General features: G+C 28.5%; 4 protein-coding genes across 4 annotated transcripts; all 4 read left to right on the top strand.

The window, feature by feature from the left end:
• The first annotated feature begins 21,876 nt into the window (after positions 1 to 21,876).
• Positions 21,877 to 39,987, top strand: pxb. Its single transcript, XM_065498613.1, has 5 exons — positions 21,877 to 22,158; positions 26,762 to 27,169; positions 31,693 to 31,805; positions 35,851 to 36,022; positions 37,832 to 39,987. Exons 2-5 carry the CDS (start codon positions 26,972 to 26,974, stop codon positions 39,479 to 39,481), a joined length of 2,133 nt encoding a protein of 710 aa, XP_065354685.1. The 5' UTR covers positions 21,877 to 22,158; positions 26,762 to 26,971; the 3' UTR covers positions 39,482 to 39,987.
• Positions 39,988 to 51,960: 11,973 nt separating this feature from the next.
• Positions 51,961 to 53,002, top strand: LOC135963366 (uncharacterized). The gene is made up of 3 exons (XM_065515185.1): positions 51,961 to 52,139; positions 52,231 to 52,673; positions 52,740 to 53,002. Exons 1-3 carry the CDS (start codon positions 52,011 to 52,013, stop codon positions 52,825 to 52,827), a joined length of 660 nt encoding a protein of 219 aa, XP_065371257.1. The 5' UTR covers positions 51,961 to 52,010; the 3' UTR covers positions 52,828 to 53,002.
• An 11,828-nt stretch (positions 53,003 to 64,830) lies between these two features.
• LOC135948883 (bilin-binding protein-like) lies at positions 64,831 to 65,968 on the top strand. Its single transcript, XM_065498335.1, has 3 exons — positions 64,831 to 64,980; positions 65,040 to 65,494; positions 65,826 to 65,968. The coding sequence occupies exons 1-3, from the start codon at positions 64,864 to 64,866 to the stop codon at positions 65,911 to 65,913; spliced, it is 660 nt and encodes a 219-aa protein (XP_065354407.1). The 5' UTR covers positions 64,831 to 64,863; the 3' UTR covers positions 65,914 to 65,968.
• Positions 65,969 to 68,941: 2,973 nt separating this feature from the next.
• LOC135948962 (uncharacterized) lies at positions 68,942 to 69,944 on the top strand. The gene is made up of 3 exons (XM_065498416.1): positions 68,942 to 69,073; positions 69,150 to 69,607; positions 69,671 to 69,944. Exons 1-3 carry the CDS (start codon positions 68,957 to 68,959, stop codon positions 69,759 to 69,761), a joined length of 666 nt encoding a protein of 221 aa, XP_065354488.1. The 5' UTR covers positions 68,942 to 68,956; the 3' UTR covers positions 69,762 to 69,944.
• Positions 69,945 to 72,089: the final 2,145 nt, after the last annotated feature.

The raw sequence follows: 72,089 nt of genomic DNA, 5'->3' as shown, positions 1-72,089 counted from the left end.
GTTTCGGATTACGCGGAACAATGATTTTTTGGACGAATATCAGGAAAACGGTTTCGATTGGACTCTACTAGCTAAATAAATGAGATGTAGTTCTCGACACAGTCGATTTTCATATTCAAAATGTTTACTAGATATGTTAGATTAGTTTTGCTACCATTGCGTTTTAGTTAAATTTTCGTGATTTCCAAACCCCTAAAATCAATTATTAATATGTTCAGTACGCTCTATCTTAGATTTTCATGAATATTAGTATTTGCAATTTTATAGACATTTTTGTAATTTCTCTATCTTAAAAAAAATTTCTGAATTCAAACCCCTCCTTTGAGTAATTACTTTTTAATTCAATTATTTTGTATAACTTCCACTTACAAAGTATATTTTCTTACTAAATTGGATATGGTAATTACAAATCTAACTAAATATTTTAAATTGATTGAAGCATTATAGAGATATCGCCCATTTTATGTTGATTTACAAGTATACATATATTTGAGCGGGAATAAGTACTGTGTAAAACACATGTCTTCCTAATGTATTAAACCATGTCTTCCTAATGTATTAAACCATGTGTAAGTAATTTTGAACCGATTCACTTAAAATGCTGGTCCGCTTTCAACACCCACAAATAAATGGAAGAATATATACAGGATGTGAAGAGCTTCAAATTCCCCAGAATATAATTCTTACTACGATTACTTGAACAAGTTAAAATCCAGAAAATTGTATCTAATTATAAAACCATTATTTTACAATACTAATTGTTTTTAAATCATACTACATATTTGGAAAATTTTAAAATAAATTTTATGTAGAATTTAGTAGCGTCCTTAAAAATATAATAATATTCCTTTTCTCCTGAAAACTTGTATTTTCTAAGAGGGGGTTTAGAATATAGTCCCTCGATATATATTTTTATATAGTACTAGAAAGACAAATTATAAAGCTAATAATAACTTTCTGACAAATATATGTAAAAATAAATTTAGCCTCAATAGGCTAAACTGGCTATTACTAAAATCTATTGATTTTTATAACTAAATTTAAAAAAAATATCACAATGTTCAGAATTACACAATTTTATTTTACTTTTTTTTTATTTTGGTGAAGGGTATATAAGATTTGGCATAACCAAATATAGCGCTCTTACTTTTTATTTACTACTCTCTGTTTATAATTATTCTGAGGATTATTATTATTATTCTTTCTGTTGGTTTCTATGAGTAATACGAATTTCCCTGTAGATGTTCGCCATATGTTAGGACCAAATTTGTTTACACTTAATACATGTTTGTGTTGTTTTCCGTTTAAAAAATATTTCGTACAACTTTTGAACTGTTTAGCTGTTTGAAGGACGTTTTTCAGAAAATATTAGATTATCGATGGGTGAATTCCAAAATGTATGTATGCAATGCAGTCATATAATTAAAAAAAAAAACTTATCTGTTTTTACCTTTTCATACATTTTGCGATATGAAACATTATCAATGTTTACACGGTTGCGTTAAGAATCGCTCGACTTCTTAAGGTTGCATTGCATAGATACATTTTGGAATTCACCCGATGTTTGTACTTTGGATTCCTTTATTGATTTTGAAGACAAGATTTTAGTCGGTTTATAATTCAAATCTCTCTACAGACTAGACTTGCCAACCGTCCCGTTTTCGACGGGACAGACCAGTTTTAGAGTCGAATGTCCCGTGTCCCGGCGATACTCTGAACGGGACGCCATTTGCCCCGTTTAAAAAAAAACATAACTTTTTCATTAATTACCACAAAAAATATAAAAAAATCAAAAATTGGAAATACCGATAAACAAGGATGCTTTATTTTCTGAAATATAGTATTTTCTAAAAACTGAATATCACTATTTAACAATATACATAGGTACTTAGTGCATTAACTTCTATGAGTTTCAATTAACTCATTAGTAAACATTATTTAACTTTCATGAAAAATAAATGGCACGATACTCGCTCTAGGATGCTTGTACCTTTAGTTAAAGGTGAGTTGTTGGTCCATTGAAATGGACTGAGTTTGTTGAATTTATTACTTCAAATAATAATAAAAAAGCTGATAAAAGCGATTAAAAATGTAAATTTTAAATTATGGACTGAAATAGGTAAACTTTATTAAATAACCCGCTGCTCGTTACTCCTAAGTAGTAAAATAAAAAAAATTTTAAAGATTTTATAAACTATTTTTTTAATGAGGTGAAACAAATTAGGTAAAATTATAAAAAATTAATTTTCAGACAAAGTTTGAAGAATCTCGCAATTTTAATTATACAGATATTCAAAATTTACTATGTACTTTGAATGGAAAGTTTCACACCCACTGTTCCTATCTATACCATTTTAGCTAAACTCTGTACAGTGATAAGAATTTGATTCATACAAAATTTAAATACATTACAATTATAGTACTCCAGATATTCGAAATTAACTATTTACTTTGTATGAGAGATGCCACGCCCACTAACACAATAACATTTTCACCCAAAAAATGTAGAATAGTAAGGGTGATATTAGGGCAAAATTTTAAGACTTCCACAATTATAGTTCTCCAGATATTCGAAAATAACTATTTACTCCTGTATAAAGTTCAAAGACTTTCACAGTAATAGTTCTCCAGATTTCACACAATTAAAATTAATGTGTTATTGTTGATTTTAATAAATAAAATAGGATAATAACACTGCTTCAAAATAACACTTTTTGTCAGAACTTGAAAAGCGACCTAATGGAGGTTGCATGCCTAGGTGAAGAAATGCTAAAACCGTTTTCAAAGATTTTGAACACCCTCAAAATTTTGAGTTATTTTGAAACAAGTGTTTTAGGGTAGGTAGTACTTCAATACCTCTAACTCAGACATTTTAAAACCGATTTCAAAATTTTAAAAAATAATCTAAGAAATTGTTTAAGTTATTAAAAAAGTTAAATTTTTTATTTTATTTTTTTTTTCGTAATTTTTAAAATTCAACAATAGTTATTTTAATTTTTTTCTATGAAAACCAAATTTTTATTGCACAGTGCTTTAAAGACAGATTTATATAGACAATTACTTATTAAAATCGGTTTATATATTTGCAAAAGTTATTAAACTTTTTCGAAAAAAGTTATTTTTACATTTATATGCGCTGGGGGAGAAAATACTCAAAAAGGTATTAATGAAAAGTTGAATAACTTTTAAATTAAAACCATGTTTTATTAGGAACTTTTCTTTATACATTGATATAAATTTTTATAAGCTTTCATTTATAACTTACAAATGTATCAATAAATGCATGTCATTTTGAAGTGTAATAAGTTTTCTTTCCCAAAATGTTAAAAAAAATAAAAATTGAACAAAAACTGACTGAGTTACAGATCGATAAGTTGAAAAACATCACTGTAAACGTTTTTTTCAGAATAACTTCTGAATTTGAAGGTGTTTCTGAAATTTGTTGACACAATTTGTAATGTACAGCAAGTCCTATAACCCACGCTAGGTCATTTTCCATGTTTTTTCCATCGTTCTCTGATCATTTAGTGGTGTCCCGTTTTGGAAATTTCAAAAGGTGGCAAGTCTACTACAGACTCTATTCTGTTCAAATTAGATCTTGTTTTGCTAGCATTTTGAAATAATTGCAAGCCAGGATTTCAGCAAGAGGAAATTAAAGTAATAATGCAAAACATGTGCTGATCAAAAATGTATGTTTAAAAAAATTATAGCGTAACTAATATGTATGTATATTCAGTATGAGTGGTTTATTAAGTATCTTATCTTATCTTATATATAAATAGGCCACACGTTTTTTGTGGTACACTTTTAAGTATGTTATTGTCCTCCAATATTTATGAAACATATATGGTTTAAAAGGTTATTTTCTCTAGATATGCACAATATAAAATTTATTTTTAAAATTCTTTCCATAAATGTGGTAAAAAGCGTTTTAAAAGTGGTCGAATTTCGGCCAGTAGGCGATCCTAGTATATATAAAACACTAACTACATATAAAAATATTTAAATAAAACTTAAAATTTCATAAATTTTTTTAAATATTTTGATTGTAATTTGTCTAAAGTAACTTACTAAAGGCCAATAAATATATTAACAAACGCAATAATGTTTAAAAAATTAAGTCGGCAGATTGAAAAAGAAAACCAACAATTGTTGCAGTCTAAAGACATAAACAACAAAACAAATCTAAAATGCTGTTACATTGATATTTTGCCGAAAGTCAGCCAATATTATATTTTTGTAACTTTTGTTTAAGTAAATAATTAAACAATGATGGGAACTATTTTTTTATTTGTAAATACCGCAACAATTTACAATGTCAACCAAAATCAATAAGATCAACATCTACCTCATTCATCCAGATTATAGAAATATAAATGAAGAACTTGTATGGTAGACAAGACTGACAGAGTAGAGGATTTAATAACTGTTTTGTTATTAACACAATTGATCAGTGATGTGGAAGGAGAATTTGTAAAAAAAAAATGTAAGGAAATTGCAAAATCAAAGATGTCAATTGTTCATGAACCGACTTTCTTTAGATTCCGTAAGAAAAATCTAAAGAAATAAAATAATTAAAACAAAGAACAGAGAACAAAGAACTAAGATGAGGTAGTGGTAGGTTTTTTATTCTGTTTTGTCATCTCTTAGCCAAAGATTATTTCCCGAGCTACCTGGTTTTTATCATTATTTCTTTTAGAAAAGTCTTACAAGATTGTCAACTTCTTAATTTCATTTGGTGTTTGCTGCATTGTTAGGAACATTATTGTTCTATTTTCGTTTTTAATGTCATGTTGGCTTTTAAATGCGGCTTCTTTTGCTCTTCATCTTGGTCTCGCTTTGAGGTATTAACTTGTTTTATGACAAAAACAAAAATGTCACTGACATCACAGACTCTATACCGCTACATTTTTCAAATTTCGAGATTTTCGTAGCAATTGATCTAACCGCCGCCAAATGATCCCTATTGATATGTGTCCGTCCATCCGTGATGGTGTGAAATTGGAAAATAAAAATAACATGTTAAAGGATTATGGCGTCATTCTCGAATTAAAATCATTTGTCATCGTAATTGACTGTGTTGTTTTCGATTAGGCGTAAATAAGTCTGGCCTCTAGCTTAGACATTTTAATTAAAAGTAATTAATGTTTTTATTTTCATCATAGGCTGCCCGGTTAAGTAGTTGATTACATATTCAGTTTCCATATGAATGATTTATTCAGTATTCTTCTACGCACCAGTCAATTAAACAATTTAATAATTTTGGAATTTCCAGATTGGCGATTTTTTCTACTAAATTTGTGAAATTAATACCAATTTATTAAAGTACGAATAGTAAATTACATCAACCATAATTTCCTAAATTCGTCAAAACAGAAATTTTAACCATAAATAGGTAATAAGTAATAAGTGCATATACTTCAATATTTTGATACAGTGTCTTCTAAAATTTTGTTTATATTATCTGGGGGAACCATATGAATTATGATAAATGTATGTGCTATCTCATAGGGGTAAAGTTATGAACAAGTTTTTTAACATTTTAAATTTTGTAAAGACTTTTTGAAAAGAACATTTACGTTATAATTTAGTATGAAATCAGCAGCGAATCCAAAACCAAAAATTGTTAATAATAAAAAAAAAAACAAGTTAAATATGTATGTATAATATTTAATACAGGCGCGGAAACATTTGCGCCTGTAATGCGCCCGAAGTAAATTTTTTTAATATATAAAAAGGGTTTTAAAGCCAAATAAAATAAAAGTTGGCATAGACCTTGGTATTGATCTAATTAAAATGGTGATGTTTAACATAAATAAACATGAAATATCGAAGGTCGTAGGTCACAAAATTTTGTCAAAGAGCATTTATACAGTTAAAAAAACCCGCCATAATTTAGAGATACAATTCCTTCGCGCGAACGGTTTCGACATAATTGAAGAATATAAAAAAATCGGACTTTTTAATACACTAAAGATTAATGCATTAAATGGATAACCACTAGAAAATAAATATGTATAAGAACTGCAGAATATGTGTAGTAATGTATGTATATTAGTGTGGAGCGATAATGTATGAAACATTTTTTGTTTTCAACGGCATAGCCATATAAAGTTTTAATGAGTAAGTTAAACGTACGAAATATTACTTAACTGTTTTGATGTTTTGAAATGCCCTAACACAATTTAAAATCAGAAAAATTAGCTATTTTTCATTAAACAAACTTATATTTTATAAACTTTAGTTTATGTTGAATATAAATATTTTTATGTATTGTTAGGTCAATATAATTATATCCAATAATTAAAAAAAAAAAATTTTTACTTGAAAAATTAAATTCATATTTTATATGTTTACAACCCACATATGCCGAAGTGGGTATTTTTATACACAATCCATAAAATCGCACTTGTAGCTTAGGAAAGTAGGCATAATCTCTTGGTTATTTTTTTTTAATGATAGAGGACATCCAAGACTACTAGACATAAGGAGGGCATTGGGGACTTCCACTCCCTACGTTTTCTAGAGCCATTTATTTTTTTATTATTAATTACAGGTATATTATTATTACTAACAGGTATTCCAAAATGATTGCGAGAAAAAAAAACGAAATTAGCACTACCCCAATGTATATATATGTATGTATGTATAAATAGAAATACTACAATCATATTGTCAGTAATCCAGACAACGTTTGCTTTTATTTCTCTTGCATAGAAAATGCATCCAATACTGTGAGCATATGTTTGTCTTGTTTTATCTTTTTATATGAGCATGAATCTATCTTTCTGACTTTCATATCATTCGTTTTCTTGTTCGTTATTTATGAATAGCAGTTGTGTGTAGTAGTGTTATGGATATATAGTGCAAAGATTTTCATTTCCGTTTCCGTAATTGTCAGTCATGCCAAAAATAATAAAATAACTAAACTTTTACTACAACAGACACGCAAATAACCAACCAAACTTCGCCAGCTTAATGCTACAGAATAACAAACGCCAATAAAAAAAAGGGGTATCTGTTGATACATCTGACAAAAAATAAATCACAAATTTTCAACATTTTATTGGACTTTACAACTTCGAATACTTCAAATTGATTTAAGCTCAGAAACATACTTGTGTTTCTTTATTTTAACTGAACAAGAAAGTCTGATAATTTCTTTTATTCGTTATTGAGTTTAATTTTTTTTTATTTCAATTTAACAACATTGCCAAATTGTGCATAATTTAATTAAAACATGCTCAGACAGAAAGGGATTTCACAAAGCGTACTTAAAATTGTTTTGTAAGGCAGCTGTTGGTTCTAATGGTTGGCAAAAATCTAATTGAAAATATATGTATGTATACGAATATGAATAGTATGTGTACATACAACTGTTTAATATTTTTGTGGATTTCAAAGTTTCGTTTTCATTTAATTATACTTTATTTGAATCTGTTCATTACATAATAGAAATATTTTATACAAAAAGAGTGAAAAAGAATTGAAAAAAATAAAAAAGTAGTTTTTAGTCACCTTGAAGAATTCGAATATTTTTATTTAATTTTTGTTTAATACATATATGTAATCGATTCCACAAGTATCCTGTAAACTAAAATCAATCTACCAAAGTTTGGTAGAGTTGGTGTATAATTGATCAAAATCAAGCACAAATAAGTGTTATTTAAAAAGATACACTAGGGAATACTACGAATATCCGGCCATAATAAAAAATTTTATTTAAATGTCAATTGGGTATGATATGAGTATCACTGAATCTGTTTAAAACAACATATCTTAAAATTTTAGCAAAAACACATACATATGTAGTTCCTCAATCAGCAGATTCAAATTTCTAAGAGTTTCTCTCTATTAACCCTTTAACACAAAGTGCTACAAACAGTTGTCAACAGTTGTATTTACATCTGTTAAAACAAACACCTACTTTCACTTTTTAAAAACAAATCTAATGAAATGAAATATAAAACAAAAAAAAACTACAAATATTCTGTCCAAATAATTTGTTTGCATATGAAAATTAAACGTAAATCCGTTCGGTATTGTTTGTTCACTTTATCGTTCATATAAATATTCAGGCATACAATCACACTTACTCGTACATGCACATACTATTTGCAAATACTACATCCATACATACATATGTATGTGTGTGCAGCTTAAATTCATAATCCTGCATGTGGCATATACAAATATGATCCTATAAAATAACATCGGCAACAACAATAGCAGCAACAACAAATGAGACATTTCCATGTTAGCCTAAATATGTATATCCATTTAACAAGAACACACCTTGAAATTTGGTCATGCCACCGCACTTACTTGTCATATTTTGACCATTATCCTTATATTGTTTCTACTGAAATGAATCTCTTTCCTGCTTTATGTACATATTTACATAAATGGCAACAAATGTACCCACACTCACATTTTTATAATTAATAATGCCAAAGGATAATCCTAATGTTTGTTAAAAGTATCTACACACCGAGCCCATGTATTTGTTAATAACTCTAACAACTTCCCAAAAAATAAATACTTTTTGTTTTATTTTAATTTAAACTACATTAAGTTGAAGGTAAAATTTTAATATAAATCAAATGTGTAGCAAGTAAATATCATAAATGTTTTTTTTATTTAAATAAATTTTACAAAAAAAAAGTAAATGAATGAATGAATGTACACAAAAACTGTGAAGTGGTTTTTAACTAGAAACGACTGTAAATGATTTAAAGAACTTTCCTTGTAATTTACACAGAAAAGTTATAGTTGCTAGTTTTTACACAAAAACATTGTTTTTTTTTTTTGTTTAGCACAGATTTGACAGTTTTTTTTATTATGAAAAAAAAAGTTGAAAAAAATATTTGTATGTGAAAGTAAACTAATTTTATAGTAAATATGGGTCAAAACAATTGCCAGTGAAATTACACACAAATACAAATACATACATTAGAGTGACAGCCGATTTTTTTTTTTTAGATTTCAAAGAGTGCCGGGTGGAATATTGTGACACTAGGCCTAAATGTTAAGTGCTGAAAATTTTAGCCAAATCGGGCAACGATTTCTGGACGCGCATCGAGGTCAAAGTTCAGATATATGCAAAATTGTACTGTTAATATGGAATAAATAGGTGAAACTCGTTAACTTTCTGCATTGTTTTCTAGAAATATATAGATTTATTTATATTAATGTTAATTACATTAAAAAAAAAATGTTGGAAATTAACCCTGTATCTCCTTTGGTTCAAAATGACCCAAAAACTGTATTATCGCCAAAATTAGAGAAAAATGCAAATTTTTCAGTTTTTGACAAAATTTTGCTACTAAATAAATACTTTTGCAATTGAATGCAAAAGAATCGAAATATGTACGTAATTATCGTTGTAATGAGATATAAATGACAAAATTTGATTAAAAAATTTTAAAGTTATTACAAATTCGCCAGACCATTAACGTGTTTCAGGCCACTTGAACAAAAAATTTAGGAAAAAAATTAAGATATTTCGAGAAAAATTAAAATAAAAGCTCATTTTTACTTAAAATATGTCCATATTTACTTGTATATGAGTTTTTGTCTTCGTAGGATATCGTTAACCTATTCGCAGGTATGGCCAAAAAAAATAATTTTTTTTAACGGCTGTTTCAAAACTCCATTTTCAAATTTTTAAAAATTTTGTTAAACAAATTTCAGACTTTTTCGATCATCACATTGGGGTTTATTGGGATCAAAATAGGGAATAAAAATATGAACAAATTATGTCAATACCTCTTACAGTTTTTCCGTACCTGCGATTTAAATTTTGCGATTTTCAAGAAAAACTAATTTTTTGTCCATATTTAGGCGAATGAGTCCAATTTCCTTACTGTTATAAATTTTAAGTAAAACCTATTCATAATATTATAGTCCTTGTAATTTTAAATATGTCCTGAAAGTTTTACTAAAATCGGAAAACGATAACCTTTGAATTGTGAAGGTCAAAGGTCAAATTTTTCAATATTTTGAATTTCTAATGAAAATATAGCGAAATGTTATATATTTTTGGGCCGATTTTAATGCAGCTTAAGGAAAATATAACATAAAGTCCAGAATTTAAAATAACAGCACAAAAATGGAAATTAACCCTTAGCAGCACTTGGGGTCCAAATTACCCTCAACTTTTAAAATCACGAAAAACACAACCATTTTGACCCCAAGTCCTCTTAAAGGTTAAAATCCATTTTTTCACTGTTGTTGTAACTGCTAGACCCCAATATATATTTTCCTCAAGTTTCATGAAAATCGGCACAAAAATATATAACATTTCGCTATATTTTCTTTAGAAATTCCAAATATTGAAAAATTTGACCTTTGACCTTCGCGATTCAAAGGTTATCGTTTTCCGATTTTAGTAAAACTTTCAGAACATATTTAAAATTACAAGGACTATAATATTATGAATAGGTTTTACTTAAAATTTATAACAGTAAGTAAATTGGACTCATTCGCCTAAATATGGACAAAAAATTAGTTTTTCTTGAAAAACTCAAAATTTAAATCGCAGGTACGGAAAAACTGTAAGAGGTATTGACATAATTTTTTCATATTTTTATTCCCTATTTTGATCTCAATAAATCCCAATGTGATGATCAAAAAATTCTGAAATTTGTTTAACAAAATTTTTAAAAATTTGAAAATGGAGTTTTGAAACAGCCGTAAAAAAAAATTATTTTTTTTTGCCATAACTGCGAATAGGTTAACGGTATCCTACGAAGACAAAAACTCATATACAAGTAAATATGGACATATTTTAAGTAAAAATGAGCTTTTATTTTAATTTTTCTCGAAATATCTTAATTTTTTTCCTAATTTTTTTGTTCAAGTGGCCTGAAACATGTTAATGGTCTGGCGAATTTGTAATAACTTTAAAATTTTTTAATCAAATTTTGTCATTTATATCTCATTACAACGATAATTACGTACATATTTCGATTCTTTTGCATTCAATTGCAAAGGTATTTATTTAGTAGCAAAATTTTGTCAAAAACTGAAAAATTTGCATTTTTCTCTAATTTTGGCGATAATACAGTTTTTGGGTCATTTTGAACCAAAGGAGATACAGGGTTAATTTCCAACATTTTTTTTTAATGTAATTAACATTAATATAAATAAATCTATATATTTCTAGAAAACAATGCAGAAAGTTAACGAGTTTCACCTATTTATTCCATATTAACAGTACAATTTTGCATATATCTGAACTTTGACCTCGATGCGCGTCCAGAAATCGTTGCCCGATTTGGCTCAAATTTTCAGCACTTAACATTTAGGCCTAGTGTCACAATATTCCACCCGGCACTCTTCAAAATTTTAACAAAAATTTTTTTCCATACAACTGATTGTCACTCTAACATACATGCATATGTAGATGCATATTTGCTTATATGTGTATGTGCCAAATGAAATATTAATGTTAAGGGGAGCATGACACCTTAAATAATAAATTTTGTTTCAAAAACACTCATACTTCTCTCTAATATTAAATATTTAGTGGAATATCATACATTCTGTACATTGTTTACATGCATGTCCACATATTTACATACCTATGTATACAATGTTACTTACCTTCAAAGCAATTACAAATATATAGTATACATTGTATGTAGTTATCTATGTATTAGGGTGATCGGCCCGGTTTTTAATAACCGGTTTTTTTTAAGGTCGGTTTCGGTTTTTTTGAAAAGCTCACATTTTGAATATCGAAGAAACCGAGTTTTTCTCCTCGAATAGCCGGTTTTTTTTCGAAAATTATATTTTTATGAGTTTTAGTGTATTCAAATCTTTAAAAAATATTCAAAATCCAAAAAACTTAAAAAAAAAATACTCCAACTATTTTAGAAGACTTTTCTTATTTAGAAAAATGTTACAAGCCATCTGGAAAGCTTGCAAACTTACTCAATGCTTTCTTAACTATGTATATGTCCTGCAAGTAGACTGAGTGAGAGATCATTTTCAATGTTTAGCTTTATAAAACCAAACAAAAAATCCATATACTCCAAAGCATTTAAACTGTATTTTATTCCTAAATTTGATCTTCGGGTCAAATTTAACTCAATATAGAAAATATGTATAACGTAGTTGTTGACATTTGAAATTAAATAAAATTCATAAAATATCGAAATTATCAACTACTCACTTTTAGAAAAAATTCAATTTTAATTTCAAAATGGGTCAAATTTGACTGAAGACCTTGTGAACGTTAAAAGAAGTAATCAAAATTAGAATTAAAAAGTATTTAAGCGTTTTAAAAAGGCTTATTTTTTGTTATTAAAATACATGTAGAATACATAAAGAATATTATCATAATTATATGATCTCTTTTTTGCTCTGTTATGTTTTTTCATGAACTGTTTTTGTTTTAATAAATAAAACTTTTATTCTTCTTATTTTTAGGCGTTTTAATATTTTGACAAAAAACCGGTTAACCGGTTATTATTAAAAAACCTAAACCGAAACCGGTTTATATTAAATTGCAATTTTTCGAAGAAACTGAAACCCGGTTTCTAAACAATTTCGAAGAATTGATCATCCTACTATGTATACATACATATGTGTGCAATATTTATTCATATTTGATCAGACACATAAAGGAATATATTTACTATATCTTTATTTAGTTGATCTATGGAATTCAAGTCACTTCTAGAATATGAAATAGAATTATCGAAACAAACTTTTCGGTTCAAACAGATACATTAAGTATACAAATAAATTAAAGCTGCAGTTGCTTTCTATACCGCAGTTTGAAAGCCAATAACTTCATCACTATTATTCAATCAATTTCATCATTCATAATTCGTTATTTCATGTATATATGAACCATTTATTTTGGTATTGTATATGGCCATTTGTTATTAAAATGACACGAGTTTAAGCCTTTTAGGGCCATTATTACAACTTGCCTTTATAGTTAAAGGTAACATTAAGCAATAGAAAAAGGTACCCTTAAAGTTAACTTTAACTATAACGGCAAGTTGTAATAATGGCCCTTAGTGTTTCAAAAATTTAAATATTTGTAAAGTTGATGTCGAATTTTATTCATTAAGATTTGAAAAATTATGAAAAATAGTAGGACTACAGTTTAATTATACCCTACACCACCATAGTGGAGAGGGTATAATGCGTCTGTGCAGATGTTTGTAACGCCCAAAAATATTGGTCTAACACCCACCTTAAAGTATAGTATAATATTTTTGAGCGTTACAAACATCTGCACAAACGCATACTACCCTCCCCACTATGGTGGTGTAGGGTATAATAAGTTTTATATATACAAAATTCATGTCACCAAATTGTGTTACGATCGGTCCATAATTAGTCATAGCTCCCATATAGATCCGCTTCCGAAAATCACTTTAACATGCATAAATATCTTAGAAATGTCGGTATATACACTAAATTCTACATAAATAACTTTCATACAGACATAAATCACACGACCTAATTTCATGGTGATTGGTCCATAATTGGTCATAGCTCCCATATAAGGCCCATTTCGAAAATCACTCAGGAATATAAATTATTGAAATTTTAAAAGAATAATTTGTTTGCTCATTTACTTGGTGTAGGGTATTATATGGTCGGGCTTGACCGACAATACTTTCTAACTTGTTTTATTTGATGATATTTTATCATACAAAACACTAGTAAGAGTAAACAATGTCAAAGTCATTTGTGCTAAAAATAGTGTTTACACTTTTTTGGCTAAATATTTTTTGGTATACTGTACGAAAAGAACTTAATATTCTAAAGATCTGGTTATATATAGAAATACATGTGTATGTATATTTACTACATAGATAGACATGCATACACATAAATTGCACATGTATAAATGTATATTATATAATAGGACAGATTCATAGTTTTTGGATGCAAACCATACAAAGCAGGACATGAAGTAACTCCCCCAATTCACCTAGATATTCAAATTAATATGTGTAACTGTATGTTTATCTGTTCCTTATAAATTCTGTCTGCTATTGTTATTTAGTCCATTGATATCAATATACTATACATGTGCTTGTGTATTTATTTACATGCTATGGGCGTCAAAAGTGAATAAACATCAGTGAATTATATTTACTAGCATAACTCGGTGTACTTCGCTACCCCTACCCTAGTAAAATTAAAAAAAAATATGAATGGAAATACGAAAATAACACATACAAAATTTGAGAATCTCTCAATTACAGTTCACTTGATATTGGAAAATAACTAACTAATTTTGTATGGGAAATACCACTCCACTGCTCTGATCCCACCCATTTTTAAACCTTTTATGTAAATATCAAGCTTTACTTTAACTTTCTTTTATTCTTTCATTCCTACTAAGCCGATCATGCTTAGCTAAACTTCGAACATGGAACAGAAATAAATTCGTTTTTATCTAACCTCCGTAGAATGGTAATAAATTGATTGATACAGAGTTTAAATTCTTTTAGAATTATAGTTCTCCAGATATTCAAAATTAATTATTTAGTTTGTGCCACAACCACTAATGCAATCCCGACCATTTTCAGCCAATCTGTGTAAAATGGTAAGAGAGCTATGCGGACAAAGTTTGAAGAACCTTGCAATTATTACTTTTTATGGGTGGTGACTCACCTCTTTTTTGTGTGCTATGCCCTCTAATCTAATTCCGTCTATATTCAGCTAAACTCCGCACAGTAATAAGTAATTATTTCTCTATAAGTTTAAACACTTTTAAATTATAGTTTTACAGATATTCGAAATTTATTATATACTTTGTATAGGGTGTGCCACGCCCACTATTCCAATCCCGAACAATTCCAGCGAAACTATGCAAAATTATAAAAGAACCATTTAGACTAAGTTTGAAGAATCTTGCACTTATAGTTCTAAAAATATTTAGAAATAACAATTTACTTTGTATGAAAGGCGGCTCACCATTTTTCCGACCCGTCCCATTTTTGATTAAACTTCATGCAGTGATAAGTAATTGATTCGTATGAAGTTTGAAAACCGTCACAATTATAGTTCTGCACATATTATAAAATAACTACATACATACATATTTACTTATGTAGGTACAATTACATATTTACCCCCATATGCATAAACAGTTTTTAAATTTGTCAAAGGTTTATAAAACAAATTTTGAACGGAAATTTAGTTTTATAAACCTTTGATAAATTTAAAAATTGTTTATGCATATGGGAGTTAGAAAATAATAAAAAAACACCTTCAAAATACATATATTTTCGTGACTTTAAATTACTAAAGTCTTCTTCTTTGTTTTCTATAACAACTCTCACTTAAAACAGAGCGAAATCAAACTGTTTAATTGTTTCTCTTATTTATTTACAACGACAAATTGGACAAACACGCATTGCTTTGTTTACTTTTTAGCTTAAGGTTCACATGTACACGTTTTTGCATATGTGTTAGTAACATCTTTAAACGTTTATAACTCCTAAAAAAACTGAACCGATTTAAATAAAATATATATTCTGCACTTCTGTGAATAAATCCCTTTAAAATGGTATATTTCTTGCCCAAATTGAATGTATAATGTGAGCGTAAAAGGGGTCTAAAGAAATCGACTTGCCTATTAATATTATGATGTCAATGTTATTTTTAGAACCGACTCTAATATTCGGTTTAATCTGCCACAAATCAAAACTTTTAAATTTTAATCGATGGATTCATGTTATGATTTTCATTAAATTAAGAAAATCTAATAATTTTGGTGTTTACTCACTTTTGAGGCTCATAGTATATACTACATTAGGGGTGCCCAAAAAATGAGCTGTAGATGTTGCCAATTAAAATGAAAGTTTACTTTATTTAAGGAGACAATTTTGTGAGCTGAATCAAATGATAAAAAGTTCCTCTTTAAATTTTATGTTTTTTTTTATATTTCTTGCAGAGGAAACATATGAAATATTGGTATAATGTAAAAGCTATTTCCCATTTTTACAACATTCAATCGATTTCCGGCACGTGTTCCAGTTATCCGATTACACTTAACTATTGCAGTAGTTAGTTTTACTAGCTACTAATGAACAAAATACGACCCATCCAAAGCAAATCTAGTTTTTAAGGGCACCTCTAATGTGCATACGTATGTATTTATATGCATAGATACTACAAATATGCAAATACTTATGCGTGTATTTTTATATGGTCTATAGACGTTTTATTCTTTTCTATTCTATACTATTCTAATTCTAACTGAGTTTCAGTTTTTGTTTTTGCAGTTACTCTATTATGTATAAATAAGAGTATAATATTTCTGTTATCCTTTTCCGTTTTAAATTCACTAAAATTTGCATTGAATAAAATATGTATGATATAATTTTCATTTTTATTTTGTCGGCTAGTATTTATACTACACACATTCTATGTACATATGTATGTATGTATATTCGCATGAGATATACATACTACATACAGATAGATATATGTATTACACATTACAATAACAATAATAACAACAATAGAAATTAAACAAATAAATAAATAGTTATGTAAATATGTACAGATATGTATGTGTATGCTTGAATGTTTGTATGCATTTGTTTCTTTATTGCATATAAAAGGTGGGATGTTTTTACAGGTAAAGCAGGCAAAAAATAAATAAAACCAAAAGATACAGCATCAGTATCAGCACATTTGTTTACACACTTTGTTTAGTTAAATTTCGTTTGTAGATGCTTTGGAAACATGGCCAAGAAATCTTAGTAATTAAAATTAAAATTATAAGGATAGATGGTGCAAGCCTAAAGTATCCTTTCAACCATAAAAAGGTGTTAATTTTCAAATAATAGTTGCGGTGAACCAACTTACATTGTTTAAATGAATGTATCGTATTTCCACTAAATTTTAGTAAATGTCTGTTTATTTTTTCAATAAATACGAATAAATTATACAGAAACATTCTTAAACTAATGAATACATGAGAAGTTTAATGTGGCAAAGAAATGAAACAATTTTAGGAATTTCGAAGATAATTTGATTTTTCCACAAAGAAGAAAGAAATAAGAAAACACAAGATTTATGATACCACAACAATTACATTTTGGGTTAATTTATCAATAATGTATCTATGTATTTGCGAGTGTTAGTATGTATGTATGTATATCTATGGATGCCTTGCTATATATGGATGCACATTTGTTTGTTTATAAGAATATTCTTATCGAATTTGTTATTTATTTTACTAAACATAACCTCTTTTTTCCTTCTGACCTTTGGTCTTAACCTAAAATAATTTACTTAAGGGTGGTTCCTTCCATTCCATTACAGTCCTCTTTAAAACAACACTTGTCGTGTAAATGTAGTGGCACTTCCTTCCTGCTAACAGCTAGTAGAGCTTTTCGTAACGTAATTGTATTAGAATTGATTTTTCATTTCTATTCAAAATAAATAAATTGTTATAGTTGCCTTTATAATTTACTTTTATCTTTATTCTTTGCAGTTAAGAGTTCGTTTTCGCCAAAAGACAAATGTGCATTAACGCCTTTCTCACATTCTTTTCACAAAATCGTAATAGCTGGGGTGGTGGGTTTGGTCCATCTGTGTGTTTTTTCTAAGTTCTGTGTATAAGAGGGCGACTGAATTGTTCTTTTTTTGCATCACTTATTTTAGGTGGTTGAATTTTTTTATTCGTATTGAAATTTGGGGTGTTTTTAAATTAGTTTACATGGGTGCGAGTAATGGATTTTCGAATTTCTAATCAGCCCCTTTATTTATTCTAGACATTGTGCCTTAAATTAATGTTTTGTAATTTTTCCAAATAATGTACTTACAAGTAAATGCATTATAAACAATTCGTTACGACAAGTGACACCGGAGTTTTAATCTGTAAAAATAGGAAAAATCGTCAGAAAAGTCATATTAAATCGATTTAAAAAAAAAACTAAATTTAAATGATTCAATTCAATATTTTCTGATTTATTTTTATAACAATTTATAATGCGTGGTGTACACTAAATTTTGACTCTGACTGTATATACATATAATGCGATTCTAGCGAATCAATTTTTTTCTTTTTCGAAATTCTTTTTAGTTCTAATCTTATCCAGTATTTTCGAAAATATGATATAACTGAATATCTTCGTTTTGCAATTTCTCGCAGACTATTGACATTTAGTAAAGATATTACTTATTATTATTATTTTATCATACATTGATGAAGACAATGAAAACCAAATTTTTTTAAATAAATAAATTTTTTGAAAAAAAAAATAACCTGGGCTTTCAAAATGTAATAGTATATGTACATTAGAGTTAAAAAGTTATGAGGCTTCAAAGTTATTTATTTAACAAGAAAATAAAATTTGGTAAAAAAAAGTTTAGAAATTTTTTTTATTGTTTGCCTTAGCAAAACATTTTTAAGGACACACAACTTTTTAACTTGTTGTCACAGAAAATATTAGTACCGATTTGATAAGCTTAAAAAAAATACTTTTTTTTATTTTTTTATGAGATTTGCGCCCCCTGTTGTGGGTTAGTGGAACTATTTTTAAGGATTCAAAAAACATCAATTGTATTAATTTTTGATTCAGAATCAACTGGTGAAATCAGATTTGCAATATATTCAACCGTTTTTGCTCCACAGAAATTGTGCTCAAAATCCGCGTCTTTAGGTGCGTTGAACTACCACAAGGAGTGAACATTTTCCAAAAAAAAGGACGCCATTATTTTTATTTACGCAAAAACCTTCAGAAAAATGATGATACCCGCAAATCAAATTTTTGAAATTAACTCTAATGTACATACATACATACATATGTATGAATGTCTGTTCTCTCTATGGCAACAGAACATAATGTAATAAACACTAAGTTACATTTTGTTTATTTGTTGAAATTTATTGATAAATTATAGACAAACGGAAAAACCAAATCACCATATAAATAAAGCGCATTAGCAATGAAAATATTGTGAACCAAAAACACCAAAATGTGGTTTATGATGAAGCAAGTAGAACTCCGGCGCGTACATACATATGAATGAAAGACGTAAAAAATAGAAATTATTTGTTTCAATATTTTGTTTGTTTTTTTTTTAATGAAAATATTTCACACTTCATAAAAAAACAAATTAAGGCGAGTGAACAGACAAATTACAAGTGCAACATTGAGGTGTTGAAATTTTATAAGCGATAACGCACATACAATTGAAGGCAAGAAAAACAAACCATACATGGACTTTAAGAGTGTATGTACATACGTATACTTTTACATTCAGTTTCAGATTTCAATAGCAAACAAACATTCAACTAACCAACATTTAATGAACAACTCATACACAAACACACTCTCTCGTAATCAGTGATAGAAATCCTTAAACGATTTGTTTATAAACATTTCACTTTTCAACATTCTCGTCTAGCAACATATTGTGTGTGCCGCTCTAGTATAGGAGAAGCAACTGTTGCAAGTAACTGGTTTCATGTAATTCACTAAAGATTTCTCTTACATCGAACACAACATCTCTTAAGTTGTAATAAAAACAAACAAATGCGAGAGAGATTGCTACTTATTTACATATACATATGTACATTTATTTTATACATCTCATTTTTGCTTTATTACAAAAACATTTATTTGGGGCTTTTGGAGATGTTCTCCAAAAAACAAAATAATTATAATTTACTCTGACTTCGACAATATTACTCATCACATCACATGTGTGTGTGTGTGTTTGAATGTGAGTGCATATGTTTGATATGATTGTGGCAGCACAGCACTGTTGTAATGTACATTTTGATGATTTTTTATATGATTGGTGGCAGGCAGGCAGACTAGTGGGATGACTTGTTGTTTTCGTTGACTCTTTTACTTGATTTTGCTTATAAATTAGAGTAGAGACATTGACCTTGATCATCACAATGCCGTATAGTTGGAGTGTCACTGTAGCTATTATTGAAATTGTGGCCATGTCGCATGATACTTGCAACAAAATGCACTATAAATATATGTAATATGTAATAACAACATTCAAGTAAGTCATCATTGACGTTCTAAAGTTAAAATTCCGTATTATGTCGCTTGTTGTTATTTTAAAATAATTTTAATGTTCCAATATTTTTTTATGGAACTCCAACAAGACATTAAACTCAAATTTAAATCGACATAGATTTTGATACTAATATAAATAAGTGGGGTTTTATTACAATTTCTTAAATACATATACATATGAATATGTACATGTGCTGGTGTATTGTCGCACTTTTGTGTCCAACTTATGTTTCTTTACATATTGTCTTTAGTCCATTTCCAAATATTAGTAAATTTTAATGTCAAAGCACTCGATTGTCCCCTGGCAAAAATAGAATGAGAATGCTGCTACATATATTTGATAATTGTCTCAATGATAAAAAACATGAAATTTTTTTTTAATTTAAATTGAGATTTGCAATGATCCCAAAGGTCAACCAAAGAGAAGCTTAACTAATAATAATTTAACTTTTTTATAAAACAAAGTGTATGTGATATATCGTACAAATGTCTTATTCGTTTGAAAGGCCTATCGGTGCCATTATGTATGTATTATAACACAGTGCATCCGAAGTATTCAATTTTTCATGACTCTGGCGCATAAATCAGGCTGAATTTGACCGATGGCATGGTTTATGTTGCATTTGAGGGAAGCTTTGTTTTGTAGCTTATGCGCATAGACCTGCGACTTAAGAAACCCCCACATGAAAAAGTCTAACGAAGTAAAATCGCACGACCTCGGTCGGTGGCCAGTTCACATCACCTACAGGTGAGATGACCATATCTCCTGTTGGCTATTGGTAGACCCTTTATTATACAAATTATAAAAGTAATGGATCGTTAGCCAAAGTATGAAATTTTGTTTTATTTCACAATCTGAAAGCTTTAGTACCAACCCGTTTTCGAATTGGAGTTACATACTTAACTTTTGAATAATATACGAAATTGACAAATTTTTCCTTTACCAAAACGTTATTAAAAACGAAGATATCTTAAATTGATTGATCACTGTGCTACACCAAAAATATGCAGGGGTTTTCAAATAGTAATTCTGTTTTAATGGAGTCCAATGCTGATGCCAACACCTTGTTAATTTTTTTGAAAACCACAAGAAATTATCTTTTTTATATCCTAGAGTGCCTTTTAAAATACCAACATCTATACGAATATCACATAAATTAGGCAGTTCTCAATAATAGAAATTTTCCAGACAACTCTATTACGAAGTGAATGTGCTCAGAAAAGTTTTTCATTCTCTTTTTTATTTGCGCCTCTCTTTAAAACTCCAACTCTCTCCAATAACATGTGATAAATTACTCAGAGATATTAAAGAGTGTGATTTTTCTCTCTCTTTCGGTTTGTGTTCATTCATAGCGAGTTTTTATATTATGGATTTCCCTTTTATCAATCTACCTGCGATGCATTAAAACAAACGACCGACCAGGCCTGCTACTAAAAACTGAATGTGAGTGTGTGTGTGTGTCTATATCTATGTGTGTACGAAGAATTGTACGTAAACATCAGTGTTGTACGAATGTTTTTTGTTTTCTTTTTAGCATCCACAGGAAACATTTTGTTCTGTAAGTGTATGGGTTCGTGACGAGTATATCGTCCGTATTCGAATAGAATTTTCAGTCGTTTGTATGACTCTCGTTTTGTGAATGTTTAACAAACAGTTACTGACAGCAAGTCGCCGGATAAAGACGTATCTACGCGTGAATAGCGTTCTGTAGTTTAAGAAAATCATATAAAACGTGAAAAACTAAAACACATGAAAATACATACATATGTATACAAAAAATTAAAGAAATTGGATTTACGAAACAAAATAATATACCAAATAAAATTTCATTGGAAAAATATACATACATATATGTAAATTGTTTATTAAAAATAATACTACTAAATTCATACAAAAGAATATAATTGTTTAAATAAAATAAATTTTAAGTGAAAATAGTGCAAAACCAAAGTGAATGGAAGTGTCTAGTAAAACATCAGCGAAGGAAACATAAATTACACTCATTACCACAAACACTTTTTATTTGGATTACACATCTTCTTTTGATTTGAAATACACATCACCACGACCACAAAGACTGCAGCGTCTAATAAAGGATTTCCTATTAATATAGTTAAAACAAATGTAAGTTCTAATACTAAGATTTAATAACAACAACGAAATAAACAAAAAAGTACAAGAATTTATCTTGTACTCGAATGTTTTTAAAATTTCAATAGCCCTGGCGTCTCGTTCTGTTATCATTAATTAATATTTGTTTACAAGACTTCTCTTCCATAATCACATTGTACCATATTTTCTATGAAAAATATGTTTTTGTACATTCCAACAGTTTGGCACACTTTTTTAAAAAATAAAAACACAGTTCTGGTCACAATTTTGCAAGAGTTTTACTCAAATCTAAAATATATGCACTGCTGTTCAGCTTGCTATTTTTTATAGCACAAGTGTATTTTTTTCAGTTGAGTGCTTATCTTGAATTATTTTATACTGTTAAGTAAATATTAATATAAATTACAACACAAGTATTTCTTTCTATTCAAATGCATTTAACCCAAATATATTTAACCAAAAAGTCTTTATTTTTCACTTTATTGTTTAAATACTTTAAACATTTTGGAAATGAAAAAAAAACTTTAAACGTTGCCTTTGCTGTTGTTTATTTTAATTATGACAACTAAATGCAATATTTGCTAAAGCCATAAAACACTCTCAAATAACCATCCATCCAACCTACCAACCAGCCAAGCTCTTTTTCATTTATCATTCGTTCGTTTTCTTATTCTAAAGGTCTTGCCACGTTCATACATACTTACGTACGTACGTACGTACATAGATACATGAATAATAATAAATAATGATGGTTTTATTCCTTCTTTTACAATCTCTTTAAAAACAAAGTAAATTTGCTTAAATTATTACTTAAGAAAACGGCGGTATTTTAGTCTCACACACAACCACACACAGATAATCAACACATACAAAACAAATAAAAACATACCAAGAAATGACAAAAGCAAAGAAACGTCTTTTATATTGTATTTATTTAGCAACAAGTGCTTTTGCTATCTAGCAGATGAGAAATAAGTCTTGAGATGTTTACATGGATTTGTTTTTTAAATTTAGCCGCTTTAATAGCTCTGCTAATCCTTAAATAAACATGTCACATCCATTCTTAAAAATACTACAATCGGTACTGGTATCTTAAGAATATACATTGCAAAAAGTTCAATTTATTAAACACAGTTATTTGTTATTAGTGAGTGAAGTGAAAAGAAAACTAAATTGATACCATAACTGGGATACCATGTTAAAGGATTTATCGATATTTCAAGGTGAAACGCCAAATAAAGCAGGAAATTACTTAATCAAATCCCATTTCATGTATTTTGTTGCATTATCATCATTTAAAAGCATCCTGTCTTCTAAGATGAAATGTGTATGGAAATGTCATCATAAATATAAACATGAGAAGTTTTCAAAGAAAACATCAGATATATTCAGTTACTACTCAGTTACCACTTTACATAATGTTAACTTTATCGCGGGTATTTCTATTTCTAAACAGCAAAAAAAATAAGCAAACTCACACCCATAACTTTGATTTGTTTTCAACTTCAACTTTAACATCTATACATACATGTGTATATCTTAGATTTTTATCTATTAACCATATTTTTAAAATATGATTATTGTACATACATATATGTGAGGTGATTTGTTGCGTTGTACGTTCAATGTACGTACATATGTACAGTGTGTATGTTTTTATGAATTTGGTTTTATAGGTTTCTTTACACAGGTAGTATTGTGTTTTTTAACAGACAGGTTTATATTAAAATGAAACGTGCTTGTAACAGATACCTTTTCCCAATACATTCATACAATATACAATATACATATGAACGAAAATATATTGAAAGATACTCACAATTTCCTTTTCATTGTAGGCCCCCAAAATAAAATGAATTAATATTCAGAGTTTGTTGTTAATAAAATGACAGACAATTCTAAAAAACCAAAGAAAAAAAAACTAAAAAATTATGACTTTATTAATAAAATTTATGTTTTAATAACTTTATAGAGTTGTGGAAAATAGCCTGGGAACCAAAACGCGTTTCCTTTAGAATTTAATTTAAATAGAAATGATCGTAAAATACTTAATATTACAATAATATTTATTGATTTGAGCCGACTTAATACCAAGAAATTGAATTGAATAAAAAACACCAGATAAGCTAAATTTGATGTAACAATAATTCTTGACTGTCATTTTTTTATTTTATATTTTTATAAATCATTCAGTTTCACTTAGCATTCAATTTTAAAATTGTTTAGCATTTCATCTTATTGATTTAATTTAAATGTGTGAGTGGCTTTAATTTTAGAGCATCTAATGTTTAAACTAACATTTTAACTTCAGGTAAAAGCAAAAGGAAATTTTATTTGTGTATGTCTAACTTGTCATTCTTTGGGTTTTGAGTTTAGGGGGCAATTAATCAATTAAATAAAATGTTCAAATAAAGACATCTATGGTTATTACTTCATTTATTCGAAATTGATATCGTAATTTTAAGGGTGTTTTTACTTCCTAAACCCCGTCACTAATGCAAAAGATGAACACATACATATGTACCTTTATGCACCCATTGTCTGTAATTCGGTTGCATGGAAAACAATTAGAAAATCAATATTTTATCGACAAACCACTTATTTTTTGTAAAAAAAAAAATAATTATTCCAAAACTTATTATTATGTTTAAAGTACTTGGAAATAATTCAGAACAGAGACAAACCACAATAATTGAATAAACAAACAAACAAACGATTTAATTAAAATGCAATGACATTTCGATGGAACACTAAGAAAATTTACACAGTCACCAACAGCTGGAATAAAAATCTTTAAGAAAATTGTTGAAAAGTATTTGAATTTAAATCATAAATTATCGACGCTAACAAGCAGCTGTTAGGGCAAACAAAAAAGCAAATTTTGTAAAAGAAAATAAGTTCTTCTCTTTGCCCTTTAGCCCCTCTTGAGTATGGTCTATTGAAATGATTTTCATTTCTTCTTTTAATTTTAATTTTATTTATAATTTTATCTTGAACTTCAAGAATATAAATTCGTTTTTAAATAGCTTTAGCAATTACTTAATTGGTTTCATTTTCTCCGACTTTTTATCAGTCATTTCGTTTCTTTGCGTATGTATTTTCCGTTTCTGTTTAATTTTTTACTCCTACTCTTTTGTACACATTTTTGTGTTTTGTTTAAATTGTTTGTTAAGAAGCATCATCATGATATCTACTATACCTTTTGAAATTGATTAATTTTGGGTAGACAGTCAGCAGTATATTATTTTGTCTTGACTCAAGTTGTATTTTTGCTTTTATTCTCTGTATCTTTCTGTATGATTTTCGGGGACTCTTTAAGTAGAGTATTAACGTCTTGGTGTGGATTTTTTTTGTGTTCATCTTTTGTATTTCTTTCTTGTAGAACTTTGAATCTTCCTAAGGGAGCTTAAAGTCACATAATATGCTCATCATCATGACTTAATCTAAAAACAAATCGATTTTGTTTTTCTTACTTTTTGATGCCTTTGTTTGTCCGTCGTTTCTCCTGTTTTGGTGTCTTTAAATTTATTTAATTCAAAATGAGATTTTCGAATGCTTGTTTTTTTGGAATTATTCAAAATTTGTTTATTTGTTTATGCCACAATGCACGGTATGTCTGTGTTGAGAGGAGAAGTTTTTTTAATAATAATTATCATGACAATGTTTTTAAAATATCATTTCTAAATCTTGAAATGTTAGTATCCAGATCTCCTGATATTTCTTGATGTACAAATGTTACAACTGTAGTGGGAATCGAATCTTGAGTTTTATTTTAAAGGGCAGGGTTTTTAAAAAAGCAGAGGCTAAAAAAACGATAAAATGTAAATAAATAAAACTATAGCAAACTCTAAAAAAATGAGCCGGATAGTAGAAAAGTTCAATAATAAAAGACTCTTCACTTACAAATAAATTGAACATATGTTGCGGATAGGCTTAAACATAAAAGTAATAATCAAAATAAATAAGTGTGTAAGTGCATTTACCAATTGATTGCGCTATTTCTAATACTTAATTTAATAAAAAAATTCAATAAATAATAAAATTAAAGATGTTGCAGTAGTATTGTATTAGGGTGGGTTAATCATAAAAAAATGTTTTGCTTTGGAAGGGTGGATAAATTCTAGCTAGCCTTGATATTTTATAAGTTAAATTTATGATGTGAAAGTCAAATAGTTGCGATTTTATCCTTCGGTCGTAACTAGTTAGATGACAAGAGTTTGTTAAGATTTTATATAATTTTACGATAGTTTTTCCCACAACTGCAAACATTTGGTTAAGTTTTTTAATTAACATGTGTTGTAGATTTATTTTCGTTAACTACTTTAAAACGTGCTAAGAATAATAATGAGGAATTAAAAGGTCAATGGTCAATGGCAAAAGAACATAAAACGGAAGAAATAAAATGACTTGAATGAAACCAAACATTATTATGAACACACACATGAATACATGAATTTAACAAAAGAAAATGACCAGACATAGACAATACCCTATTATCCCTTAAATCTCTAAGAAACCAGCTGATTTATACAGCTGGTATTTTTAAATACATATTTCGTATATAGAATTTGCAAATTTATTAACAACATTTTCTTCTGATCTTTTCTCATTTTAGAATTAATCCAAATCGAGGAACCAAAAACAACAAACACAACAATAAAAATGTTCATAAAATGACAAAACTTTAATAGTTAAAAACAATTTTTTTTAAAATTTTATTTTCTTTTAAGCCACCCTTATTTATTTTTTATTTAAATAAAATAAAATCGGCTTTTCCTTTTTAATTTGAACTAAAAGGCCTAAGTTGAATACTTTTTTGTTACAAATGTGGAAAATGTTTGACGATATTATTGAATGCAATGAATGTGGTGGTCCTTTGGGCCCACCACCAAAATTCACAGTACCACCACCTCCTCGGCCACCCTCAATGGCTGCCTATGAGGCCTCTACGAACTGCAACGAAGAAGAGATGGCACTGAAAGCGCAACAAGCCTGGGACAACGATATGTGTGAAGCAATGCCGGTAAGTAAAAAAAAACAACCTTTCCCCTCAAATCAAATTATGCGAACATGAATAATTGCTTCAAAGCATTGTGTGTAAATTGATATAAAAATTAAATTATTTATCAAAAGGATATTTTTGTTAAATAATATTACCTTAGGGCATCTGCATCAACAACAGAACACCAGCAATAATACATAGATATTAATGGATGGAAGTACAATGTATATATTTTTTAATGGTACTAAGAGAAGTTAATGAGAAACCCTTATAAAACTTTTAACAATCATAATGATAAATACAAACCCTTATAATTTTTGATTATCACCAACACATCTGTTGTGATTGTTAAATGTCAAGTATAATTGAACCAACGAAAAAGGGATAAAAACCGACTATAACTTTAATCAAATATGATTTAAGAAATTATTGTACTTTTTTAAATAATTTATCAACAAGTTTACTAAATACAAAAACAAAATATACTCATAATAAATATGCATAGAAATTTTCGAATGTAATCATAAATCTTTGGGTGTTATTTTTTTATTTCAAATTTGACAGCTGTCATATTAACTAATATTTGTCAAGAACAATTTCTTCCAAACAAAAACTATGTATGTACTACATATATGTATGTGTATAATAATATAGAATTTGTATGGGATAGATACAGTTGCTGAAACTGTTAATAAATCTTTTACATTTGATGTCAAAAAGTTTAGCAAAATCATTTCTTTTCATAAATAGTACATATCTAAAAATGTAAAAAAAGAAGACAAAAGTTTTCAAGACAACAGCTGTTTAAAAATTGAGACCTTAAATACTCGAACTACGTTCAGTTTATTTTTAAAGAATGTAAAAAAATAAATAACAAATTTAGGTTTTAATGTTTATTTAGGATTAGTTTGAAATTTAAATTCAAAAACAAAAAAATAAAAAATTATAAGGAATTTTAAACAAACTTCTCAATAAGTCATCAAGTGTTACTTTTGTAAACAATGGGTTTAAAAAAAATGAAACAAGCGCACACACATCCACCTCCACTAGCATTTAAATATTGAATTGTATTCAAGTATTTTTTATTGAGATGTAGTTTCTTTATTGGAACGAAATTCATTCAGTTAAAGGTAAAACTAAAATATTTACATAACACGTTTCCTGTTAATAACAAAACGTAAAGTGTAAAAGGCTTCAAATACTTCAGTTGTTGATGTTGTTTTCTTTGTAGTTTGAGCTGCGAGTAGAAATAAAGAAAAGTTAATATCCCTAGAGTAAATTTACAATGGGAAAATCGAAAGTTAAATTTATCAAAAGCAAATTTTCAATGATTGTCTTGATTTCTATTTCTATACTTAACAAATCCTGTGGGATTTTAAAATTCAAATAAGCTTATTTAAAAGTAAATAATAAAAATCAGACCAAGTTAAGTCTGGATACGTTTTATATACGTACTACATTGATATAATATTTATTTTATATGAAATTATTACATTCATTTATTTAAAACAAAAGAAAATCCTTTATTTTTCTCGTCTCTTTTTAAAAGAAACAAGACATCATTATCATGAAAATGTTTTTACGTGTAAAACTTATTTTGTTTTTTATTTGTTTTGTAAAGAATAACTAGAAATCTATCATGACTATGATATTTTCCACACGACAAATTTATTTTACACACACGTCTACACTTGATGCATACAAACATACACTTTCCTACACATGTATTCTTATTTTTCTTATAAGTAGATATTTTCCTTCATTCATTCTTTAGTTTATTTGTGTGTGTCTGAAAATCCTTTAACAAATACCCTTACATCTTATGGGGAACAACAAAAAGGCTACAAATGTACACATGTATCTTTAGGAGTTGTTGGAAATATGTATGTATGTATGTATGTATTTTATAAAAATGAGTAAAATAAACGAAAATGATGTGACAATAGTGTTCGCTTGTATTGGAGGAAATAAAAAAAAAGATATTTGTGAAAAACTGCTACTACTACTGCTTTTTATTATATGTACATATTTGAAGATTATTTTTTAAGCCAAATAAAAACTTTTCATTTGTTAACCTACTTGTGACACAAGTTTAAAAACCAAAAATACAGTTTGAAAAATGTGGGTTTATATTTTTGACGCAAGAGTAAGAGTACAAATATTGCTTAAATAGGTTTTAAATTACAATAAATTTTATTTATAAAAAATTTAAATCCTATTAAATTAACAGCAAAATAAATATAAAGAATTAAATAAGCTCTTAAGCGTGGTTGTCATGCGTTCATATTGTTTGCTGAAAACTTAAAAATAAAAGATTAACAAATTAATAATTTTCCTTCATTAACAAATAATCTGGGGATTTTATTTATCGTAAATAGCCAATTGGTTTTTAAAATCAAAAATTAATAATATTTTCTTAAAAATTAAATAAACAGAAGTACGAATATTCATTCCACTTTTCAGAATTAAGGTCAAGGTATACATACGTATGTATAGCAACGTGTGTTTGAATGTTATAAAATAAAAAGCAAAAAAATTGTTGAACGGAGAACTCATTCCACTTTATTGTGCACACTTTTGCAAGCTGATTCATTCATTCATTTTTCATTTTTATGTCAAAACCCTTTTTCCGTTTTAACTATTAATTCCAAGTGGATTTTTTTGTTTGGCTTATTTGAAATCATAAGGAAGCCCTTAAGTAAAACAACTTTAAGAGAAATGAATGAAGATTTGACGAAATAGAACTAAACATCATTACACGGTTTTACGAGCAAAGAACAGTAATAAACTTTGGGTAATTTGTAAAGACAAAACGAAATGAATTTCAGAAATTGTTGGAGAAAAATTAAATGGATTCACAAAAATGTTTGATTTATAACCGTTATTTATACATACATAGGAATATATGTATATATGTACATACAATAGAAGTTCAGTTATCGTAATAATAAAAATAAATGACTACTGGCTTTTTAGATTTCAATTACGATACGATAAAAAGAAACACACTGTAGAACTAATAAGGAAAAATTAGAAAGTGTTGGAATAACTACCAACCAATAACTCGTATTATGAAAGTGTAAAAATACAATAAGTAAATATGTAGTATGTTATGGTATCTATTTCTGTTTGCTTAGACTTATCAAATTCCTATACGGTAGTCAGTTAAATAAAATATTTTAAACCAGGCATGTGTTCCTTTCCTGGCGACAGTTGTGATAAAAATCTTCAAATGCGAGTAAATAACTAGAAAAAATTCCATTCTTTTAAACTGAAAATATTTTCAATTGAATTGAAAATGAAAAAAAATAATCTTTTAATCATACGTGTAAGTAGGTACAAGTATTGAAAATAAAAAGGTAATAAAACAAATATTAACTTTATAAATGTATGTTACACTTTTGTATCTTTTGGCCGATAAGCTGAGTAAATATGAAAATGAATGACGTGAAATGGGAGCATGTTTACAATTGATTTTTGCCATTCATTCATTTATTTATACAATCATGCATGATGCATGCACACAACTTGCAGTAGCCAGCCAGCCAGCCAGCCATACTTTACAAATAAACTCTCGTCCTACATTCGAATTTAGGTATGAACGGAAGTGTATGTGTTTTTGTGTATGTACCCTCTTTTTCCCCCAAATTTAAAATTAACCAAACATTAAAATTCTACCAGTTTTATTTGTGTTGCCTCGATTCATTATTTTTACATCGATACATTCGTTTATTTGTTACAAAAACTGGAATATGATCGATTAAATTGTTATCAGAAAGAAAACAAATTCCAAATGCATGAATTGATATTTGTTTATTTAACTGTGTCCCCATAAAAAAATAAATATTTATAATACACTCTATGAAAACCAAAAACATTGAAACAAAAATGATTAATTACCACACATCAGACGCGGTTTGATCATGGTTTTCATAATAAGAAACGGCCACATCCACTTACAGTAGTAGTTCAAACTTTTACTGATAACATTTTTTTTTATTTTTCTTTGTATTTTTTGTAATTACGAATATTTTTGATTTTTTTAATGAATTTCAAGTCAAGCTTCTTATTAGAAACTAAGTAAATAAATCAATTTTATTAAGTATTAAGAAATTAATAATTTTTTGAGGTTTTCTAAATTACCATAACAAAGCTATTTTATTGTATATAAAAAAAACTCAACAAAATTGTGAGAATTATTTATAAAATCAAAGTTTGTGTGTGTATTTCTTTTCTTTTTTTTTTTAATTTTCGTATAAATTTATAGCTTTTCCCTGGTGACCTTTGGTTGCAACATCATTAAGCATTTGAAATTTAAATGAGAAAAAGCCTTTTGTTTTTGTTGACTGTGAAACAGACAAAACATGTACGAGTATAATAAAACACAAACATAAGAAAAGAAAGAAGGTCATGTTTACAAAATCTACTTTATCTATTTTGACAATAAAAGATTAGAAAGCATTATAAAAAAAGCTTAAACTTTAATAAAATATTATTTTAAATGTATATTTCATCTTATTTTTTTTTAATTTTTTTATTTGCAGATTCTTGATGCCAGTTTTTATAGCAGTCAATCATTACAAACATCCGCCATGATTGCTGTCTTTTCACTGCTCCTGGTTTTAGTTGTTTTAATATCATCACTCTTTGTATGGAAGTAAGTAAAATTTAATATATTGTTAATATGTATTAACAACAAAAAAAATAACTAAGTGTGAAAATAAAAGTGAAACTTGACATTCAAGTCTCCTTAAACAAGAAGAATTAAAGAAAAAATGTAGATAAGTAGGAGTCAAAACATCTTTCAGCAAAATGTTGGGTAAAATGCGCGAATGATGGAAACAAGCTTTTAAAATAATGACTTGCGTTTTGCCACACATCAGCCTGTGTATCACATTGTGTTCTTTACGTTACTTCTTCTCATGTAGCTCACTACTAATTCACTATTTATGGGCTATTTAATAAACAAATTATTATAAAATAACCTTAAAAACTAAATCTTTTCGGATTCTAATAAATTTTGTTTAGTTTGTGTTTATATTTATTGTATGTTTCTGTTTATATTTATATGTATTTCATTGGCTAAACAACAATAATAACAACAAAAAACACAACAGCATAATAAAAATAATAATAATAATAATAGTAATATTTCTTTTACACGCACAAGAAAACAATATACTAAATATACTTATAAACAACCTTTAGGCCTTCTATATACATACATACATACATCCATACATACATACGTATTTAGATGTCTTGTTAACATAAATAAGACCATATAAATAAAATAACATTTAATTTTATTTATGGGTAGAACTTTTTCCTTTCAGAGAAATAAGTATAGAAGGAAACTTCACTCTATAAAGGACATGGTCTTTTTAAGCCTAGCATTACTTTTGTAACATTTCGCAAATCCATGTGTTTGTAAAACTATCTCAACGCATGAAGGCTTTTAATCGATTTGACTTTAAATATTTCGACCAACACCAGACAATTTCACAACCATTCGTTACCTTTTTAGGGGTATTTCAGATTCGCACAGTCTCAAGATTCTCTTATTTGTTTATGGTAAATTATAATTTTGCCTACTTGTTCATAAACTCACACTAAATACGTTCTATAGAAGCGAAGATACCCGCAGATAGAGTAGTATTCTTATAAATGATAATGGTTTTATTTCTTTCCTACAATTTCGCTCAAACATTTATTATACAATATAAGAGCACGCAGACAGACATGGCGAATTCAAACACAGATACAAAGTGTATTCGTTTAAAGAAGATGAAGGAAAAGACGAAACAAAATAAGAAAATTAAAGTTTTTATGATTTTCCCGGGGTTTTGTTAAATTGTTTTGAAATTGATTTTATTTATTCATAATGGTGCCAATGTATTAAAATATTATTCAGTTATTATGTATTGTGGCTGTTGTTGTTGTTGTTGTTTATTTAACAACAAAATCAAAACACATACTCAGATGTAGATAAACATATGCAGATGTACATAGATAATTTTCATCAAATATGTAAGTGTTTATTTGAGTGTGCTAAATAAGTATAAATGTATAAATTAAAAACAAAAGGTAGCCAGAAATACACTTGGAAAAACAAATATGTAGCATGAGTACATATTATAAATATTTATACAATAATAAACATTTAAACTTGTACAATGTACATGCATTATTTAAATTAATTACTTTTTTCAAAAACCATACAATTTAAATGTGAAAAAATAAATGTACAAAATTGTATAATTTATCATTTCCCTTTTATTTTAATCTATAATTAACATAAACTTTAAATTAATATTAAAGTTAGATAAAACGAAATTGTATAGGTACATATTAGTACATACTCACTTACATATGTATGTATACAACCATATGAACATGAAAATGTTGCATTTCAAATTATGCTAATTAGATGCCAACACGTTGTGGTTATAAAATGTTTCATTTTTTATTTAATTTTTTTTTTATTTATTTTATCATGTTGAGCATAGTTGTCAACAAAAACCCACCTATTCATGTTTTAAAACTGGACTTGAAAAGTGTGTGTATAGTAGATGGTTGTTGTTGGTAAAATAGATTGATGTTATTGTTAAAATGCTATAAAAATATATGTTAACTAGGTTATTAATAATACAAATGGCTTAAAGCGAAAAATAAAAGTAATTTGAGACCCCGCCAAAACACTCAAATAAACAATTTATAATTTAACAATAGATTTATAGAAAATTTTGAAATCATATTGTATTTTCTTCTTTTATTTGCCACTTCATCGTCTCCATCGCATTTAAACAATATTATACCCTTGAGTGTTATCAATCGAAATATGTATATGCATATAAATTATAATTTATAGAAATATGTATATTGTAGTATGTATGCAATTCAAAGTATTAATATAAATAGATAGATAGATAGATATATTGTTTGTTAATATAACTTGAAATTTATTTATTTTTTGAATATCTCACCGTAATAAATATAAGCCTTTAGATCACCTAAAAGGGAAACTGAAAAAATAAACAGTTTATAGCCATACAATGGTGCGTGTGTTATATAAGTAGGATATTGATTTATTCCACACATACACAAGCATAATTATAAATGTTGTTTCAAAACCCCTGAGTGTATGCTTTATTATTATATTTATTCATACATACACACACACACACTCACACTGAACTGATAATTCAGTTTTTAAATTTATTTTTTTTAAGACAATCAACACCTTTCTTGTATGTAAACAATTAATTTCCTTAATTTTGTTAAAATTTCCTAAAGTCTTCCTTTATTAGCGTGGTAAACCACCACAATGTAATTTGTCGTTAATTTAATTCACTTGAATCTACATACATACATACATTCATACAGATACGAATTATCCTTAAGGGATCCAATCTTTTAAATGTCAGTCATTTCCATTATACATCCATTACGAAAAACAAGAATTTAAAAAAGAAAAAAACCTTTTCCATTTTTCAATCTTCTTGAACGAAGGGAATTCCAAAAAAATAAAACAAAATATAGGAAAAGGATGTTATAATTTTTCATGTCATGTTGTTTTTGAAGCCTACTTCTTGGCATGTTTAATTTTTAATAGATTTACATGAATATATGTCTACATACATACATACATACATACATACATAGCTACACAAACATGTAAATAAGGCTTATTTCATAAACGTCTAAAAGACAAATGAAAAACAAAAACAGCAGCAAAAGCTAAAAAAAGAGACTAACTGATTGACTGAAGCACAGACACAACAAGAAGCAGTATTTCTAACGTATTCCAAGTGGCAACCCACCAAACAATGGGAAATAAGCACATAAACATTGTTTCGCAGGTTAAAAATAATAAATTAAAACAAACTTTTCTATAAATGGCATGATTGAAATAAATAGGAATTCATTCATATTTAAATTGAATGTGTGCTGGAGTTACATACTTGTTTTGTCGTTGTTAATAATAAATGCTGTTGGGATATACATATGTAAATAGCTCTCTATATAACTTCATTAAAGATGAAAAATTAAATTATTTTATTTTATTTGCTTAAAAAAATTACAAGACTTACAAGAAGCAACTAAACAACATCAACAAAATCATTGTTGAACATACTTTTAAAATGTTAAGCAAATATTAAACATTAGAAATCGATTTATCTTCTTGACTTCATCGTTCTCTTCGGTTTCTGCTGCTGCTACTGCTGCCAAGACCATGTTGTCTTCGGTATCATGAAGTTGTTGCTGCTGGTGTAGTTGTAGTTGTAGCTTTATAATAAGGATCTAGTCTATGAAGTAGTAATCTATGAAATGATGCTTAAAACAAATGAACATCATCTTACAATGGACAAATAATGTCTATCATATTATGGTAGACTACTTAGTAAAGATGTTGCATACATATGTACATACATATACATACAAACATATGTATGTACATGAATGTTCGTAGTAGTGGTAACAGTAGCAGTGTTCTAGCAGATGAGTGGAGTGTTTTATCTTAACACAATGATTAAGAGACGACATTGAATAATAGAAGACTATTAGGTATTTTATTTGTAGCTAAGTAAACTTTTCAAATTGAGCTTATTTGCAAATTGACAAAGTAATGAAAATTACATCTTTCTCTTTATTAGTTTAAATTTATTTATGTTTTGTTTTCTTCTTCTCTTTCATTTTAGAAACAAACGAAAAGTGCAAAACTTGTTACCCTGCAAAACACCCACCAGAGGTCCACATATAACCGGAGCATTGTCAGCACTGGCATCTGGACACTCAGTAACATATGAGGATCCGGATGCTCATTTGGGTCATCACCGACCTTTGGTAATGAGACATCATCACAATGTTGAGGTAAGTGTACAACTCATAATATTACGACATTTAGATGTCAAAATAAATGTCAAATTCATTAGATTGTCTGCCATTCATGCCATTCCAAGTCCTTTGTTTTCTTTTAACATTTCCTGCGTTTGCGTTATTTACATTGCTGCTTGTAGTGAAATTCGAAACGCTTATAGGATTTCATTATTTCCTTCAGTCCTTAGCTGAACTCGTGCATAATAAGTACGTATGTATGTATGTACATGAATGTGTAAATGTGTTTTCAATACACAAATGAATGAATAGAAGTGTTTTGTGTGATATTTGATTGTGTCGACATTTTTATTTCCGCAAAAAAGCGGTTCACTTTTGTTTACTTTAGTTAACCTTGCTAAATGTCATATCATCATCTTTGTCGTCAGTATCTTCCCTATTGTTGGCATTATTATTGTGGCAATGATGTTCATAATTGTCATGTTTATTATCTGCGTGTTAAGTTCCTTTCATTCTCTTTTTCTTTGCTTCAACACAGATTTTGAATAAAAAGTTATAATTTTTTGTCTTACATTCTTTATTACTTTAAGAAATGCCCTTTTTACGAACTGATGTATTTAGGCATTCTTGTTGTTATTCCTTAAAGTTATATTGTTTTATACATTTAACTTTGCTTTCTTTGCAATTTTTCTTGAAAAGTAATACATATTTACTTGTACAAGAATACATAAGGGGTTAAAATGTTGTTTTGCTGTAAACACTTTGTCTACCATCAACTACAATCTAAGAGAAATGACAGTGAAAGCGTAAATAGGAATAAAAGCATTGAAATATGTAAATATTAAAATAAGACACTTACATCCACAAGTGTACATACAAATAATTTAAATTATGATTTAAGCAGTAAATGTGACCACTACTAAAGATTTGGTAAATATAAAAGGAATAAGTAATCTTTATTCAATTAAATTGCTGGTGCATACATATTTACGTCTGTACGTACAATTGTATCAACAACTGTATTCATTTTAGTGTCGTCCGCTTCAACTCTGCTGCTGCTACGTGATTGTGTATGGGTTTGTGTTTATTTGTGTGGATTGCTATCAGTTCCCAGCAGTTTTACAAGTAGTCAATGTATCAGTAATGTAGACAGTAATTGTCACTCCAATTTATATACATATTTTGGTTATTTGACCATTATGTACTCTTGCATAGGGAAGTCAAGTGGTTACTTTATATATCCCAGGTAACCTAACGTGAAGTCAATTGTCACTAACCAGATATGCAGCTAGAAAACTAACTGGCACTATGTAACCGGTATGTTAATCCAATGCGTTGACTATCTCGCACCGCTATTAGGTATTTTCATTGTAAGCTTAGGACACGCAGATATGAAAATAAATATATTCGTGGCTATTTATGTAACCAGTGGTCACCGTATGTGATAGGTGAAATTACTAAATCACACAGAACTGCTGGGTTGTTAAGTAGTTTTTATGTTTCTGTTAGCACACACACACAATCATATCAACAACAACAAAATGGAGAAATAAAAGTAAAATGTAAATGCGTTAGACCCTCAAAGCTTTTTAAAACAAGTTCTAAAGGATTATAAAACATTTGTGCATTTAAGAGGACATGGAAAAGTATTTTTAAAGCTCGTTTTTCTGTACAAAGATAATTTAGAAGTATTAAAAAAGTATTACTTAAAACACTATGACCACATAGGGGAATGAATGGCGGACAGAATGTGTAATTCTAATTTAATTTAAAGTAAATTAACGATTTTTACTCATTTTTCAATTTAATATTTATGTGTATTTTTGTTTGTTTTGTTTTTTTTAGATGTTGCATAGTAAAGGTATACATTATCCAAGCGGTTATCCCATGACCAGATCTCCACCATTTTTGGTCAGCAATTCACCAGGACCCGATCCATATCGGTCAAATGACAACGTATACGAAGAACTGGGACCGAGTCATGATTCAGATGGTGAGAGTGAACCTCCCATGCATTCCGATGATGATTTTGCTGAGGACGAACTCTCTTTGCCTGGAGAGCGTTCTTTCAACAAATCTACAGACACTAATAATGCTACAAGCGCTGTAACATCAGCGTTTCCCGACAAAACAGAACCTAACGTAGCATCAAGTGGCAATGGTCCAGAACGTAATAGTGTTCTGTCTTCGGCTTCCTCTACACAAGATGCATCAACAGCTACGGCTGCCTCATCTAGTTCGTCTCACAACAATAATTCGAATGCAAATAATGGCAATGTTTGCGCTACAACGACGACATCCAGGGGTGGAGCTGCTGCACTTCTATCCGGAATGCTAAGACATACCACGGGCCGGAAAACTTCAACCAATGGAGCCAGATCAAAGAATGATCGCAGAATTCCACCTACTGAAGATTTGAACACTTCTACTTCTACAGCGGAGGTGGGTGATCTCACACCCATGCAACAAATGTATGACAATTCCAGCAATCTTATGGCATTAGGATATCAACAACATCAACAGCAGCAACCTGCACTAAACTACCCACACCCACAAAGTTATCATCATAGCCTGCATCATATGCATAATCACAATAACAATAGGAATACCAATGCTCATCCTGTGCCTCATTTTTACAATACTATCGAGAGTGAAGTGGAGAGGAGAAATCGCATTAATGCTCAATTGAAAAACTCTTCGAATCCTGCAGTGGCTACCATATTTCGTGAAAGAATACAGTATCCTGGAAGTGCAAGATATCAGCAACACTATTATGCTGGAAATGCTCCAAATGGTCTCTTAGCTGCCTCTATGAGGGCTAGAACAAATCCGAGATCTATGGACAGAAGGAGAGGTCGTGTGGGGGCACCGTTGGATCCAGTAGAACCAGCATACGGATACACGGAGCCTGTTTATCACCAAAACTATCACTACGAGTCTTGTAATACACCAAATGGCATGCAACAACGTATACCACAACACATGACTGCATACCCAACCTACATCATGCCCGAATATAGTTCAGGCAGCATATCGTCCTACAGACAGCATCAGCATCACCATCCTCATCATCATCATCCTGCCTCGCAAACATACCAAAACTCGTCGTCACTTTATGGTCACGGTGATTCTAGTTTCGGTTCAGACTCTGGCTACAGTCACCATACACCAGCATCCTCAATAGGACGACATGATTATGATATTGCTATGCCAATACCTCCAGCGCCACCTGCGCCCACGCAAAAGCCACCCAGCAAGCTAGCCAATGCTTTAAGCTTTTCTTGGAATAAAAAAAAATCTTCCAACACAAACTCCATGAATATGCAACCCAATACCAACAAAACACCTGCGCTTTCGACATCCACAGCAACAGAAGCTTCCAGTCCCAACAATAACAGTGGTGCGTCGACCATTACCTCAACTCTGGAAAACACATCGTCCTCTTCGAGCGGTGGCCTACAATCACAAAATAATAACGAACTAGTACAGGCGTGAAAGTAGAGTAGAACTGAATGTGGCAAAACATTTTTAGAAAATATTTGTGCCCAAAATAACTCTGTAGACTTATTTATAGTCCTTTCCCCATCCACCCAAAATATAGTCAAATCTAGAAACTAAGTTTATCCAAAAATATTGAAGACGGAACAGAATCCAACGTATCATTAGATTATTTAGATTATAAACATTCATAAGTACTTGTAAATACTAAAACCAAATTATTTTATTTAAGTTTAATTATGTATATATCCAAAAGAGCTTTGTACGATTACTGTTATAGGCATTATATATATTAGTCGTACTCGTTCTACTTACTTACTACTACTCCAACTGACAAGTATTGAAAACAAATACGAAACTCTAAACTAAGTATAAAGAAAACCGATTAAGCAATAACATTTAGTCCAAATACAAAAACAAAATCTATTAAATCTATCTTTGTTATTGTTTTAGTTATAAGCATCATTTCCCTATCAACCATATTTCATTCTCTTCATCATCTTGTAAATAATTTTTTTATTTTTATTTTTATTTTTTTATGTATTTGTTTGATTTATTTTCAAACCTAATAATTGTGATTGTTAACTTTGTATAGTTTTACTTTTGTTTAAACATTTTTAGATTAAAAAAAACTAGTTAGTCCTTAATTTCTTAATTATCAACATTACCATTTTTTATTATTATATTAATAATAATTTTGTGTAAAACCGTATACTATTTTTGACGTTGTTACTTTATTTACAATGATTATTTATTTTAAAAAACACTAAAAAAAAAACTCGACAAAAATAAAAAGACAGAAAAAACCTTTTCTGAAAGTAAAAATTAAAAATTTTCTTTGTTTTTATTCGCTTGCATTTATTTTTATTATTATGTATTACATATCGACTTTCGCAACTAAAATACAATAGTACGGTTCACTCGCGATAATATGAACACCCCAAAATATGAACACTTTTTACACTCATAGGGTACTCTAAAAAGCTTTTTAAAATATCAACAGCTTATTTTTGTTTTTTAACGTATTTTATCTACACAGAGTTGAAATCTAAATCAACAGGGTAGTGGCTAAATTCTAATTCAACTGCTTAATATTTTAGACTTTCCTAGCTGTAGATGGGAATTAGATGCCATTCGCAAATATGAACAATCTTGCAAAAGTGAACTGGCCTGGTTTTAATTAGTTCATATTATCGCGAGTGCACTGTAACTATTCGATAGTCACAATGAATTTGTTATTAGATAGCTTAATGTATGCTGCGGTTTTATTGTATAGTTTGAATATATAAAACAGGTTTTTTTTTTTGTTTCGTTATATTTTTCTTCTTTAATACTTTGAAGCTAAAACTTTAAAATTATTTATATACCAGCCACAAACTAGGCTGCTGAAACATATGTGTATGTTAATCACTTCTGTTATTAACAGATCTAATGGGTTTCAAATTGGTTACCTACTTCTAAGTTAACGTTTAAATTGATGTATGTAAATGGAGAAATTGTGAATGAAATCTTCATTTACACCAACTGGAACTATTATTGAAGCATACTTTAGGGCAGTTGCATTAGAACGATAATCACTCTACAAAACATATCAACATTCATACATACATATACTATGCTTAAAAAACATATTTATAATTCAACACACATTATTAATTACTTCCGTTTATTTTGGAAATATGTATTTATATTTTTATATCTAGAAATTACTACATACCTATTACATACACAAATCTATGTATAACTAATAAGTATATGAGGCTTCCTAAAGACTGTTAACTATTATTTAATTTTAAAATAATAATAATAATAATCACTACATTATTACGAGTATCACTTAACTTTGCTCTACTTTTCCATTTATTATAAAAAATATTAAATAAAATCTCTTTATATCTTCATACTACTTAATGTACAAATCACTATGCAATACAAATTGTAAAACGAAACTCATGTGAGTGATGATGGAAATCCTGAGAAATTTAAATATTAAAACTCTATTTAGGTTGTAAACCACTGTAATATAGCATGAACCCTTTAACATTAATATAATATTTACGTACATTTTATTAGATATTATATTAGTTTTAAATATTAAAAGTGACATTTCCTCTGACATTTAACAGACATCCTTTCCCAAGTCTTCCCCCAAGCCCAAGCCCAAGCCCCTGCCCCATAACTTTAATGAGCACATTCAGTGAATCCTATAATTTAACGAGAAACAATTAATTAATTAAATAAATAAACAAATAACTAAATAAATAATGAATGATTAACAAAAATATTTAAATAAAATCCATTCGTATGTAAGTATGAATAGTGGCGATAAACAAAAAGATCAAAATACATTAAATAAAATTAAATTAGTTGTTAATTCGAAATGATCATTTAAGTGAAACAACAATTATTAATAGAAACAAACTGTACAATAATAATATTATTTAAAAGAAATTGATGTGATTTTTGTATTTGCTTTCTTAGAAAATACACTTTCTTTACTTTATTTAAACTTTAAACAACTGATTTTTCGTTGACTTCTTTTTTAAACAAAAAGTGTCTGTTGCATCTGAACAATCATGAATATTGTGTCGTCATGTTATAGAAACAAATATGTACTTTTGTAATCACTAACCAACAAAAATACATAAAAAAATTTAAATTATACATACATACATACATACATATATACAAAAAATATATCAAAATACCTACAAGTAAAAATATTTGCGTGTTAAACAGAAAAAAGTACACATACACATCCAGGTATACAAATATGAATATGAACCATTTCAAAAAGGATCAGGAAGCGTTTAATTTATTTTATTATTCTGACAAAAATTCAGAGCATTCCATTTGTAAGTACTTGTTTTTACCAAAGCCAGTATCAATCTTTCAAAACTTCAGTCAATAAGAATATTCGTGATTTAATAAATTTATAGTATAGGTAGTTACTAACAATTGTTTTGAATAAAATTTAATATAGGACGACGAGTATGAACATTAGACCGTACCTCAAAAACCAAATTCGCCGTACACCCCCTAATAAAATGCAGTTCTGCAAGACAGTTTCGAAATTTTTTTTTTTTTTGCCGAACTTAGGGGTCGCCTTTTTACATTTTTCGTTATATCTTTGCAATTTACAGTCGGAACTTAAAGTATGATATATCAATGTTTTGCCAAGTATACCGTTCTAATATTTATCCACCAGATCGTTGTTCCTATCACCCTAATGTACCTACCCCCTAATGTCAGAAAATTTAAGTTCTCAACAAATCACTAAACTTTTGCTAACGAAGTAATTCGATATTACCTCCACAGAAAAGTCTGCATTTACCGTCGTATGTATGATGTAACGAAATCGTGTCTTTTTGTCAATGATAATTCGACAAAATTTGGTACAAGCTTTTCTATTGCTCCCAGAATGAAGTCTATTGAATTTTGTTAGAATCGTGCCATTATTTCTCCTAGCCCTAGTTATATCTTCTTTATATATATAATTCTTCTGTACGTGTGTTAGTAACTAAACTCCTCTTTAACGGCTGGTCTTATTTCGATGAAATTTGTTGTGTGTGTTTGAATGGGTCCCTGGATGGTTTAGATTCACAATTGACCTATATAGGAACAATGGTCAGAGCACCTCCCATACAAAGTAAAAAAAAAAAAATTATTATTGCATATGTGGAGTACTATTATATTGGCAATTTTCGAACTTTGTGTGAGCTATAACAGAACAACGTTTGCCGGGACAGCTATTAGTTATATAGATATCCGAACGAAATTCAGCACAAATAAGTCTTATATAAGCCGAACTCGCACCACCAAATTTTGTAACGATCGGTCCGTAATTAGTCATAGCTCCCATATAAGCCCCACTTCTGAAAATCACTTTAACTAGCATAAATTTCTTAAAAATGTAGGTATTCCAATCAAATTTAACAAAGATAAGTTATATATATATATACAGAAGTCATTTCCCCAAATTTTATAACGATCGTCCATAATTAGTCATAGCTCCCATATGAGGCCCACTTATGAAAATCATTTTAACGAGGTTTCTTAAAAATTTTGGTATTCAAATCCAGCTGCCATATACATACATTTTAAAAGATAACTGTTAATATTTATATTTATCATCTTCTATGTGTAGGGTATCATATGGTCGGGCTTGACCGACTATACTTTCTTACTTGTTGTTATTCTTTTAGTATAATTAAATTTTAAAGTATTTCTGAAGCAGTTATCGAATTACTTCGTTAGCAAAAGCTTAATGATTTCTTGCAAGCTTTAATTTTTTGACATTAGGGTGGTAGGAACACAGATCTGATGGCTAAATAGTAAAACGGGATACTTGAGGTCAATGGAACTTAGAAAAAAATATTTGTGTTCTCGAGACAAAAACGTTGATATGTCATGCTTTAAGATCCGACTGTAAATGCCAAAGATATAACGAAAAGTGTAAAAAGGCAAAACAAAATAACATTTTTTTTTTCGTAACTGCCTTACAGAAATACAATATATATGGGGGTGTACGGCGCACTTTTTTTATTTGCTTGTAAGGTGGTACACTCTAATGTACACGTGTATGTATGAAATTGACTTTAGAGTAAAAACACAAGCTTGAGGAGCGGTATGCATTTGTTGTTATATCCTTCACCAAGAGTGGCAGCTATTTAGGGACAAATATTTGAATTTTTTTTTATCGACTGAATTTGAAGTGCCGCACAGAGGGATTTTGTTGCCAAAAAGTCAAATTTTCAAACACTTAATTTCAAAAATCAAATTATGCAGTTTTGTAGAGAAATGTTTAAAGATGAAATGCACACTTATGGCCGCATTCATAAACAATTTTTAAATTTAAACAATATTTAAAAATCAAATTTTGTATGGAAATTTTGCTTTAAAACATTTTTTAAATTTAATTTTTTTTATGAATACGGGGGTTATAGTTTTAAGAAAAATTTTATTTTATTTTTAAAAAATTGAAGTAAAGTCCATGCAAGGGTGTTAGTGGTTTATATATGTATAATTTTCCTAATAATACCATTTACCTTTAACATATTTGAAAAATATAACATTTCATCAATAAAAAAAGAAAATTGTGGGGATACCATAAACCGTTAAGAATATATGCCCAAATATATGAGTCTCTAAAAATTATTTTATTTTTGATATTCCATGGAGTAAACAAAATGTAGCCCCACTTTCCCCCAAGCTATTTCTTTTATAAAATTAAAGGTGGGAGTGTATTGTTTCGATAAAAAAAAATAGTTTTCGGAAATTTTCGGAACAGGATGAATACTTAAAATTTTTTGTCGAATAATAAACGAAATATCGAAAAAATTCTTATCTATGTATGGGTTTCGTGGGCTGTGGGCGTGACCGATTTAATTGGAACTCGGCATGCGTTCCTTTTTTGTTTCAATAAATGTGTGTAGCGTTGGGCGTAGACGATTTTGATAAAATTTAATTTTTTTCTTAATTTAGTCCATATAATTCTCGGTGCCAATGCACAAAAATGTATTGCATTTGGATTGCATGGGCGGTAGGCGGTGGGCATTGCCGATTTAAATAAAACTTAGCATACGTTCTTTTTTTGTTTCAGAAAATATATATACCAAATTTCTAGACTTTTACTTGGATAGGAAAAATTTTATGCGAAAAAATCTATTTGGATTGTATGGGCAGTGGGCGTTGGGCGTGGTCGATTTTGATAAAATTTTATGTTTTTCTTAGTTTGGTCCATATAATTCTCGGTGCCAAATTTCAGCGCACTACGACCACTCCTTATAATTTTTGAAAAATTAATTGGGAATCACATGGAATATAGCAAACAATTTTGTCCCTAATTAGCTGGCCACCATAAGTTTTTCATTCTGTTTCTATATTTCTAAATTTTTCATTTGCGACTCCATAATGTATGAGTGTATATGTATAGATTCTGGATCGTAATGGATAGCAGAGTCGATACTGCCATGTTCGCCTGTATGTTGAAATCAACTTTCCATAGTCCCCAAATAATTTACAAACATGATTCATACATCAATACATACAAAATAATTTTAAACCAAGTTTTTTTTGCCAAAATTTTTTTTCAAATTCATTTTTTCACTAATAGAATTAAAAAAAAATTTTCACCAACAAATATTTCAATATTTATTATAAAGTATACTTTGGTGAAGGATATTTAAGATTCTTCAAACAAAGAATAAGATAAAATAATTTTATGCAACACAAACAACAATATACAAATGACAACAAAATCCGCTCCGCTCCGCTTCATTTAATTTACATTTTCTCTGAGAATCGGAATAGGCATTAAAATCCGCAAGCTTGTGTTTCTATACTTAAAGCGATTGCTGTGAGGAAATAAATTAATGGTGGAGTATTAAAAAATTCACGAATAATTGCTATGGCTTATAGTTACAGCTGGCCACCAAACAAAACTGTTTAATTTTGTCTTCTAGAGTAAAATCCAAAACAATTTTCAACGCTCAAAACTAAATAAATTTTATATTTCTCGATTCCCTATTGAAATTTAGATGTAAATATCTTATATAAATGTACATTAGTTGAATAATAAGTTTCTCGCCAATTTCGTTTATCCAAAAAATCAATATGAAGAAGACATCATTTTGTTTATTATTGAAGATAATTTAAGTATAAAAAATACAAAAGGTGTGAATCATATCAGAAAATTAAAATTTAATAAAATAAATTATAACCCCTTCCTTTTACAAATTGTATCATTTTGTTTACTTTCTCCAATACTCCATTACTTACATACATACATACATACAACTAATTAGTAATAGGTATTTATATTAATATAATTTTCCGTTATTACTTATCTTTATATAATTTCAGACTTTTTAGCGTTGATTCCAACAAATTGTAGACAAAACTAATGAATAATGAAACGATTTAATCGAATTTATATTTTTAATACTGAGCAATTCAATGAATTCACAAAACTTAACCGAATCAACTAATTGTTAGCATTAAAGTAGTTGAAATTTAATTTTTTTCATCATAAAAAGTATAATTATACAACTATTAAGCTGAAATACATACATATGTACTAATAGAGTGCTGGAGAAATACAAAAGCAATTCAATACTATACAAATAATTAAGATAATGAAAGAAAAACTAAACAATACTTTAAATAAGGTAAATAAAATAATGTAAAACAAACAACAAAACATATGAAACTACATAAAAAAGCAACAAAAATAAAATAAAACTGAAATTGAAATTTTATTATAAAATATAAAACCCAAGCCTTTTTATTTTTAATTCATTTTAGTAGCAGATAAGAAGTTAAACAAAATTTTAATTCATTTACATTATATCACAACTTACTTAACATCTGTAATTAAAATGTTAGCTTTTTTAAAGAAAAACAAGTAAGAAAGTATGGTCGGTCAAGCCCGACCATATAATACCCTACACCAAGTAAATGAGTAAAAATATTTTTCTTTTAAAATATCAATAATTTATATTTTTGAGTGATTTTTGGAAGTGGGGTTATATGGGAGCTATGACTAATTATGGACCGATCACCATGAAATTAGGTCGTGTGATTTATGTGTATATTAAAGTTAACTATGTTGAATTTTGTGTGTTTACCAACATTTTTAAGCGATTTATGCACGTTAAAGTGATTTTCGGAAGCGGGTCTATATGAGAGCTATGACTAATTATGGACCGATCGTAACAAAATTTGGTGACATGAATTTTGTGTATATAAAACTTATTTGGAGCGGAATTTGTGGAGATACATATATAAATTAAACATTTATGACCGATAAAGTCCAATTTCGGGAGGACATTTGTATGGGGACTAGGTGAAATAATGGACCGATTTCAGCCAGTTTCAATAGGCTTGGTCCTTGAGCCGAAAAAATAATATGTATCAAATTTCATCGAAATATCTTCAAAATTGTGACCTGTACTCTGCGCACAAGGTTTACATGGACAGCCAGCCAGCCAGCCAGCCAGCCAGCCAGCCAACCAGACGGACGGACGGACGGACATCGCTTAATCGACTCAGAAAGTGATTCTAAGTCGATCGGTATACTTTAAGGTGGGTGTTAGACTAATATTTTTTGGCGTTACAAACATCTGCACAAACGCATAATACCCTCCCCACTATGGTGGTGTAGGGTATAAAAAACACAGTGACTGAGAATTGTTGTTGTAATCTCTCCGAATGAGAGCTTCAAATGGTATAAAGGTGAGTTAAAATGTAGATGCTTGGATCTTTATATTGGAAGTAAGTATTATCATCCTCTTCAGAAACTTGAAATTTGTAAGATAAGGATAATAATCTATTAGATAAGGATAATAGTTAATTCTAATGCCGTACATAGGCTTTGTTTTTAAGAAATATTTGCTATACAAATGAAACCATGTACAATGTACATAAAATATTTAGAATGAATGGAAAACGCAATGTTAATGAATACAATTAAACAAAATGACTGTCTTTTCACACTTATCGGTGATACAGTAACAAAATATATGACAATACATTCTCATGAATTAGGTTTTTAACAGCTGACTACAGTTTGTTTTGCCAGCAGTTACCTAACGTTCTTAGAATTAATATATAAAATATTTATTTATAAAAAAAATAAAGTAATTGAGTTTGATTTACGAATGAAATTCAATGTACTTAACTCATTTTTTTTAATTTATTGTATGTTTTTTTTGTGTCTGCACAAGTAGAGTTTGTAATTATTCAATATTTTTTTAGAAATATTCAACACATATGAATCATTTATGTATTAGTTAATACCATTTGATAAATTGACCAAAATGTTTTATAGAATTTTATCGACTTGTGGTCCTATTAATTTCGTTGCAAATTGTGGACATCATCTTTATTTGATGTATATGTATATGGGGCATTTCATGTCAAGTGAACCAACTTTTAAAATCGATGTCTTCCGACATAATTTTTCAACAAGATCGGCAAAAAATTGACATTTTGTCCAGATGTTTTTTCTTATCCATGTAACTTATTACCTATTATTCTTACCAAAATGTGTCTCAAATAGTTTAGATAGCTCTTCTTTAATATTTCGAAAAAAAAATTTTAATAATTTTTTTCCGAAATAAAAACTTTTTTGACTTTCAAAATAAATGTTTTGTAACTCAAAACATCAAATTTTTTCAAAATGGACCCTTTTTTTGCTCAAAAGAAAGCTTAGAACTATTCCTTTAAGACCTATGTGGTCGCTTAGCGGGATGCGAGTGGGATATATATCAAAATAAATATTTTGTAACTCAAGACATACAATTAATTTTTGACTTTTTTTGCAAAATCTAACTTTTTTCCAAAATGGGACCTTTTTTCAATTTTTTTTCCTCAAAGGAAAGCTTAGGTCCAAATCAAAAAAGTTTTCGATTTTGCAAAAAAAGTCAAAAATTTTATGTTTTGAGTTACAAAACATTTATTTTGATAGATATCGTCAAAAAAGTTTTTGATTTCGGGAAAAAAATTATTAAATTTTTTTTATTTATTTTTTTTAATATTTTTTTCGAAAGATTGAAGAAACAGCTATATAAACTATTTGGGATACATATTGCTAAGAACAATAGGTAATATGTTACATAAAACAATATAACTAACCTTGGTGCAAATTTCTTCCCGATCTGAAGACATCGATTTCAAAAATTGGTTCACTTGACATGAAATCCCACATACAATTACCCTTTAACACGGTGATGTCATTGGAGTCAAGTCAGGTAGAATGCGGACCATAAACACTTCTTTTTTTATACGTTTTCGTATCAGATTTAAATAAGTTTTATTTACATAAATCTGGATTATCTCTACTTAATATAATTTTTTTAACATTTCTACAGTGATCAAAAACGGGATTTGTCAGAAATAAAATAAAATTAAAATGTACTTATTAATATACATATAACAATATTTTATTGGGACGTTAATGTAACATGAGTTAGTTTCGGCCAACAAGTTTCAAGAACAATACCGGGCGAAACTTACTCCTTCTTTAAAGTTCTTTAGTTTAAGAAATGACTGGCACTATACAGAGAGAAAACAGATACGTGATAGCAACCGAATTTGTTACCAATCGAATGATTCGGTTGCACACATAGAATTTGTCAGTTCTAACCACAGAAAGTCAGTTGATAAAGAAGAATTTCAGTTGAAGCAACCAAACTTTATTTACCCTTTCCAAAATATTGTAGCCATAACTGTAAAATTCGGTCACTAAGATAGAACCATTCGATTGGCAACAAATTCGGTTGTTAGCACGAATCTGTTTGATCTGTGTAATATTATTGATTCTTGTTGCTAAGTTATTCTTGTATATATTTTTCAAGATAGACGGTTTGATTTTTTTTTTTTAATTAAAATATTTTTTTAATTTGGTTTTTAAAAAAATAAATGTTCAACTGTTTGATTGCCCTAACTTTATTTCTGTTTTTTTAAATTTAAGGCCGTATTCATAAACTAATTTTAAATTTAAACAACGTTTTAAAATCAAATTTTGTATGGAAATTTTATTTTAAAACATTGTTTAAAAATAAATTTTTTTTACGAATATGAGGAATAAAATTTTTTGCGAATTCCCGGGAGTTCCCAAACCCGAAACCCTAGCATTGACAGATGTCCCTCAATGATGAATGGTCCCACTACTATCCTAGTTACAACGTTTGCTACCAAATATATTACAAATTGTCTTTAAACAATTATTCTTCTTTCTACAATGACCAAGTCGTGTTTATTTTAACTTTCGTGGGGTTTCTATATTTGGCGACTTAATCTCTACCAAGATTAGGATTGTCATTCGAAAAATCAAAAGAAAAACATATTTTTTAGTCGAATAAATATATGTATTCGAATAATTGTAGATTAATCAAATATACTTATTTTTAAGTTAAAATTTGAAAAAATGATTTATAGAAACAAAACTGTTGACAAGACTATCTTAATAAAACAAGACCAATAGTTTATAATTTTATTCCAAGTTGGTTACATTGTAAATTGTTTTAGGAACGACTTTCTACATTCATTTTCCAATCGACTTATACAATTAAATTGATGTTATTTTTGTAATATTTACATTCAAATATTATTAATTTTGTATTTTTGTTCATTGTTAACAAACAAATTATTAAAATTTTCTGGTTTTATTAAATTATTCGAATAATATTTTTTAGTCGTTATTCGTTCGAATAGTCGAGGAAATTTTAAAAATTGATTTATCACACGAATAATAAAGAAATTATAAACTTTTATTCGATTAAAATTAAACTCGAATAATTGACAACCCTATTAGTGATAGAATAAATAACTTATCTTACCACAACTCTTAAGAAAATGTTGGGAAATCATTAATTCTCAAAAATTGTTATTGATACCCATATTGACCATGTTTTAAATATGATATTTAGCACAAATTTCGAAAATTACTTACTATAAATATTTCCAAATAGTAAACATTTCCATAAATATCACAATTCTTTTCAAATGATATTTTATGTACGAACGGTTCCCACTAGACTCAAAACATTTTCGGAAACATCGTTCTAAATATTTTGAATATTCTGCAGAGTTCTCATCTGAGTTTAACAAGTACATAAACTCTGATGCGAACTGATATATTTTATACATTCTAGTCTACTTTAGTAAAAGTAGTTAACCAAGTATTTCAAGCAAAAGGAGCAGGCCTTATTGCAGGCCAGGTGAAGATTTAGTTATTGAATTGGTGGCTGAATTAATTTCCAAGTGGTATTGCTCATATATATTTTAGATAAAAAACAAAAATATTAAAGAAAAAAAACATAACAGAAGGTTAGATTTTTTTTTGCAATCACTGAATTTTTTTTATGAGTACAATTGAGCAATTATATATTTTTAATTAACTCTTGAACACATAAAAACATTCAAGTAGTCGCCTCTTATCCAAACGTACCTGGAAAAAGATTAAACTTTGGAAAATGAACCTTTTAAAAAAGTCCCCAAAAATGACTAGAATTAAAAAAAGAAAAAAAAACACAAGACATGTGTATAAATTCAAAAGAAGAAGAGCATTTATTACTCATGCACAAGTTCGAGTGTAACGGGAAAATGGCTTAATACTTTCATTAACGTTCATACAAATATACATACATACATATACTCTGTATATGTATGTACAAATCTATAGTATTTGTGTATGTATGAAATAATTGTTATCTTATTGGAGCTACCACAAAATAAGCTTTGGTATGAAGCCCACTTGTAGGAAAGATAAAAAATCATGAAGAAGATACTGATATACTGATATATGTATACGACAGAAAAAAAAACATTGAAATATAAATTATTATAAACATTATGGTTGGAATTTCAGTCATATTTTCACAGACGACCGATACGGGTGAACAACGCAAACTAGTATATAGAAAGACATTCATTCCTTATTCGAATATAAAAGGATATTAGCGATTATATATATATAAATTAAAATATAAAAACTCAGTAAATACAAATAATTATAATAAAAATGTTTCAAACTAAAATGTTGGCTGTAGCCTTAGTTGCAATTGTGAGTGTTTTAGGTATTCAGGCTCAATCTAATCCACCCACAACATGTCAAACAGCTACTGGCATGACAAATGTCAATGCCACTTTGGTAAGTTTTAAATACAAAAAAAAAAAAAATAAAAAATAACAACACAGAAAAGAAACAATGTTTTTTTTAATCAACTGATTTTTAAACATAGTTTGCTGGAGACTGGTATGAAGAATTCCGTGCTCCTGCCAGAAATGTTTCCTGCGTTCATATTCATGTCGATGTTGTCAATAATCAGACGCAACTCAAAGTAATGTCAATGTATTCTGCCTCACAAAGTGGCTTGTTGATGGATAAAAACACCCAGGCCAATGTAAACATTAGTGAGATCAACGCCAACACTGGATTCAATGTGACCTACAACAATACCAACGGTGTCAACGCAACCTACAAAATTTTGAGCACTGATTATAATACGAATGTCGTTTTATGTGGTTTTACCAACACAAATGATCCCTCAACCTCATTCGGTGTAATTTTAACTCGCAAACAAATTGCCAACGCCACCTGGTTAATGGAGGTTAAAAGCAATGCTTCCCAAATCCTTCCCGGCTTCAATGATAGCTCCGCCGCCAATATAACACAATCTATATCGTAAGTTATAACAAATAAATTGTGAACTTTTGAAGATTAACTTTTAAAATTAATTCTCTTTTCCAGTTGCTATGCTAACTCTGCTACTACTTCAGTTCCCGTTCTTGCAACATTATTTGCAGTCTTCTACGCCCTTCTCAAGTTTGCGTATTAATCGCTAAATAATTATGTACAATTATTTTAATTTATTATATTTCAATTTTTAAATAACTTCATACATATGTATAAAACAAATAATGTTGGACAGAATTTTTAAACATTTAAATATTCTATAAATAAGAATAATAAAATTCCGCATTAGTGTCTGCACAATTGCTATAAAATCGAAAGTACAATTGTTTGATTGAATATTCCCTTATTGACATCCTCGAAAATGTATAAAAATATGAATTCTAACGTCTAGTCATTTACAGACTAATGTGCTGTTTTTCTATAGCGAATGAGCGTTTTGAGTGGACGTTTTACATGTATTTTGTTTTTGTTACAATAACAAAACACATGTTAAATTTCCACTCAAAGTACTCGTTCGCTATAGAAAAACAGCCCATAATACTACATATTAGAGTTTTGTTCCACCATTACATCTCTTAATTTTCAATTTGTTAAATAAACATTGTTCGTTGTTCATTATTCATTTTCCATTTTACTTTTTACGTCTTTAATATTGGAAATTGTTCACACCTTGATATGAATGTATGTATTTGTAAGATACACTCATACATAATTAATTATTAAACTTTTTATGTTGTTCTTTTTTCTTTCTTTTAATTGTCTCGCTACCCAATTCCCCACGAAATAAACCAACATGGTGCAAACTGTTAAAACTGATAAGATAAGAATAGTATTCGTACCCAACAAGAAACCCCTTCTCATACTCATAAAAACGATTACAATTTAACACAATCAATATAAAGAAACCAAATAAACAATGCAAATATTGTGTGAATCATTTTTGTTTTGCAAAAACAAATTAATTTTGTTTTAGTTTTTATTATTTTGATAAGAGCGGAATAAAAGATAAATTAATTTTTTTTTGGTTTACTTTATCGGTATGTATACATGTATCCATACATATGTATGTATGTATATAAGTTGTTTTGGCATTCCAAATGCACTAGGTACACTGGCAGGTAATAGAATAAGGTAAGTAGGCATTACACTTGAATCGATTGTAAATAGAAAATAATGAATAAACTCATTCAAATAAATACTTTTAAGAACTTTTTTATATATTTTTCAAAATACAGAAACTTTGTTAAAAATTAAATTTTTAGCTAGCCTTTTGGCCATAAATGGCAAAAAACTCTACTTAATTTAAAAAAAAATGCATTAGAACATGTAAGTCTGTTTAGCATTATTTTAATTACATTTTTGTTTCAAATTTCTAATGCTACAAAAATGGTAAAAACAAACAAGCGAATCAACAAGCTATTTGATTTGTTGCATTAAACACAGAAACAAATTTTAACACGAATTTAAATTGAAGGAATATACATATATACAGTGCACTCGCGATAATATGAACTAATTAAAACCAGACCAGTTCAGTTTTGCAAGATTGTTCATATTTGCGAATAGCATCTAATTCATATCCACAGCTAGGGAAGTTCAAAAATTATTAAGCAGTTGTTCATATTTTGGGGTGTTCATATTATCGCGAGTGCGCTGTATATTATGAAATTAAACATGAAGTTGATGTTGTTTATGTGCTTATTATACACTTCACCATGAGTGGCAAGGGTATATATAAGTTTGTCATTACGTTTGTAATTTCTACATTTTTCATTTGTATATATATTCTGGATCGTTATAGATAGCGGAGTCTATATAGCCATGTCCGTCTGTCCGTCAGTCCGTCTGTGTGTTGAAATCAACCTTCCAAATCTCCTAAATAACTTACAAACAAGATTGATACATCAAAATCTCCGGAATTCTTCCGGCTCGGTTGCTATTTAAAATCGAGAAAATTGGTCCACAAATGGCCGAAATATATGCAACAAACCCATGTAAATATATAATAGCATAATAAAAAGAAAACAAAAGTTTAGTTGTGTGTATATATGTATGTAGAATCTACACATCTACATTGTAGATGTGTGTAATACACATTGAGTATATTCACCAATTCTATTTTGTTTCTTTGTAAATCTTATTCTCTAACAAAATATAGAGAGTTGTTTATAATGTGTTCTCATATGAGCAACTCTATCATACGTAAACAGCAGTGTTGCCAAAACTTTAAGACCATATCCCTCCAGATTGCACTTAAAATAAAGCCAGTAACAACTAAATCTTTAAATAAAACCATTGATTAAAACAGCTAGATTTTTATTTAACGATTTATGAAGCAAAACTGCTTTAAAACAAAAATAATTCAATTTTAAATTAAAATGTGTGCCAAAACCGTTATATATTAAAATTAATTAAGATCAATCCATTAGAAATTATCATTTTGAGTATATTTCTGAGGTACCAATTAAAGTTAAAAACTTTCTTGAGACTTCAAATTCGTAGCAAACAAGTTCTTTACTTTGATTGTACAATGACTAAAAACTCGCTCCACATTTAATCATGGCATACAAATAATTTGCAAAGTAAAATCAGCTAGTTCAGCTAGTTTTATTTTCTGCGGAATCCTGATACTAGAAAAGCTTAACCCAAAACGATGTAGTATTTGAAAGATTTGTCCACCTAAGTAATAATGTAGATGTTATTGAAGATTGTCTATTGTAAGAATATGACAACCGTGTATACGTAGCTTTAGGCTTAATGTAATTTTCAAAACATTCGATTTAGAACTGTATTTATGTTAAGTCATTAAGGCGCTTAGATTTTTTAGATATTTGCCAAACACCATTTATCGATAAACCACAAAAAAAAAAAATATATGTAAAAACATACATACTTTTAATAACGTTTGAACTAATCGAGTCTCCATCGAATTTTTTTTTGCACGAATATAGTAGAGAGTTTAGGTGTCCTCATACCGTGTTCTTTATTAATATTTAACACCGCGATCTATGATATTTTTTACATTGAAATATAAACTCCGAAAATTGTCCTTTAACCTTTTGGAAGTAAACAATTTCTTTCACACCATTTTAAGAACAATATCGTTGGCTTTAAATTGGAGTAAAAAATTATACTGGTCTTTGAGTAGTTTCAAAGTTTTGCACAATTATGTGCATATAATTTTAGACAAATTTAACAAATTTTTCAAATTTCAAATCGCAATATTTTTACATCGAAATGAGTTTCCATTGAAAAAGTCACTGATATGAAGAATATATTATGTATGTGGTAAATTTCATTAAAATCGGAGATGGTAAATCCGACTACTGTCCGCTTTCACATGGATACTGGCATACACTTAAAAATATTCGAAAAATTTTATTTTTCTTGTTTCGTTTATATAAATACAAGATATAAAAAAGCTAAAAACAGCCAAATGAAAAAAATTTGCAGCTAGAAAAACCACTTAGCGGTTTTTTCCGAAAAATACCCGCTAACGACGAAAAAATACCTCCAAATCTAGATGAAAACCCGCCGTTTTGGCAACACTGGTAAACAGTACAAACACCCAACAACAACATTCTACATTGTAGAATGTCCTTGTTGGCTAGAATCTACAATGTGGAATGAAATGAGAATTACAAATCAAACACACGCGTGCATAATTTGTATATGGGGCATTTCATGTCAAGTGAACAACTTTTGAAATCGATGTCTTCCGATCGGGATGAAATTTGCACCAAGGTTAGCTCTATTGGATAGTAACTCAGACACAATTTTTCAACAACATCGGTCGAGAACTCTCTGAGTTATAGGGGGTAAAATTTTGACAATTTGGTCAAACAGGGGTTTTTTCTTATCCATGTAACTTATTACCTATTGTTCTTAGCAAAATGTGTCCCAAATAGTCTAGATAGCTATTTCTTCGATCTTTCGAAAAAAAATATTTAAAAAAAAAAATAAAAAATTTTTAATATTTTTTTTCCGATATCAAAAACATTTTTGACTTTTTTTTTAAATTTTTTCTCTTTTTTTTTTTTTTTTTTTTTTTTTTTCTTAAAATAAAGTTTAGATATTTTCCTTGAACACCTACTTGGTCGCTTAGTGGGATGCGAGTGGGATATCTATCAAAATAAATATTTTGTAACTCAAAACATAAAATTTTTGACTTTTTTTGCAAAATCAAAAACTTTGTTGACTTTTTTTTTTCAAAATGGACCCTTTTTTAATCTTTTTTTTAGGTCAAACAAAAGCTTAGATATTATCCTTGAAGACCCTTTTGGTCGCTTAGTGGGATGCGAGTGGGATATCTATCAAAATAAATATTTTTTAACTCAAGACTTACAATTTTTGACTTTTTTTTTGCAAATACGATTTTTTTTCCAAATGGGCCCTTTTTTTTAAATTTTTTTTGTAGTCAAAAGAAAGGATATCTATTAAAATAAAAATGTTGTAACTCAAGACATTCAATTATTGACTTTTTTTTTGCAAATTCGAATTTTTTTTCAAAATGGGCCCTTTTTTAAAAATTTTTTTTTAGTCAAAAGAAAGCTTAGGTCCATTCCTTTAAGATATTTTAGGTCCCTTAGTGGGATACGAGTGGGATATCTATCAAAATAAATATTTTGTAACTCAAGATATACAATTTTTGATTTTTTGGCAAAATCAAAAACTTTTTTGACTTTTTTTTAAAATGGGCCCTTTTTGTAATTTTTTTTTTTGCTATAAAGAAAGCTTAGGCCTATTCCTTTAAGATGGTTTTGATCGCTTAGTGGGATGCGAGTGGGATATCTATCAAAATAAATATTTTGTAACGCAAGACATAAAATTTTTTTAATTTTTTTTTGCAAAATCAAAATTTTTTTCCAATATGGGCCCTTTTTTAATTTTTTTTTTTGCTCAAAAGAAAGCCTAGGTCCATTCCTTTAAGATATTTTTAGTCCCTTAGTGGGATGCGAGTGGGATATCTATCAAAATAAATGTTTTAACACAAAAATTGTATGTCTTGAGTTACAAAACATTTATTTTGATATATATCCCACTCGCATCCCACTAAGCGATCAAAACCATCTTAAAGGAATAGGCCTAAGCTTTCTTTATAGCAAAAAAAAAAATTACAAAAAGGGCCCATTTTAAAAAAAAGTCAAAAAAGTTTTTGATTTTGCCAAAAAATCAAAAATTGTATATCTTGAGTTACAAAATATTTATTTTGATAGATATCCCACTCGTATCCCACTAAGGGACCTAAAATATCTTAAAGGAATGGACCTAAGCTTTCTTTTGACTAAAAAAAAAATTTTTAAAAAAGGGCCCATTTTGAAAAAAAATTCGAATTTGCAAAAAAAAAGTCAATAATTGAATGTCTTGAGTTACAACATTTTTATTTTAATAGATATCCTACTCACATCTTCCTAAGTGACAAAATAGGTCTTAAAGGAAAAGACCTAAGCTTTCTTTTGAGCAAAAAAAAATTTTTAAAAAAAAGTCCCATATTGGAAAAAAATTTCGATTTTGCAAAAAAAATTAAAAAATTGTTACAAAATATTTATTTTGATAGATATCCCACTCGCATCCCACTAAGGGACTAAAAATATCTTAAAGGAATGGACCTAGGCTTCCTTTTGAGCAAAAAAAAAAAATTAAAAAAGGGCCCATATTGGAAAAAAATTTTGATTTTGCAAAAAAAAATTAAAAAATTGTATGTCTTGCGTTACAAAATATTTATTTTGATAGATATCCCACTCGCATCCCACTAAGCGACCAAAAGGGTCTTCAAGGATAATATCTAAGCTTTTGTTTGACCTAAAAAAAAAGATTAAAAAAGGGTCCATTTTGAAAAAAAAAGTCAACAAAGTTTTTGATTTTGCAAAAAAAGTCAAAAATTTTATGTTTTGAGTTACAAAATATTTATTTTGATAGATATCCCACTCGCATCCCACTAAGCGACCAAGTAGGTGTTCAAGGAAAATATCTAAACTTTATTTTAAGAAAAAAAAAAAAGAAAAAAGTCAAAAAAGTTTTTGATTTCGGAAAAAAAATATTAAAAATTTTTTATTTTTTTTTTTAAATATTTTTTTTCGAAAGATCGAAGAAATAGCTATCTATACTATTTGGGACACATTTTGCTAAGAACAATAGGTAATAAGTTACATGGATAAGAAAAAACCCCTGTTTGACCAAATTGTCAAAATTTTACCCCCTATAACTCAGAGAGTTCTCGACCGATGTTGTTGAAAAATTGTGTCTGAGTTACTATCCAATAGAGCTAACCTTGGTGCAAATTTCATCCCGATCGGAAGACATCGATTTCAAAAGTTGGTTCACTTGACATGAAATTCCCCATATATTAGAGTGCGTTTGGTTTTTTTATTTTTGTTGTTATTTTTTTTCAACATACAATTAAGGTATACTTTGGTGAAGGGTATATAACCCTTTAAGCGCATTATTGTTTTTTGGAAAAAAAGACCTTTGTTCACAATTTATGCTGTAACTTCGGAATCGATAAATTAATGAAGAAAATTGGAAATTAAAGCATACTTAATGTGCTATTAAAAATTCAAAAAATAAATTTATTATATGTATTTATTTAGTATAAATTTAACTTAAATTTTAATTTTTTTTTTTCACAATATTTTATAAATTTAAAATTTTTTTCATAAAAGTCACAAAAGAGAATATTATACATTTTTGTAATGAATATACATAAATTCATAAAAACACAGCTGTAACTTTGAAATCAAAATAAATTTAAAGAATAAGTTAATATGTCTTCCTATTAGTATAAATTTGTATGCAGTTTTTCTTTCACTAAATTCAGTAAATGTAAAAATTTAAATTTAAAAGTTTTGGGGGAATTTTTAGTTTCGTTTTACATTTTTAATAAAAAATATTTGTATTATTTTGCATTCTCAAATACATCACAAATATCCCAATTATCATAAGCTTCATCATAATCATTATCTTCATCATCATTATTATAATCTTCTTCATCATTATCATCATCACTATCTCCATCGTTATCATACTGGTCTTGTAATAAATGACATCCAGAGTTTTTACACAAAAATTAAAATAAAAAAAGGACCGGGCATTGTCTGGACTTTTTTTTTCTTAAATATAAGCTGATATCCTATACTAAATATTCTAAAATCTATAAAACTAATTTCAACAATTACTAACTTAATACTTGTGGCTCATTAAAGCGGAAATTATCCCAATGTTGGACCTTTTTTAAAAAAATTATTAAAAGTATATACACATAACTTTTTATAAGAAAAATTTTACTATATACTTTAATACCTGACGTTGAAGGTTCCATTATAAAATATTTACTTTTAATAGATTTAATACTAACAATAATAATATATAAATAATAATCGCTTGAATTGTAAAAACGTCCAATTTATCACATTTTTTAAAAACTGCAATAATTTGCAGACCGCTCACTGAAAATAAAGTAAACAACTTAGTTGATTTATTTTTATAGCTAGTGATATAGAATTTTATCTACTTTTACCCTATACCAATATTTATTATAAAACCTTTATTTATAAATTTCAATAAATCATCACTTTTATACTATTTGAACACAACGTGCAGCGCCTTTAAAAAAAAATCTTATATTTTTGGGTTTTAGTATGTAAGTTTTTTAGAGTGTGAACTTGAGACTGAATAAAACTTTTGTTTCATACTTGAACATGTTCTATAAACTCTCATTTTTCAATATCTTGTTTCGTTTCGAAATTGTATTAGTTAAATTTGTTTTAAAGGTGCTGGTTGAAATAAGCTGTGAGCCATTGTATATCAAAATAAATATTTGAAATCAAAAGTATCCGGTTTATTTAAAGGAAATAAACCACCGTTTTCAAAAGGTAATAACGTAACAAAAAACGCTAAACTTCTCGATTTTTTATATTTTTTGTGGTAATTAATGTAAAAGGTATGTTTTTTTTTCAAAACGGGACAAATGGCGTCCCGTTCAGAGTATCGCCGGGACACGGGACATTCGACTCTAAAACTGGTCTGTCCCGACGAAAACTGGACGATTGGCAAGTCTAATTCATACATTTCTTCGTTATGCCTGAAAAACATAAAATAATTAAATTAAATAAAGGCGATTCATTATATATGTACAAAACTGAATGAAGTACAACATTGCTGCTTTTGTTATCATTTTACTTCATACGAAACGAGTAAAAGCAAAAACGCTTAAGCAATGAAATATATCTTAGTTTTGAAAATAACAGCTCTTGCGATTATTTCGTAAAATGTTTATATTCAATTTTATTTTTTACTTTGAACATAAAATGTAGCTCTATATAAATGCGCCAGAGTGTGTTCATAAATATTAATACCATTCAATAAATTGTATTTATCATGTGAGTGCTAAATGATTTAATTGCGAAGAAGTGATTTATTGTACAAGTTAAAATTATGTCCGTCTTAATTACCAATGATAAAGGTATTTCCTGCTATACAATATACTACATACATCCATAAACATTCGTATGATATATTTAAACATACATACATATGTAGCAACATTGAAAGTCGAGTATCTGAACTAATAATGCTAACAGTAGGTTACAAACTACTACTATCTAAAATCAATAAAAATATGCATAATTGAAAATGAAATATGTTTCTATCATACTCGTTCATACCATGTCATCCATCCGCAGTTCGGCAAAATATTAGGACAATCAAATATCGCTAAAACGTGCCACATCGGTCCTGAAATAAAAAATATGTATATGTTTCGAAAATATTTTTACATGAAAATAAAATTTCTATTCAGCATACAACAATTTCTTAGAGAGTTCTGATTAAAATTTAAAAATTTATTTTTTCGAACACTATTAAGTTCATACATCCACTTGATATTTTACATTTTGTTCTTGGAATAGATACTTATAGACTTATAATATCACAGTAAAGAATTGTTATCAGCTGACAAGCTACAAGAATGGAAGGTGAATTATTTATTATCTTTTATTTATATATGTATGTATATATAGTTTACATATACATATGTATGTAGTAGAAAATTCGAGACATTAATTTGTTATTACAAGTGTACAAATGATAAATAAATATTTATCAAATAATGCGAGTATGAAAATTAACATTATTTTGGGCTGGGTCTTTTTTTCTTTTATATTGTTACGTTTTAACCTTTTCAAAACGCTGGTTTATTTCCTTTAAAAAAACCGGATACTTTTGAATTCAAATAAAAGCCGTTTAGTAGTTTAAAAATTGTAACAACTCTTTATTTATTTAAAATGTACAACAACAACAGAATTAAATAGTCACTCAGTGTTTTTTTATACACGTTTATAAATTCGCAGAAATAAACACACTTTATAATGTACACGAATTCAATTGAAAAACACAACACACTTTAAGGCACTCAGTTGATGTTTATTCGAAAATCGTCTCTGATAAACTCACTAACGACTGCAACCTCTGCCACTATTTATAACACTGCATTACCATCTAGAAAGCTCTATTTCTACAATGTTCCTTAACTGAATATTCGAATTCAAACAGCGTTGCCAACTTACGATCAATAGTCAACTGAAAGCTTTTATTTAATAATGCCCACAGATATGTTACAGTTTGCTATTACAGCACTGTTATTTGAAAGCATTATGCTACTTTTATATCAGCCCTTAAAATCTTTATATTTGAATTCAAGTACAATTTCGTAACAATATCTAAAACTAATAAATTAAAATTTTACATTTTTTTATCCAGTTTTCCATTATATGGCGGATTTCTGGTAACTGATACTTTAAACATCCCAGGTAATCAAGAGTGAAGTCAATTGTCACTTATGTTTCTATAAGTACACAGAGAAAACTGATTCGTATTCGTATATTCGAATGATTCGGTTGCTCACATAGAATTTGTCGGTTCTTTCAACAGAATGTCAGTTAATAAAGAAGAATTTCAGTTGAAATAACCAAATTTTTGTTACCCCTACTAAAATTTTTTACCCACAACTATAAAATTCGGTTACTAAGGTAGAATCATTCGATTGGCAACAAATTCGGTTGCCATCACGAATCTGTTTTCTCTGTGTAATCTCGAGTTTAGTCACTTTAAAGGTTTATTATACATATATAGCACTTTTTTGTATGTAATTCGTACAAACTGGATTTATATATATATGTATGTAACCTAAAGTAAAGTTAACTGTCACTTCAAACGCTTCCAAAGTAGTTATTTTACCCACCAGAAATAACCTATTGGAAAGTTGTCGAAGGTTTGGTTACAAGTAATCGGTTATTCGACTGATGATGATGTCTTCATAGCTGACTATTTGAGGTAAATTAGCAGCTGTACATGTTGAAATAACTAGTCACATATGTATGTACTAGTGTTGTCACCCTAAGTGATAGGGAAATTAACTAGTTTCGGACCAAAGTTTCACCAAGAACTTCTGGGTGTGTTTTTTAAATAATGTTACTCATAATAATACGATATTAATGCCAATAAATTATATTTGTATATAATAATAAACAATTTATACATAACTTTCTCAGATGTTGCATAATGCTAAATACTAGGGTATTCAATTAATCGGGTTTCTGGTTTAATCGGTTAATCGAGCAAATAAATAATCGAGATTTAATTTAAAATTATTCCATTAACCGAATAATTTCTATTTTAATTTTAAATTGAAAATATAACAACGAATTTTGTGTACAAAAATATAAAAAACAGAAAATAAGGTATTTGAGATCATTTTTGTAAACATATCGCCAATTTGCTGCAACAACGTCATAACTCAAAATCCGTGTTTTTTGAACTGAGTAATACAAAATATGCGCCGTTCTATAATCTTTAATATAGTTTCATCAGTTTTCAAAAAAGTCAATTATTCTTTGTGTGAGAGTGTTTTTTTGTTGTAAACATCAAAATTAAAATTCAAGTTTTCTCGTATATTTGATAAGTAAAAATTTGAGTTAAATACAGATTAGAAAGATATTAAAATCTGTTATTTATATTTCTGAAATCGCATGATTTGTTCAAAATTTATTTAAGAAATAGTAAATGTCATAAAACATTCAAAGACGTTTTTCTCGAAACAACTTTTTTTGAATTATGACGTTGCTGCAGCAAATGAGCGATGTGTGAGCTTTTTAGGGTTTTAGTGAGATCTTCTGAAATAATCTTTTATAAAAAGAATATGTATAATTTAAACGATTTTTTCTTAAGATTTAATAAAACTTTTCTTGGAAAAAAACTCTCTCGCTGATTGTATATGTTGGTGAAATCAAAAGCATGATAAAGAATATTCCTTTTTGGATTGTTTTAGATTTTGATTAATTTAATAGTTTCGTTTATTAATGATAAAAGACTTATTTCAAAAAAAAAGTTTCGTCTATACATGTTGCAAAGACATGTAAATTAAATATGTCAGTTGTTATACATACTCACTAATCATGTTTATTGGAAAAGTAATTTCGCTTAATCGGTTAATCGACACAAATTAGTCTGTTTATTTGTTATTCGAAATCGGCAATTTTAAATTATTCGAACATTTAACCGTCCAAAATTAATCAGTTATCCGATTAACGGTTAATCGATTGAATACCCTTACTAAATACGTATGTAAATAGTATGTATGAATGACCTTGTTAGCGTCAATTAATTCAATATACATACTTACATATTATTAAAACATTAAAAATATTCCTTTTATATAAAATATGAGCAATAATATATTCTATATTATAATACTAAATTTAACTTTAATTTATTAACAGTAATTAAAGAAAACATTTAACCAAATAAGCGTAAACACCTTTTTTAGCAAATATTTCTGTCTGCTTCGTATCTAGTTCTATGTAAAACATTGTTTTTTCTAATAATCTTTTGCTCAAAATAGTGTAAAATATATTTTAATTAGTCGTTACATTTTTTCCATCAATTGCTTTTCTTAAATTCCAACAGTGTTGTCATGTGTCTGATAAACATTGCACTCAGCCCTTCCAAAGTGTATCTATATATATGTTAATGAGTTAATGAGTTTTTAATATTAAAAACAAATCAATTACAAAAAACACAAATCAGTGGTAGATATTGGAATATGACTTTTTGTAATTTTATTCACCAAATATCGCTACGAAGTAGTTAATCATACATTATTTAACGTTCAACGTATTCGAACATGTTCAAGTTTTTGGTAGCAATTGGATTGCTGATCCTTGCATATAACTCAGCTGAAGCCCAAAATGCACCAGCTCTATGTTCAGATTCGCCCAGTATGAATTTTAATGTTACACAGGTATGTCAAAAACATTTAGAAATGTTTTATAACACTAATTCAAATTCGTAATCACACAGATGAGTGGAGTGTGGTGGGAAGTGGCTCGAAAACCATCACTACCTGTTCTTGCTTGCGTAAAAGTAAACTTTACAGAGATACAACCGGAAAATGTCTTGGAAATAGCCACTACAAATATAGTTTCAAGCTCTTATTTGTGGGTTAATCAGACCATGTACGCCAATATATCATTGGCAAATGATAATGGTAATAGTAATGGCTACAATATTTCCTATATTGATGGAATCAGCACCACTAAATATACCGTCTATAAACTCTTGAATACCGATTACAAAAACTATGCTTTGTTTTGTGGCTATACAAACGCCACCAATAATGCAACGTCTTTCGGCATAATACTGACACGTGAACGTTATCCAAATGCGACACAACTCACTGATATAGAAGAGACTGCCTCTTCTCAATATTCGAATTTCGCTTATGGTTCGCTGCCATTGGTTACGCAATCGCCAACGTAAGTATTTTCAAACTTAAAAAGTATAATTTGCCCGTAATTGAACAACAAAAAATGTTTAACATATGAAAGATAATTTTCTCTAGAAGCTTAGGTTTATTGAAAATGTTTAAAAAACAGTATTTAAATAGGGAAATATTTTAAGATATCGGAAAAAGTACTATTATTTACCCAATTTTACAACTTTCAATCGATTTCCGGCACGTGTTCTAGTTAACCATTTTCACTTAAATTTTGCTGTAGTTAGTTTTAGCTACTAACGAACAAAATAAGACCCATCCAAAGCAAATCTGTTTTTAAGGGCATGTCTAATGTACATATTTCTTTTCAGATGTTATGCCGCTGGTGCTGCAACTCAATACTCAATGTTTGCGACAATATTTGTATTTTTATATGCCATTCTGATTTATGGCATCTGAAGAGGCCATATTGTGAATGTTAACAAACAAATAATATCAATAAATAGACACATAGAAAAATGTATTGTTTTATTTTTAATAAAGTCTGATAAGAATGTCTTAAAAAATACATACATACATGTTTGGCTTAATTTTATTTTTAGAAATACGCGTAAGGAAATATTTTGTATCTAGAGTTTGAAATTATCAAAACAACTAAAACACAAATATTTAGGAGTAATTAACTGTAGAGTTCCGCTAACAGGAATTCCCCTGAAATCAATTGTTTATATTCCAGGGAAAATGGGAAATTCTAAATTTAAGATTTTTGTTTTTACAACATAACAATTTTTATTATTATTTGTTTCAATCAAATAGTTTTATCGTTTATATAATATAATTACAAAACCTAGTCTACACAGAGAAAACAGATTCGTGATAGCAACCGAATTTGTTGCCAATCGAATGATTCTATCTTATTGACCGAATTTACAGTTGTGGCTACAATATTTTGGAAGGGGTAACTAAAGTTTGGTTGCCTCAACTGAAATTCTTCTTTATCAACTGACTTTCTGTTGTTAGAACTGAAAAATTCTATGTGTGCAACCGAATCATTCGATTGGCAACAAATTCGGTTGCTATCACTAATCTGTTTTCTCTGTATAGGTATTGTTTATTAAATGCATAATTTCAATTTTAATAAATAATATTGATAGTTAAACCTTAGTTAGCACACAGAGAAAACAGATTCGTATTCACAACCGAATTTGGTGCCAATCGAATTTTGTCGGTAACACGTAATTCGATTCAGACTACTGTTTATATGGTATTCACAACTGTTAATTAAAAAATAATTCGGTTGGAATAACCAGCAATTTATATATATATTAACATTAGACTGGCCCAATGAACTATAACTATAATTTTTAGATTCTTAATTCGATTGGAACAGTTTTCAGCTGGTGTTTTACTACAAGTGTTAGGTTTACATCCATGAAAGTAAAACAGTCTTCTAAGTTCAAGTCTCAGAGAAATTTGGGAAAAAGAGAAAACACCCAAAAACAAGCCATTGAAAAAATTGGCGGGTAATGTGGTACACCATGTTCTTTTAATATTATATACCAAACCGCATAACCGATACATAGTATTTTAATTTGTAAATGAGTTGCGTTTTATTTAAATCATCTTTAATGGTTTACCAGAAGCTCCTCAATACATTCTTCGCTTCGTAGGAGACATTGAATGACTGATGCGAAAAAATTTCCATTTGTTGTTTCTAGTAGCTCAGATAGCGTTCTTCAAATCTTCCGCTGCCCATATTCATACTTCACATTTCTTTGGCATATTATTTGTTTGAAATTCTTTAGCTATACCACATTAGCCGACCACGTGGTTTAATGAAATTATTATAAAATTAAACATATACACTATATTGTTACATATGTTCTTCAATAGCAAAATATTCCCATTTGACCTTAAAATTAAATTAATGAAGTTTAAAACACCTGATTGTAGAAAAAAATTAATTTTTAACAGATCACAAAAAAAGTCTACTATAAGATAATGCTGATTTTTTACAACTGACTATTTCCATGACCTGCAAAAATGAAGTACACTCACCCAATGTGAATTTTCTGAGATCATAAAACTCTTAAGCTTGGTACCGCTACTCCTATGCTCTTAGTTTTAGAGAAAAGCAGCTATACCACATTACCCGAACTTACTCTATCCCTGCCAATTTTTTTGAACTGATTTTACCAATTTTCAACAGCTAAAATTTCAGATCATTAGAGTAAATATATATGGCTAAATGAAAATAAAAAAGGCTAAAAAAAGGGCTAAAGGCTAAATTAATTTTTTTGTGGCTAAACAAGATTGAAAAGGGCTAAATTTAGCCCTTTTTGGGCTAAATTGGGAACACTGCTTTAGTGGTACATTTCTTTTGCATTTTCATTAATAATGGGCTGAGTGTGAATACAAAATGTGGGTCTTTATGGTACTTTTTTAATTCTAATAATACGTTTCGAATGAGCTATAATCCACATTACAATGAATCAATTAACATGAAACTAGAGACATGTTATCCTGCATTATTATTAATTCACAAAGGGATATTAAGTCTCCCTTTCTATTTCTTTCTTCTAATTGAAGTGGTGAAGCGCACCGGGTCATCCAGTACTCCATACTTTTATTGGATATTTGAAAATAACTAAGTCTTTGTTAAAAACACTTTGCATTCTTTTTTTTAATTAAATAAATAAACAGTCATTTGAATTTCAATCTTCAGGAAATACTTGGATGAGTCATTGGATGAAAAAGTTTGTTTTTCATTTCTAAATTTTTAATTTTTCTACTGAAAATATATAAAATGTAAAAACCGAAGAATAATTGTCGGTTTCGGTTTTAGGCCTTGAAAAACCGCGGTTTCGGTTTCGATTAAAACCAAACACGAAACTCTAGTAATACCCAAACCCTAAAAGTCATGTGACTTTAATATGTTTTTACTAATTGTGTAAAGCAAAGTGCAGGCGCGGATCTCGCTTATAAACATAAGGTAGGGTCACACTTTTTATTAGCACAAATTTGTTTGACGTGTTTACTCTTACAAGTGTTTTGTAAGATCAAACAGCATTAAATAAAATAAAACAAAATTGTTTGTTTTGAATCATCCTAAGTAAAATAAGTTTTTGAAATAAATAAAAGAATTCAAATGTATTTTATTTAGTGGTTACGTCTTTTTCGTCAAATATTTGTCATGTGTGACCCTACCTTAAGGAAGGTAAATTTAAAAGATTTTCCAACCCGCTATACAGGTTGAGGTCCTACTTTAAAAAAAAATCGTTAAAAAAATTTACTCAAATTTAAACAAAATTGTGTTTCTTTTGCCCACATAGTTTTGCCTTCGCGTAGATACGCACCTGTGTTAATGAGTTTTTAATTTCAGGATTAATTTAATAAAAAAAGAGAACTCAATTAAAAAGATATGACTTTATGTAGTTTCAGTGGGCAAATATCGCCACTATGAAATTGCGTTCACATTAATTAACGGTCAACCCAATCGAACATGTTAAAGTTTTTGGTAATAATTGGATTGCTGCTCCTCGCAAATAACTCAGCTGATGCTCAAAGTCAACCAGCGCTATGTTCAGATTCGTTCAACATGGCCTTTAATGCTACTCAGGTATGTCTAAACTACGCAGAAATATTACTGAATTTTTTAAATATATTGACGATAATTCATATACTCAATGGCACAGTTAAGTGGAGTGTGGTGGGAAGTTGCTAGAAATCCCGCACTAGCTGGTCTTGCCTGCGTAAAGGTCAACTTTACAGAGATACAACCGGAAAATGTATTGGAAATAGCTATTACATACGCAGTTTCAAATACTTATTTATGGTCCAATCGAACCATGTATGCCAATGTATCGTTGGCCAACTCAAACGTTTATAATATGAATGGCTACAATATTTCGTACAATGATGGAACTTACACAACTAAATATGCCGTATATAAACTCTTGAATACCGATTACGAAAACTATGCTTTGATTTGCGGCTATACAAATGTCACCAATACGGCGACATCTTTCGGCATATATCTGACACGTGAACGTAATCCAAACATGACACAGCTCATTGAACTAGAAGACGCAGCCTCTACTCTATATTCTGATTTCTCATTTGGTAACATGCCATTGGTTAATCAATCATCATCGTAAGTAGTGCCTAACTGATAAACATACATATTTAGAACCTTATTTTCTGATTTATTTTTCAGATGTTATACTTCTGATGCTGCAACTCCATACTCAATAAAAATTGCAACACTATTTGCCTTTTTGTGTATCAGTGTGATTTTTGCCATCTAAAGGCATATTATGAATGTCAAGAAACAAATAATTTCAATAAATAAACACATAGAATAATGTAAATATGTATGTATGTATGTATGTACTGAGAGTGATGTCTGATGATAAGAATGTGACAGGTTTAATTTTATATATACGTGTACGGTAAAAGCATGTATCTATGTATGTAGAATTTCAAATTATCAAAACCAAACAAAATTTCCTATGAGTAATAAAAACAAGTAAGCGTAAGTCAATAAAAAAATTGTAAAAATAAAACGTTATTGATAACTTCAGTATCCAATCTGCAACAGATATTCCTTTTGTTAATGAAAATGTATTCTTCATTGTGGTAAACTGAAAAAAACTTTATTTAATTTAATCGTCTTTTAAACTTTTAGGTATTTTTCTCAAATTTGTAGGCATAAAAGCTTAATTGTCAAAAATAATATTTTAGTAAACATTAAAAACAGAGATGGAAAATAACCCAAATTGTGATTTATATTTTTGTGATAAAAATAAATCACTGAAAATAACAGTTATAAAATGATTTCTATTTAAATGGTTTGGTATGACCTTTATTCGTTTTTGTTGTTTTTTAATGGATTGGTGTGAGATAAACAATTCATTTGTTCTTGTTCTTAATAACTGTTACTTTCTCTTTTATTTACATACAATAACATATTAATGAATGAATTAACATAGTAATGAAGTCTGAGTAACAGAAATGAGAATTTTTTTTTAAATTGCACAGAGAAAACATATTCGTGATAGCAACTGAATTTGTAGCCAATCGAATGATTCGGTTGCAGACATAGAATTTTTCAGTTCTATCAACAGAAAGTCAGTTGATAAAGAAGAATTTCAGTAAAGGCAACCAAACTTTAGTTACCCCTTCCAAAATACTGTATTCACAACTGTAAAATTCGGTCACTAATACAGAATCATTCGATTGGAAACAAATTCGGTTGCTATCACGAATCTGTTTTCTCTGTGTGTTATTAATCTTTTGATAAATTTTGTATATTTAAGCGTCGATTTGCATCAAATGCGTTTTTGCTATTTATTTTTCATGTTCGCAAATAAAAGTCACAAGCTAACCTTTACGAAAAAAATAAATTATAAATCACTCATCCAGATTATTTGTGTTTGTTTCTTTTCTGTTTCTCTCAACCCCAAACCTAAAATTTTCTCGAATAAATCACTCTCTCAGTGATATACCACAAAAAATAATTTTTAAATGGCTGCGAATGAGAATTTACCATTGAAATGAAAATGAACTCGTTATTTTCGGTCTCTGATTAAAAATGAACACAATAGTTGTGTTCGCGTACTTGATAATTTCTAATAATTTGTACAAATTATCACCTGAAGTTACGGGATTCCGTTCGTTTACTTTTAAAAACTAGTAACGAGAGAGCAAGAGAGTGTTAGAAGTGACAGTTTGTAGACAGAGAACATGATATTTTTTTATTATTGCAAATGTAAACAAAACAAAAAAGTTGAAAATTAACACAATTTACAAGTCTTGCAAAGATAAGAAGTAAAATAACACAAAACAAACGTTTTAAATTGATTTATAAGAAAATACAACTTATTTCTACAAATTGCTGTTCGCGTCCTTTTTTGGATATTTTTTTTAGATTGAGAGTAAATGTATATTTACGCTCTAAATTAAAGTTACTGGATAATTTTTACTGGAAAGTTCGCGAACATACTTAATATCTTGCATTTTGTTTTAACATTTTAATATTGGTCTGAAGATCAATTTTCGGCCATTTTCACAATGTACGATTATTTCATTTTAACCGGAAAATTAACTACCTGTCGGTTTGTTTAATGGGGACCATTTAACCAACGGTTACCGATTTACGTTTCACCATCATTTGATTACATAACCAAAGCATTCAGTAGAAAGTATGGCAATAATGCATACATTTGTTTACGAAAAATAGTGTAATGAAAGATTGAAATATAAAAAATTGTCTAAAAGACGGCATAAAAAATAATAATTTGTGTTTTCTTAGTGGTATAATAAAAAAACGTATAAAACTCAAAAATATTAAATATTAACTGTAAAATTTACAGAACAAACTGAACAACAATTACTGAAAACCAACAAGGAAAAGTGCACATTTGTTGTTTGGTTTGTAAGTGCAATATCCAGGTGGTATATGGATCACCCCGTGCAAAATTTACTTTTCTTCGCTTTACACTTTTAAAAAATATAAATGTTTTTCCATGTTCTTTTATTATATTTCTTACAATTAAGATGCTAACCGGCGAAATTTATTCGGTTATATTTAACAGCAACTTTGTTGTTAAATAGTGTCAGTTAAGAATTAATCG

Source organism: Calliphora vicina, chromosome 1 (assembly GCF_958450345.1).
Source record: "Calliphora vicina chromosome 1, idCalVici1.1, whole genome shotgun sequence".
In the NCBI taxonomy this organism is placed as follows: domain Eukaryota; kingdom Metazoa; phylum Arthropoda; class Insecta; order Diptera; family Calliphoridae; genus Calliphora; species Calliphora vicina.
The sequence above is the reverse complement of the archived record's forward strand: the minus strand, read 5'-3'. Positions and strand labels throughout refer to the sequence as shown.

Bases quoted from the DNA above. Each gene is read 5' to 3' on its own strand.
- LOC135948962 (XM_065498416.1), top strand. From the start codon at position 68,957: ATGTTAAAGTTTTTGGTAATAATTGGATTGCTGCTCCTCGCAAATAAC. The intron at 69,074-69,149 runs GTATGTCTAAAC...TCAATGGCACAG, and splicing joins TGGCCTTTAATGCTACTCAG to TTAAGTGGAGTGTGGTGGGA. The intron at 69,608-69,670 runs GTAAGTAGTGCC...TTTATTTTTCAG, and splicing joins TTGGTTAATCAATCATCATC to ATGTTATACTTCTGATGCTG.
- LOC135948883 (XM_065498335.1), top strand. From the start codon at position 64,864: ATGTTCAAGTTTTTGGTAGCAATTGGATTGCTGATCCTTGCATATAAC. The intron at 64,981-65,039 runs GTATGTCAAAAA...GTAATCACACAG, and splicing joins TGAATTTTAATGTTACACAG to ATGAGTGGAGTGTGGTGGGA. The intron at 65,495-65,825 runs GTAAGTATTTTC...ATTTCTTTTCAG, and splicing joins TTGGTTACGCAATCGCCAAC to ATGTTATGCCGCTGGTGCTG.
- LOC135963366 (XM_065515185.1), top strand. From the start codon at position 52,011: ATGTTTCAAACTAAAATGTTGGCTGTAGCCTTAGTTGCAATTGTGAGT. The intron at 52,140-52,230 runs GTAAGTTTTAAA...TTTTAAACATAG, and splicing joins CAAATGTCAATGCCACTTTG to TTTGCTGGAGACTGGTATGA. The intron at 52,674-52,739 runs GTAAGTTATAAC...TCTCTTTTCCAG, and splicing joins AATATAACACAATCTATATC to TTGCTATGCTAACTCTGCTA.
- pxb (XM_065498613.1), top strand. From the start codon at position 26,972: ATGTGGAAAATGTTTGACGATATTATTGAATGCAATGAATGTGGTGGT. The intron at 27,170-31,692 runs GTAAGTAAAAAA...TTTTATTTGCAG, and splicing joins ATATGTGTGAAGCAATGCCG to ATTCTTGATGCCAGTTTTTA. The intron at 36,023-37,831 runs GTAAGTGTACAA...TGTTTTTTTTAG, and splicing joins GACATCATCACAATGTTGAG to ATGTTGCATAGTAAAGGTAT.